General features: G+C 35.8%; 1 protein-coding gene across 1 annotated transcript; it reads right to left on the bottom strand.

Moving 5' to 3' along the window:
• On the bottom strand, window positions 25,747-51,463 carry LOC102183131 (oxidized low-density lipoprotein receptor 1-like). The gene is made up of 10 exons (XM_018049055.1): window positions 51,315-51,463; window positions 43,091-43,128; window positions 36,534-36,650; window positions 34,359-34,457; window positions 33,392-33,511; window positions 31,914-31,985; window positions 31,626-31,777; window positions 29,130-29,233; window positions 25,924-26,089; window positions 25,747-25,829 (listed from the first exon to the last, which is right to left on the bottom strand). Exons 1-9 carry the CDS (start codon window positions 51,461-51,463, stop codon window positions 25,960-25,962), a joined length of 981 nt encoding a protein of 326 aa, XP_017904544.1. The 3' UTR covers window positions 25,747-25,829; window positions 25,924-25,959.

Below are 55,607 nucleotides of genomic sequence, written 5' to 3'. Positions count from 1 at the left end.
GTCCATGGGGTCACAAACAGTCAGACATGACTGAGCAACTGAACTGAACTGAATTTTCAAACCAGGTGAATGAAAGGAAAACAAAACACAAGCCATATAAACGGCTAGTATTTGGCATTTTTATATTTTATTTTTTCTAAGAGCCATCAAACAGGTTCAAAAACAATAACTGATTATAATAGAAACTAGTAGCTGTGTTGTCTAGTCTCCTGTTTCTTGAATCTATTGGGATGTTCCCTTTTTATTCAGGCAACTTATTTTTAATAAAACTTGAAATTAGTTTTTTCTTCCATCTTTTTCATACTTTGACTGTTCTCCTTTCATAAATGTTTGTCTCTAATTTCTTAGAAAATGCTAATCTAAATTATTTTCATGTCATGCTTGAATTACTCCATTATTGTCATAATTTTTCTTTTCTTTTTAACTGCTTAGAAGGAATGTTCATGGGTAATGCTTTTGGTTGATATAGGAGCCCTCCCCTTCTGTTTCTTTTGTGTGTGTGTGTGGAAAGACATTTTGTTTCTTGGCAAATGCATCGTTCCTGAAAATCCAACCCTGTCATGAAAATGCAATGATTTCCCCAAAAGGGTAACAGAGGCGGGAAATCCCAACTTACTGGAAAGACAGTCTTAATTAGGAATAGATATATCTTTTTCTTTATAAGTGCTGAATTTACTGATAAGGATTTGAGTAAACTTGCAATAAAGGCAACTTTCTATATTATGGCCACTGAATCTGGATGTACAATAAATACTAATGTAAAATATATATGCTTGTAATTTCAAAAATGGTAATCATCTCCATCAGAGAAAGTGAGAAAGAAAAATTTCTAAAGAGATACAACTCCCTGGCTTTTCATTTATTTTCTTTCTACCTTTTAGACATACTTCACCCATTTCTCACACCTTCACCTCAATATAATTTAAATCCCTTTTTTCTCCTAATAAGAATCAAATCACAAACAATACTCACACACATAACACTTTGAGTATTTTCACATTCTCCAATATTATCTTTCTTCTTTTGACCAATATTAATTTTTCCTTAATAAAAAAATGACCATACTATAGATTTGTGGATGTCAGGAAAATAAACTCGTTAGCCCCAGTAATCAATATTAGAATTAGATTGAACAGAGAGAATACTCACCACTATTTTTAGAAGATAAAGTGGGAATAGCTGATATTTTTTGGTTTTGGTCTTCTCTGCTAGAAAATACTATGACAAAAATCATGATAGTAATTAGTTCTCTTTAGGATAAAATATGAAGACAATGTAAAAGTTCAGTCCTGATTTCAAATCATTGAAACATGTTGCTGATATACTGATTGTAATAACAACAGTATTTCTCAATTACTTACAGTTTGCAAGCAAGACACGCAGTGTTATCATCAGGAGCACACACAAGATCCCTAGACTCCAAGCTAACACTTGCCACTTTGTAGATCGGTGGTGTGACACTAAAGGAAAGAGAAACAATGACGAAGCTTCATCGTTTCCCAGAAAACACCAAATATAAAACTGAACACCAAAATGTTTCATTCTCAGAGGGAAACATTCATTTTTGTTCATCCTGAATAAAACCATTTTTTAGCCACATTTGTAACTCTAATTTTTCCGTACTCAAATTTCTTCCCTAATAGGTTCTTCTTGATCTCACTTCTTATCCTGCTTGAGGCTCCAGGTATGTCACGTGAACCACGTCCACCATCATCTTTGAGCCTCCTTTGCCTATGATTTTATAAATTAGTAACTCTGAGCACTCTGCAAATATACTTTCTTCTAGTAAACTCAGAAATGAAATACATCTAGATAGAGAAAATAATGTCCTGTGCTTAGTCGGTCAGTTGTGTCCAACTCTTTGGGAACCCATGGACTGTAGCCTGCCAGGCTCCTCTGTCCACAGGGATTCTCCAGGCAAGGATATTGGAGTGGGTTGCCATTTCCTTCTCCAAGGGGTCTTCTAATCCCAGGGATCAAACCCAGGTCTCCTGCATTGCAGGCAGATTCTTTACCATCTGAGCCACCAGGGAAGCCCAAGAATACTGAAGTGGGTAGACTATCCCTTCTCCAGGAGAACATCCCAAGCCAGAAATTGAACTGGGGTCTCCTGCATTGCAGGTGGATTCTTTACCAGCTGAGCTACCAAGGAGCATGAAGTGAAGTCGCTCAGTCGTGTCCGACTCTTTGTGACCCGGTGGACTGTAGCCTACCAGGCTCTTCTATCCATAGGATTCTCCAGGCAAGAATACTGGAGTGGGTTGCCATTTCCTTCTCCAGGAGATCTTCCTGATCCAGGGATCGAACCCAGGTCTCCCGCATTGGAGGCAGACGCTTTAACCTCTGCACCACCAGGGGAGCCACCAGGGAAGCCCCAACAGGGAGCATGCTGCTGCTAAGCCGCTTCAATCCTGTCTGACTCTGTGCGACCCCACAGACGGCAGCCCACCAGGCTCCCCCGTCCCAGGGATTGTCCAGGCAAGAGCACTGGAGTGGGTTGCCATTGCCTTCTCCAATGCATGAAAGTGAGAAGTGAAAGTGAAGTCGCTCAGTCGTGTCCAACTCTTTGCGACCCCATGGACTGCAGCCCACCAGGCTCTTCTACCCATGGGATTTTCCAGGCGAGAGCACTGGAGTGGGGTGCCATTGCCTTCTATAGTGTTAAGCAAATAAAAATATTAATTATAAATTCCATTGAACATTAACATTCTTTTATTAGCCAATCAATCATTCAGTATATCAGTCAAAGGGGAAGTAACAAAATACATTATCATCTTTTGTCAAGAAAGAAATAGCTGTCATAAATTTTATAAAGATATATGAGCATGTTCACCAAGTTTTGTCTTCCCTTGTGGCTCAGACAGTAAAGAATCCCCCTGCAATGTGATAGACCCTGGGTTAAATTCCCTGGTTGGGAAGGTCCCCTGGAGAAGGGCATGGCAACCCACTCCATGGCAATACTTGCTTGGAGAATCCCCGTGGACAGAGGAGCCTGGTGGGCTGCAGTCCATGGGCTTGCAAAAAGTCGGACACAACTGAGCGAATAGGCACACACCTTCAGCATAATGTTAGAAAATGTTTCTGTCAAAAAGTGGCGTTGTACTTAAAATTGGAGGAAAATAAAAATTTATTATTCCTTAAAGTAGGAGACGCATGGGGGATGGAGAGACGGTGTCTTCAACTTGGAGAGGCAATCTCAGTAAACACTTTTAAATGACAGGAAGCTTGGAACTGAAATACAATCTAGCGGAGCTCAGTAAAGGAGGGAATGGAGATGGAGAGATAGTCTGTAGGACTAGAGGACTATTTTTTTTTAAACTTTAAGAACAATAGAAAATTTTGTAGGAACTTTGTTTAAAAAGTCATGATTATTTTGCTTGAAATATAAGGAAAGGATTGAAAAATGGAAGATGTGAGACTTTTGAGAGTCTGTCTCAGTAATCTCCGTGAAAACATACGAATCTCAGTCCAAGAGAGAAGCAGGTCAGCTTGAACACACTACTTGAGTATGAGGAGTCAAACTTTACTTTCAGGTTTTGAGATTAAGCAATGAGGGAGCTAAATACTAAATCCAATCCTCTTAGTTTTGGTCAAATTCTGCCCCAAGTCCTCCAGATATTTTAAAAAAATAAAAATAAAAATAAACTAAGCCTCAGAGAAGCTCTATCCAAACACCAAGATATTTCTCTTATTTTACCAATATAGTTGAGGCTATGAATTTCTTTAATTTGCCCCCTCCTATATCTGTATGTACGTGTGTGTTTGTATATATTCATATATTCATACCCTGTTGTCATTGTCTTCTTTTTATTTCAGAAGATGAGCAATTTCCCTATGATACAAGTCAAAACCTTTTACAGATCCTATTTATTCCATGCCACCCAGTCTCCCTTAGAGCATTTATTATCTAAGAGAAAATTATCTTTTTGTGCCCTTTTCTTCATCATCTCTTTTTTATAAACTTTATCTGATTAGTCTATACATGGGCTCAAATCCCTCAAAATCTAATATTTTGAGATAAGGGATTCCTTGTCTTGGCTCAGGTCTTCCACTTTTCATTGTCATTTCTCTTATGTTGTTATTATCAGTGAAAATTATAAAAATGCTTTCCGGACTCTTTTTATTCCTATACTAAACTTCTTTCGATCCCTTAACTTTCAGTTGTAGCTTGTAAGCTTTTCTCCATAATCAAACAAAAACCCCAACTGCAAAATCCAAGGAAATAACTTTCCACTTACACTTTATTAGACATCGTTTAATTTCTCCTCTCTGGATACGCATTTCATATGTACCTTTCTTGAGTCTTCCTCTGCTTAATTCTTACATGTTGCCTTTTGCTATGGTAGACTTTTCATTCACATCGTCTCTATTTGCAGTCCTGTCTACTCACATAAGCCTTACCTGCCCATTTCCATCTTATTTCTAGAGATTCAATCTTTCAATTCCCATTGCATTATGTATGTTGTCCTCTGAATCGATTAAGAAATGATTCAAATGCCATACATGATCTGACTTTTACTGGATTAAATATTTTTCTTAATGGTGGTTAAGATGTTTAGCTACGCAGTCACTTAAGTTAGGAACTTTGCTATCTTATTCTACTAATTTCTCACCTTTACCTCCAATATCCAAATGATTGTAGAGTCTTAAAAAACTTTACCTCCAAAACATTCTTTTTCTTTCTGTAGTCTGTCTCTCTGCTAATAGACTCTTGTTAGTTTTTTGAATTTAAGTGATTATTGCTTCTTTACCTTTATAGGTACCATTTTGTCCAGAGGAGGCCCACAGTACAAATTCAAAAAATAATTGTGGAATGAGTCAGACTGAACTAAATTGAAGACTGGCATCAAGAATTATTTTTAAAATAATACACAAAAGAAGCAATAGAATTCATATAATAGTTCTTACAAGTAATGCAATTGTGTTGGAATTTGGATCAGTACAATTTTCGAAGAAATGAACGTAGTGAAGGACTATTTAAGAGACAAACAATTCCACAGTAATATCCTAAAATAATCAAGGACAGTCCTGAAGATAAATAAATAGTGTACTGCGGCAATTTAATAAAGATTTTGAGAGAAGTATTCTAAATGCAAGAACTGAGATCTAATGAATAACAAAATGTAATATTATACCTTTTCTTTCTTTCCTAAACCATTTTCTGGACTGAAAGAGAAAAAATCTGTGTGATTTCGGTTCCTTGTGTCTTGCTTGTTGTTCACTTGATATGACATTTCTCTCATTTGTTTTGGATCTTCTTTGCTTCTGTTGAGATCTGGGAAATTTCAGTTCTGTGTGGGTTACCTCTTGCTTGTTTACAATACCTTTGTTTTGCATATTCTTAAACATTTTTTTTTCTGAAAAGACTCGGATTGCTTTAGCTCAGTCTTGGTATCTTTCTCTTTGGTATCTATGCAATAGAAAAACGTGAGGAAAAGTGTTAAGTGGTCATTGCATCAGATCAAACAGTGAAAAATTATTTCATTCTGATGTATAAGCAAACATTTAGGTATAACATTAGAAGAGTAAAAAAGGGACCAAATGAGAGATTAAATCTCTCTCCCAACATTGCAATCCTTATTTAGAAGAATCATTTTCTTTTCCTTTAATATGATTATACATTTCATGTCCTCTTTTAATCATTTTTTGAAAGGAGTAGATAAAGTATATATAAATTTGCTTCTCAATAGTTTTTATGTAACGAATAATGTTAATCATGTGTAGACTATGATTAAGGACATTAACAAAGAACTTATTATTTAAATTTAATATTAAAGTTTTTTAATCTCAAGTCAAGTTGACATAAAGATTGTTGTATCACTGAAATAATCCATTATTCAGAAGATTCTTAATATAGGGAACACTCTTTCAGAAACTAGGTAAATCTTATAATTGTAAAATAATAATTTATCTCTCAATCTGCCTGCCTACCATCTTTTTCCTACTTAACCAAGTCATATTTACCTATCCATATACACAAACAAGCAGAAGCAAGCACATGGACCACCTAAATTAATGAGAGAATGCCAATGAACCACCAGAAATGAACAAAAGAAATAAGGTAAAATATAATTTTTTAAAAAAATTATTATCTTCAAATTCATTGATAAATAAAAAAGGCTAATTGAAAGAATAAAATAACTTTTACCTGTGAAAACATTAGATAACTTAACAGATATTTTTGTATTAGCAAATTATTGTGAGTACAAAATTATTTACCAGTATTTACAAAACATAAAGTATGCAAGCTTTGAAACAATTCTACTTTTAGCAATTTATCTTACAATTTTTTAAACATCCAGAGTTATACAGCACATTTTTTCCCTTATACTTTACTAAGAGTTAAGCTGGAAAAGAGAAAACAAAAAACAAAGTTATTAGCAGATGTGTTTGTAATAAAGTGAGTTGTGAGATGTTAATATTTCACATTGATATATTGATTCTCTAGTACACCTTTAACTATTTAACATAAAAAATATTGATACATGAAGCAAAGTAATAGATTTGCAGTGATTAGTGTTAGGTACAGTTTTGGCAGGTTTGCATTGCTTTCCATTTTACTGAAAATTAAAGAACGTGTGATAAAAGCAACTTAAAGATGAAATTTTGAGAATTTAAAAATGTTGAAAATCAAATAATTTTATGCATAGGGTATTTTCTACATTCATGGCTATTTTAAGAGTAAATTTCAGAAAAAAAATGGGATACAATTTTTTAATTAAAAAATTTTATACTTCCTTAAATTGTTTCCTGAAAGCTTTGCTCAATGATAGCAAAAATGATATTTAATTGAAGTATATATTGGTATTGTAAGAATGTAGCTGTTTAAATATTTGATGCAATTAAACTACATTTTTTGTACCAGAGGAGGAAGAAAAATGACTATTGTTAAGAAAAAGTAATTAAATAAGCATGGTCTAAGAAAAGTTTAAAAGTGATATAATCACTGGAAGATGGACTATTGGTTCACACTGAAGCATTACACAGACTTAGATCACTAATTTCACTACAATACTGAAACAGATTTCAGATAAGTCAAAATGTTAAATGTAAGACATTAGATGATAAAGCTAATAAAGGATTAAAAGAAACTATAAGTAAATAGTTACAACTTTCTAATCTCACACAGACTAGGAAAATAATTAAGTTGAATTATAGAAATATCACTTTTATTACTAAAATTTTTGTCACCAGTAATCACACTAAAAGATTTTTATTTCACCACTAACCAAAGAAATGTGAACATACTAATGATACACATTTTCACCAATAAAATCATTAAATTGAAGTCAAATGCAATCACATAGAGTTGTGACTGCAATGTGACTACAATGTGCAAGAAAACACATTTATTTACAGGGACTTCAGGTTAATCTAAATCTTTCCCTATGAAAATTAATTTGTTTTTATGTACCAAACCAAATAATGAAAACATCTACTGATCCAATAATTCACAATAATGAGAAAATTATAGCTTTTTAAATAAATTTACTGGAAAAAAGAGCCCAGGTAGTTGAGAAAATGAAAAAAAAAAAAAAAAAAAAAAAACAAGAAAATTTCAAGTCAAAGAAACAAAAAAGTAAATAAATAAAAGAGATAGCTGGATTCATACTCCATGCCATTGTTTATGAAATAAGCATGCAACATAATTTTACAAAAGCTAATTTTTTCCTAAACTATCATTTAACACATTCTGAGTTACTAGTTCAAATTAATGCTAATCATTACATACATTTTTTTAACTTCTTGAGAGAAGGAAATAAATGGAAGCAATCATACTCACTGACTTGAAGATAAATTTGTAGGAAAATCAGAGACTTAAAATAAGGTAAAATTGCTGTATGTTGGAATTAGTTATGTAGTAGATTATCTGGTATAAGAACCTCTAGAGAAGGCTCTAGGTTAAAAAGCACTCTAATACTGACATAAACTTTTGTTGTCCAAAACATATGTGAAAAACTCGCAGGAAGTTTTCACATAACTGCCAATTTGTAGTTTTTACTCTCCCGCAAAATAGTGACGAAGAAGTGAAAATGTTGCTTCAATACATCGTGGCTTTTGGTACTCTGAAAACTGTATCATAAATTACAGACTTTTTAGTTTAAAAGGTCTGCAAAAATATTACTTTAATGGCTGCTTAGTAAGAATATCCCTTTATCAAAGCTGAAGCTTAATCGAAAAGAAAAATGAGCTAAATTACATATTTTATTAGATGTTACATGGAACAAGAGTACCATGGGATATGTAGAAAAGTATGCAGATGTATCAGAATAGAAAGTATATTTTAGGCTTTACTGGCTAAATTACAATAGATAATTCTTAGCAACTATTTAGTGGTAGTTGCTATCACTACCCGGAACGAAGTTTACGCTGTGTTTATTATAACATGTAATATAGTGTAGTAGAGTTTGGCATGCTATAATTAATAACTATGTAATTTGAAAGACTTCCATAGTCACCAACTTGTGGGTTAAAAAGACAACATATTATGAAAATTTCCAAGTGTGTCTCTGTTGTTAGTTTGTACCAGATGACTGAGAATCACAGTACTGATACCGTCTTCCTTCAGTCACTCCCACTTACTTATGACTCTAACATTCCGTTTCCCTCCTCTCATCATGGTTTATGTGCTCCTAGGCATTCTCGATATCGATTCGTGATAATGGATCACAGTCTTCTGATTGATTCATCAGTGTCCATGTGAACCAGCCACTTACACCCTGGCCACTCAGTTTTTCTTTCTCCCCATCCTCAAGTGACCTCCCCACTCTGCCTCAGCCAGGCCCTCCCATGGGAACATCTCGGTCCTTGTCATACCTTTAAATGTTTCATATCAAAAAATGTCTTATTAAATCTTCTCACCCTCTACAAACACTCTTACCTTTCAAGATTCCTTATTCATCTTTCTCCAACATGAAAATGCTCTGATTTCATTGACATCTCTAGCCCTGTCTCCAACTTGATCTCATTCTACTCCATCAGTATATTTCTTTCTTCACCTTCTTTCAGGTCAACCTTGATTCTCTTCTGCCAATCACCAACTTTCTTGAACATATTTTGGTCCCACTGGTTCAATAAAACCATTGTCCTATGTTTGAGATAAATTATCTGTTTCTGTCTGTCAACACCTGAGAAGCCAAGTGCTTTTAGAAGAGGTAAGATTTACTACAATACAAATTCTTTGTCACCAGCACCAAATTTCTTTAATGTTGCTAGGCGTCCTATTGCTTTCTTCAGGTCATTATTCTTTCACATTCTCTGCAATTGATTTTATCACACATTCTCCATTCTTAACAAATCTCTCTTCCACACCCTCTCTTTGTTCTCAGAAGATGACCTATATCACAGAAAAAGAAAAACTAACAGATTGCCTCATCTTTCTCTCTGTACACACATGCATTTTATCTTCTCTCCTGTTCAACAGAGGTGTTTTTCTTCCTCTTCAACAAAGCCAATTTTAGCTATATTTGAGTCTATCCACTCCACCACCCAAGAATCACACACTATTTATCACTCCACTTTCTATTTGAATATTCAATATTTTCTTAATATTATCCTTCACATCAGTTTAAAATTACATGTAATTTTTAACATCATTAGACCTCAAGCTCAATAAAAATACCATTTTTGCTCCTTATCCCTCTTAGAAAAATTCTCTAAGTGCCATTGCATTTCATTACTATTTATTATATTTTATTCTCACTACTCAAGCCATTGCATTCTGACTCCTTACTAATGACTGCTTGGCATCAGCACACCTTTAGATCATAAGTGATCTCTGCTTCACTAAATGGATGCTTTATTTCTGTTTTAGTTGAACTTGCATAGAATTCAACACCTTCACCACTCCTTTCTTCTTAACCATTTCTTTTTTTAAATTTTTTAAAAATATAAATTTATTTATTTTAATTGGAGGTTAATTACTTTACAATATTGTATTGGTTTTGCCATACATCAACATGAATCCACCACAGGTATACACATGTTCCCCATCCTGAACCCCCTACCCTCCTCCCTCCCCGTACCATCCCTCAGGGTCATCTCAGTGCACCAGCCGCAAGCATCCAGTATCATGCATCGAACCTGGACTGGCGACCATTTCTTCTTTAGTTATATTCTCTTGGTCTCTTCATCCACCATCCTTGTCTCAATTACTATGTATCACTTGTTTACACATGTGCACATGCTGAGAAGATTTCTTCTTTAGGTTTCAGCTCACTTATTCCCTTGCCAGTTAGCGCCTCCACAAATGCCCCTAATATTAAACACTAGAACTCCACACCTTAAAAATGAAAACAAAGTAAACATATCATCATCACACAGATGTTCCTACATTAGTAAAGGTCACCATTTTTCAACTTGTTGAAAGAGTAAGGAATCTGGAGTCTCCCTACTTATTCTCTGTATATCTATGTCAGTTATAAGATTTGCCCTATTTTAAATAAGAAATTATTCTCAAATTGTCTGCCTCTGCTATGGCCTTGTCTTTGAAAGCTTCATACACTTCTATCTTTTTGCCCTTGTTACATCATTCCACTTTCATTAAATGAACCAGTTTTCCTAACATCACTGGGTCTTCACACATCCTAATATTCTTGCCTAAATCATTCTTTGTCCTTTTCTTTACCTAACTAACTGAAATAATTCAGATTGTAAAATATCTGTTTCAATCTATACTCCCTTGAAGCTCTTCAAGGAACTCTGACACTAGGTCAGTTACCTCTATAATATTTCTCATAGCTTGACAATTTACATTTTTGAGGCAATAATCAACACTGAAACTTATAATAATTTCTATAGTTATTTGACTGATACATATTTTCTCCAACAGTTCTAATTTCCACAGGGATATGTCCATTATTGTTTATCATTTTAAGCCTTGACATATAGTAGACACCCAGACATGTTACTTAAATGGGTGAATCAGAAAATAGATTATAGAATACTCAACAAATTGTGCTTCAACAACTAGTTATATTTTTGGTAAAACTAAACTTAGCTCCCTATATCAGGCAAATGAAGTGCTAAACGTAGGTAATATGTATAAGGGAACAAAGGGCTTCCCAGGTGGCACTAATGGTAAAGGACCTGCCAGTCAATGAAGGAGACCTAAGAGATGTGGGCTTGATCCCTGGGTCTGTAAAATCCCCTGGAGGAGGAAATAGCAACCCGCTCCAGTATTCTTGCCTAGAAAATCCCATGGACAGAAGAGCTTGGCAGCTACAGTCCGCAGGGTCTCAAAGAGTCAGACATGACTAAAGCAACTTAGCATGCACACACATAAGGGAATAAAACACATAAAATGTATTTTTAATCTTTGAGAAAGGTCAAGAAAAAATAAACTGAAGGCAAATTTTTTTTAGATAATGCATTTGTCCAGAAAAAAAGGAAAAACAAAATATTTTAAATATGTAACACTTTATTAAAATATGAAATATAACCTATATATATGACATTGTTATTGTTGTTGTGTTGCTGAGTCATGTCTGACTCTTTTTGCAACCTCATTGACTGTAGCTCACCAAGCTTCCCTATCCATAGGATTTTCAGGCAAGGATACTGCAGTGGGTTGCCATTTCCTCCCATAGGGTATCTTCCTAACCCAGTGATCAAGCCCATGTTTCCTGCATTCATTGCAGGCTAATTCTTTACCTCTCAGTCACCTGGGAAATCCATATTATATAACACATATAAATTTAAATATAACATGAGGTGAAGTCTGATAAAAATATAATCAGTTTCTTCATTAAATGGCTAATCAAAAGTTTCTCCCACCATAGACAATGCGAGTTCAGTTTTTAAACTATAAATTTCCAATTATACGGTGGAGGGTGGGGCTTCCCCAGTGAGGCAGTGGTAAAGAATCCCCTTGCCAATGCAAGAGATAAAGAGATCCCTGAGTCGGGAAGATCCCCTGGAGAAGGAAATGGCCACCAGCTCCAGTATTCTCGCCTGGAAAATTCCATGAACAGAGGAGCCTGGAGGGCTACAGTCCATGGAATGGCAAACAGTTGGACACAACTGAGCACACAAAACATATACTTGCTATTTTTTATTTCCAGTTTTCAGAAATAGAGCCCCAAATATATGAAATAGCAATCTAAAATGATGAGCCCTAGCCATGAGGAAAGAAAGCAAGAGCTTGGACTGGGGTGGAGTGAGGAGGGAGAAGGTGGGGTAAGGGGACAGGGGTGGAGGCAGCGGGAGGGGGAGACCATAGGAGCCCGAGCCTAAGGCTAGGAGCTTGATGGCACGTTTCCTCCTGTAGCAGAAGCTACACTTCCCTCTTCCGCTTTTCTTCCTCAGTGGATCAATGGGGGCTGAGTCAGGCAGAAGCCAGTGGCCAGAAATCTTAAGAAAAAACCCCAAATGGAAAGGCATCAGTAAAACTTAAATAAGAAGGGGAGTTCAGTCCGTGCAAATGGTTTAAGTAGATAATAAATATTGAAATTTAGTTTAGGTTCAGAAAGCAGAAGAGTTTGCAGACCTTTAAAAGCAAGTTTATTGAATGTCAAAAAAGATAATTTGTAGGACTTCACCTTCCACTTCTTCCCTGGTGGATCAGTCTGTAAAGAATCTGCCTGCAATGCAGGAGACCTAGGTTCGATCCCTGGGTTGGGAAGATCCCCTGGAGGAGGGCATGGCAACCCACTCTAGTATTCTTGCCTGGAGAATTCCATGGACAGAGGAGCCTGGTGGGCTACAGTTGATGGGATCGCAAAGAGTCAGAAATGACAGAGTGACTTTCACACACACACACACACACACACACACACACACACACACACACGCGCCTTCCACTGAAGGGGGTGCAGGTTTGATCCCTGGTCAGCGAGCTAAGATCCCACATACTTTGCTTTGCGGCCAAAAAAAATGAAAAATCATAAAACAGAAGTAATATTGTAACCAATTCAATAAAGACTTTTTTAAATTTTACTTTACAATACTGTATTGGTTTTGCCATACATCAACATGAATCCGCCATGGGGAAGACTTTTTAAAGGCCGCATCAAAACAAATCTAAGAAAAAAAAAAAAAAGAGAGACTTTAAGGATAGCACTAAATTGGAGAACAGAAGGCAGAGCATGGACCAGGTGCTGATTTAGATTCAATACAATCAGGTGATAACTTTTTAGGAGACTTTTCCAATAAATTTTTTCAATTTTTCTCTTCTCCATCCTTATATTTTTTTCCTACCTGAGATATTATTTCCTGGGTCTTCCCATCTCTTTTACTTCAGTTGTTGGATTAATGCCATAATTATAAATTCAATCATGCTGCTTTATAAATTATTCAATCAGTGAAGTGAATCCTTTTTGAAGCATGTGCATAAAATCAGATGGGTAATAAATCCTTGATCCTAAATTAGGACTTGAAAATTTGAAAAGGTGACTTTGTGATGTATACTTTGAATACATATCAGAAACCACCTTCATTTAAATTTCCATCCTATCCTAATTTGTCTGAGGTTCAATAGCAACATGTATCTCTCTTTTTATTTAAGTTCTGACAATGAATCTTTAATGGTGCCCATGGCTTGTGATACATATGGTACACATTTTACTTTAGGTATATTATGTATTGGTGCACATATTATAATTTATACCAAATTTTTCTTCCTGACTTACAGACAATCTATCCTGACATTTTCAGGCTGTTTTGTACAAGAAGTAAAAATACTCAAACTTACCTGAATGTATACTGTTTGTTGTTGTTCAGTCATTCAGTCGTGTCTGACTCTGCGACCCCATGGACTGCAGCACGCCAGGTTCCCTGTCCTTCACCATCTCCCAGAGCTTGCTCAAACTCATGTCCATTGAATTGGTGATGACATCCAACCTTCTCATCCTCTGTATATTCCTTGATACCCACTAATTTCATTCATCAAACTAATAATTATTGAGTGTATAATGTAACTAGGTCTCTGCTACACACTGAAGATGGACAGTCACTAAAACCAAGGTGTTTAGTCTATTTGAGAAAATTATAGAAATGATTGCAGGTAATTGCATAGGGTGCAGTGATACGAGTGTGCCGCTGGAAAAGAAAAACACAAAATCAAATCCTGGTACAGGTTGAAGTAGCATGGACAGGAAAAACAGATTTTTAGAAGTAGCAGTTGATTGGAGTCCTAAAGAGTTACTAAGAAGATAACAAAGTTATGGACAGAACAAGCAGTCCTTGTGGCAACAGAAAGCATTGCATTAGGAGGGCAGTGAGAGGAAATGAAACTGAAAAGGTGGCAGGAGTGAGGAAGAGTTTTGTGTTTCTGTAAGCAACCTTATTGTCGCTTCATAGACAATGGAAGCTTACTGGGTTATATAACAATACGAGATTGACTTATTTGCCTTTTAAATATATAACTGACAGCTGTGCAGAAATGGAATTGGCTTTTCAGTTCAGTTCAGTCTCTCAGTCGTGTCTGACTCTTTGCGATCCTATGAGCTGCAGCATATATGCCTGCCTGTCCAACACCAACCCCCAGAGCCTACCCAAACTCATGTCCGTTGAGTCGGTGATGCCATCCAACCACCTCATCCTCTGTCATCCCCTTCTTCTCTTGCCCTCAATCTTTCCCAGTATCAGGGTCTTTTCAAATGAGTCAGCTCTTCACATCAGGTGGCCAAAGTATTGGAGTTTCAGCTTCAACATCAGACCTTCCAATGAACACTCAGGACTGAAATCCCTTAGGATGGACTTGGGTATCCTTGCAGTCCAAGTGACTCACAAGAGTCTTTTTCAACACCACAGTTCAAAAGCATCAATGCTTCAGTGCTCAGCTTGTTTTATAGTCTAACTCTCACATCCACACATGACTACTAGAAAAACCATAGCCTTGATTAGATGGACCTTTGTTGGCAAACTAATATCTCTGCTTTTTAATATGCTGTCTAGGTTGGTCATAACTTTCCTTCCAAGGAGCAAGCATCTTTTAATTTCATGGCTGCAGTCATCATCTGCAGTGATTTTGGAGCCCAGAAAAATAAAGTCTGACACTGTTTCCACTGTTTCCCCATCTATTTCCCATGAAGTGATGGGACCAGATGCCATGATCTTCGTTTTCTGAATGTTGAGCTTTAAGCCAACTTTTTCACTCTCATCTTTCACTGTTATCAAGAGGCTCTTTAGTTCTTCATCACTTTCGACCATAAGGGTGGTGTCATCAGCATATCTGAGGTTATTGATATTTCTCCCAGGAATCTTGATTCCAGCTTGCGCTTCCTCCAGACCAGCATTTCTCATGATGTACTCTGCACATAAGTTAAATAAGCAGGGTGACAATATACAGCCTTGACATACTCCTTTTCCTATCTGGAATCAGTCTGTTGTTCCATGTCCAGTTCTAACTGTTGCTTCCTGACCTGCATACAGGTTTCTCAAGAGGCAGTCAGGTGGTCTGGTATGCCCATCTGTTTCAGAATTCTCCAGTTTATTGTGATCCACACAGTCAAAGTCTTTCATAGCCAATAAAGCAGAAATAGATGTTTTCTGGAACTCTCTTGCTTTTCGATGGTCCACCAGATGTTGGCAATTTGATCTCTGGTTCCTCTGACTTTTCTAAAACCAGCTTGAACATCTGGAAGTTCACGATTCACGTACTGCTGAAGCCTGACTTGGAGAATTTTGAGCATTACTTTACTAGCATGTGAGATGAGTGCAATTGTGTAGTAGTTTGAGCATTTTTTGGCATTTCCCTTCTTTGGGATTGGAATGAAAACTGACCTTTTCCAGTCCCATGGCTGCTGCTGAGTTTTCCAAATTTGCTGACATATTGAGTATAGCACTTTCACAGCATCTTTTCAGTTCCAAAGCTCTGCTTTTAAATATAAAAGACAAACCTCTATTTTTTCTTGTTACCCATGTCTGCCTCAGAACAGAAACTTAGGTTGTAATTTAGAATCATTGCTAAATACATCAGTATAAATTAAAGTGACTAAATAGATCAATGTTTACATTAATTTTCATATTCAAGTGGCCTTCTGCATCCATGAGTTCCATATCCATAAATTCAACCAACCACTGGTAGAAAGTATTGAAAAACAAAATTTCAGAAAGTTCCAAAAAGCAAACCTTGAATGTGCTGCACACAGGCAACAATTTACATAGTTTTTATATTGTATTTAAGCTATTTGTACAACACTTGCTTTGAATCAGGTATCATAAATAATCTAGAAGTGATTTAAAGTATGGAGGATGTACTGAGATTATATGCAAATTCTAAAGATTTTGATATCCATGGGGCATCCTGAAACCAATCTCCCAGGGATGCTGAGAGACAACTGTATACCCCCAACTTTAACCTTGCTTTAACCTTTCCTTGAGGGAAAATAGCGAAAAGAAAATTCCAACAAAAACTACATGCAATCTGAGTATTTAGATTAATATGCTATTTATAATATTTATTTATCAGTCCTGTAACAAAATGTATTTTAATAATGAATATTTTCTTTCAGTAAGAATAACTAAGTAATAAATTTCCCAGTAAAAAGACTGTCTTCAATTGAAATAACAATATAGCTATAATGAACATATTTCATTAATTAAATCTTCCACTTTACTCAGTTCTAACAGACTAATTCCAAGATATGCAAAAGTTTACTCTTTGTTTATGAGAGAAAGGACATTTTCCAATTTTATTCCAAACTTAAAATGGCATATTTCCATTCTTTTATATTTTGTACTGTATTATTTATTAAGCCTTTTAAAATTCTAAACTTTTCCCAAACTTTCTAATTTCACACACTCCCAAGACTGAAATGCCAAGCTCCGCAACCTTAGATGGGGGATTTTTCTGAAATTTAGCAGAATTTAAATATGTGTTTCTATAAACTTTGCCAGCCAGAATATTTAGGAATATAATCTTGTATTTCCTCTTTCTTTCTCAGTGAATCTGTAGTTGATTTTGTGCCTCAAAGACCTTCACTTACCTAACATTGCAGACATTTTTACAAATCTATTTTCTAAAAATAGGAATCAAAACAAAGAGTTTAACATTTAAAACAGAATTAAATACAAATATTCAAAATATTTGTAGAGTGAGTAGCTTTTTTTATATATGAATCTCCTATAAATCTAACCTTTGTATGTAAATTTCATGCTTGTAAAATATAATTCTTTGGTTCCATAATTGAAATGTTAATCAAGAAGACATATCGCTTTCATTTTTTATGTTTTTATTTTTTTGTTGGAGTATAATTGCTTTAGAATGTTGTATTAGTTTCTCTTATACAGTGAAGAGAATCAGCTATATGTATACATATATTCCCACCCTCTGGAGACTCCCTTACACCCAACTCCATTCCACCCCTTTAGTCATCACAGAGCACCAAGCTGAGCTACCTGTGCTATACAGCAACTTCCCACTAACTATTTTATACGTGGTAGTGTATATGTCAATGCTCTCAGTTTGACAAATTATTTTTAAAACACATCACTTTCAACCAGAAAAGAAATGGGGGGGTGAAATCTATTATGTGTTTACAAATAGACCTTATTATACACACATTATTTTGTGTTTATGTTCAGTTACTCAGCCCTATTTGACTCTTTGCAACCCCGTAGACCGCAGCACACCAGGGGGCTGTTCTTCCCTGTCCTTCACAATCTCCCAGTTTTGCTCAAACTCGTGTCCATTGAGTTGATGATGTCATCCAACCATTTCATCCTCTGTCACCCCCTTCACCTCCTGTTCTCAATCTTTCCCAGTATCAGGGTCTTTTCCAAAGAGATGGCTCTTCCCATTAGGAAGCCAAATTATTGGAACTGCAGCAATAGTACTTCCAATGACTATTCAGGGTTGACTTCTTTTAAGATTGACTGGTTTGATCTCCTTGAACTCCAAGGGACTCTCAATAGTCTTCTCCCACACCAGAGTTGGAAAGCACAAATTCTTCAGCACTCAGCCTTCTTTACGGTCCAGCTCTCACATCCATACATGACTACTGGAAAAACCATAACTTTGACTATAGGGACCTTTGTAGGCAAAGTGATGTCTCTGCTTTTTAATGTGCTGTCTAGGTTTGTCATAGCTTTTTACCAAGGAGCAACCATCTTTTAATTTCATGGCTGTAGTTACCATCTGCAGTGATTTTGGAACCCAAGAAAATAAACTCTTTCAGTGCTTCCATTGTTTCCCCATCTACTTGCTATGGAGTGATGGGACTGGAAGGCGTGATCTTCATTTTTTGAATGTTGAGTTTTAAACCAGCTTTTTCTCTCTCCTCTTTCACCTTCATCAGGAGGCTCTTTGGTTCCTTTTCACTCTTTGCATATTTGAGGTTATTTATATTTCTCCCAGCAATTTTGATTCCAACTTGAATTTCCTCCATTCTGGCATTTCGCATGATGTATTCTGCATATAAGTGAAATAAGTAGGGTGGCAACATACAGCCTTGACATACTTCTTTCCCAATTTGGAACCAATCCATTGTTCCATGTCCGGTTCTAACTGTTGCTTCTTCATCTGCATACAAGTTTTTCAGAAGACAGATAAGGTTGTCTGGTATTCCCATCGCTTTAAGAATTTTCCACAGTTTGTTGCAACCCACGCAGTCAAAGGCTTCAGCATAGTCAGTGAAGCAGAAATAGGTACATTTCTGGAATTCTCTTACTTTTTCTATGATTCAGCAGATGTTGGCAATTTGATGCCTGATTCCTCTGCCTTTTCTAAATCCAGCTTGTACATATGGAAATTCTTGGTTCACATATTGTTGAAGCTTAGCTTCAAGGATTTTGAGTATTACCTTGTCAGCATGTGCAATGAGTGAATGGTGGGGTAGTGTGAGCATTCTTTGACATCGCCCTTCTTTGGGATTGGAATGAAAACTGACCTTTTCCAGTCCTGTTGCCACTGTTGAGTTTTCCAAATTTGCCAGCATATTCAGCGCAGCATTGTCACAGCATCATCTTTTAGGATTTAAAATAGCTCAGCTAGAATTTGATCACCTCTACTAGCTGTTTAATTAAATAATTAAATGGCTTTAAAGAACCATTCCTGAGTGGATTAAGGTAATTAAAATTTTTTCAAGATTTGTAAAGTCCCTTTTAGTCATTAACTTGCAATAATAGATTCAAAATTCATATTTTTATTTCCATTTCATAACACCGTTTTATATTTGTATTACTGTGCTAGTAAATATAATCCATTAACTTGTGGGTATTAATATTACTTCTAATAAGATGTCTGAATTTTAATACAAACCATATCAACATGATCCCTGTGCTTTAAATTTGCCTTCACATGTGTATCAGTGGACAGGTTTGTTTGCTGCTCTGTATGAGAGCATAGCCTTCCTCTTTTCTAGCGTGTCTCTGAATATCTTGAGAGCAGTCTCACTTTCTCTGCTAGTGTCTTCTTCCACTTTATTCCCCTGAAAATGTCCTCATTTCGCCCACTTAATACTATTTCTGTAGTCAAGAAATGTTAATACGTTTGCAGGGAAAAGGTCATTGTTTCAGCCACATGGTTTCAGCATCTCCACTCTTGTTGTGGAGTCACCACAGGCTGAGTGTCATCTCCCCTGGAAGCCACAGTGTCCACCACAGCCTCAGCCGAGCTAGAGCTTCCTGCGCAGCTACAGGTGTGAGCAGAGTCACCTGCTGCACACTTCACCCACTCACACACAGTCATCTTTCTCTGTTCTGTTACCAGTTTTTATGTGCATTTAATTCTATTGGTCATATCTCACTTGTAAGTGTTTCCTGAGTGTAGGAGTTACACCACCTCTCATTTCAGTTCCTCATAGCACCTAAGTTCAGTTCAGTTCCACCATCTCATCCTCCATCGGCCCCTTCTCCTCTTATAATTTCATGACTGCAGTCACCATCTACAGTGATTTTGGCCAACTGATATGAGGAGCCGACTCATATGACACTGGGAAAGATTGAAAGCAAAAAGAGAAGGGGATGATAAAGGTCAATATGGTTAGATAGCATCACCAACTCAGTGGACATGAATCTTAGCAAACTCTGGGAGATAGTGGAGGGCAGAGGAGCCTGGTTTATCAGGTTGCAAAGAGTTGGACATGACTTAGCAACTGAACAACAACAAGTGTGAGAAACTTGAAATGTGACCCTTCCCTCATCTGTACTGTTGCCCTATGGATGCTTCTTGAATATTACCACTCAAAACTAATATGACTAAAATTACTAATTTCACTGTAGAAGATTTCTCCTCTGCAAATTAAAACAATATCAGATTAAAGTCATTTTCAGAGCATATACAGCTTGAAATCTTTCAAAACATTGTCACTACAACAGGATGATATAAATCTTACTTCTCTCACAAATTCTTTAAAATTACTTGCCATTCTTTCTTTAAAACAAATGCTGTTCAGCACTCAAACAAAATTTAAACTAATAAAATGAAGATAAGAACCATAATCTAGCTATTTATTCTGAATAAAAGTCAAGATAATAAAGATTCATCTTCTGAATTAGGATGTAAGAAAAATCTGTAGTGCAAAATTCTTAACTGTGTGGTTTGGTTTGTATCTTCTTAGAAATATAACAGCAGGTGCTTTATCTAAGATTTATTTTTCTGTAAATTGACTGTAAAAGTCCATTTAAAAATATTTATCTGTAGTCAATAAAAAAATCTTCTATCATGTTGTAGGGATAAGTAATCAAACTTCTCATTAGTCCTGTAGTATTCTGACGATACATTTATGGATACTATCGCCAACCTAAAAGAACACTAATTCCCACATGTACTGTCGAGAATATATAACAATTAAGAAAATAAATCTGGATAATCAATTTTTTTCTGTGAATGGATGACAAATTAACACTTCTGTGATTTTTAAAGTTATCAATCATCAGATCCCTCAAACTTAGGATTTATGTATAAAATGTTCCGTGTTCAGTGGGTACATCAATTCTTAGAAAAATTATTAAAAACAAAAGTCACCTGAGAATGGTCAAGTGTAAACTTCTTTAAAATATCTGATATTTATGTAAGCTAATATTATATAGTACTCATCCTCCTTTTCACTACTTTCTACTTTTTTCTTCAAATAAATATACTTATTGTTTGTTACAAGTAAAGAACACTCTGAACTTTATTGGTATACAGTACCCATTCTAGAAAATTAAGCAGCAGGCCCCAACCTTTTTTGCACCAGGGACGAATTTTGTGGAAGACAATTTTTCACTCTTTTTTCTTAAGTGTTGAGAAACAGAAAACTTGCTTTTAATATACAGATCACTGGACAGAAATGACCTGCTTGTGAATCTGATCCCAGTGAACATAACTCAATGATCCTTGTTCACAGCTTGACTTTATTGAAATGATGAAATCCTAGACTTCAAGATGAGCACATTTTTTAAAAATATGAATTTATTTATTTTAATTGGAGGCTAATTAAGGATGAGCAAATTTTGAATGTGGGAAAGTTGTGAGTTGTGTTCACATCTTTCCCACATTGTGTTTCCAAAGTTAGCCACAAAATATCTCTCCTTTTCTAATACAGTCTCTGCTATGTATCTATGCTTTACCTTCATCAAAGCATGTAGTTTATTTCCCTTCTGCTTGAACTGGTCTTGTGGCTTAAAACTTAAACTATTTAAATCTTGAGTTACCTACACCACAGAAAAATAAAGACATTTTTGTGACCATATTGATTTAGAAGTACACTGACTAAAAGGGATGTTGGGTAAGCAACAAATTAACCCTTCCTGGACAGAGAGGCCTGGTGTGCTGCAGTCCATGGGGTCGCAAAGAGTTGGACACAACTGAGTGACCAAACTGAACTGAACCTTATCTCAGTTGTAGGTTTATCGCAACTCTTCCTGTTCAATACTATTTTCTTTCTCTTCCGTTAAGAGCCCCTTTGACACAATAATCTCTGTCTCAGACACAATTTCCTTGGAAGCCTGACATAACATATTAATAAAATTGAGATTTGGGGGATTTATCGATATATTTTTCTAGATATAAAATCCACTAGGATTCCTCTCTTGATTTATTCTTAAATATGAGTGGCACCCCTTATGTGTACTTCCCAGAGAACTCGTTCTTATTCTAACACTGCTATTCTACTGCAAAACTGCAAAGGCCATATAGTCTTTAAAGTTCCTCACTATTTTTATTGAACACAGAATCATTATTCATGATTTTCTAAGGTTGCCAGCATAATGTCACCTGCCATTAATCAGTATACTATGCTTCTGCCAATGCTTCTTAGAGTAGGTCTATGAGAAGATATATGTAGCTACGTGTTTCAGGGCATGAGTTGTGGCATTAAGCTGTGTGCATTTGGGAGCTCAGCTCTGTGCTCTGTAGTGACCTAGAGAGGTGGGATTAGGGGCAAAGTGTGTCAGTTAATCACTCAGTCATGTCTGACTCTTTGAGACCCTGTGGACTGCAGTATGCCAGACCTCCCTGTCCATCACCAACTCCCAGAGCTTACTCAAACTCACGTCCATCGAGTCAGTGATGCCATCCAACCACCTCATTTTCTGCCGTCCCCTTCTCCTCCTGCCTTCAGTCTTTAATGTGTGTATATGTATACCTACAGCTGATTCACTTTCCTGTATAGCAGAAACACAACAGTGTAAAGCAGTTATACTCCAATAATAAAATTAAAAATAAATTAGAAAAAAACATATCTGCATTCAAATTCTAGGTCTGTTGCTAACTTGTTCTAAAACCTTGGAAAGTTAATCACTTCTCTTTTCTATAACATATTGCAATATACTTCATAGGGTTATCTTGAGAATAAAATTGACTAATGATGTAAATACTTAGCACTTGACACATAGTAAATTTTAAATATATGCTCAGTATTATTACTTTATCTTAAAATCTCTAGACTGTCAAAGAATATATTTAATTTGGGGTAACTTTTGTTTGTACAGGAAAAATTAGTGCATAATTATAGGAGCTTTCTTGCAACTATCAGCCAGCATGCACCTCTTCTCCTGAGAACATCCCACTCTCCAATACATAGACCAATGGCCAAGGTGATGTGTTTTGGGGGCTTAGCTTTTCCTTAATGTGCCATTATTTACTATTTTTTTCTACTGAAATTAAATGAGAAGAATCTCTCTCATAATACTCATAATAGAAGCTATAAAATAGAGGCCTGAGAATAGATATTGTCCATGTTTTCTATTAAATGGAAGAAATCTATATTCATGAAACATTTTTGTTTTTTTTTTAAAAAAAACCCACCCTGAGACAAGCGTAGAGAAGGAATGGATCACCCTGGTAGAGTTCAAGTTCCAGCTCCAGTTTCCCCTGCGGCTAAGCTACTCCATCTCCTTTCTTATGGTTTGTTTATTCAAACTTTCCTTCAATGATAGGGGCCAAGCAAGTATATTTCCAAAAGTTTTCCCTTTTTGCCCGCACGAGGTTAAATTCTGTTTCTGTCACTTGTAATTAATAAACTCTACCTGAAATATAACAAGTAAGAGGAAAGGAAGATAGTAAACAAAGAAAAGAGTGTAGGTAATTTAATGAAGAAATAAGGGGAGAGGAAGGAGTGCAATATACAGCCTTGATGTTCTCCTTTTCCTATTTGGAACCAGTCTGTTGTTCCATGTCCAGTTCTAACTGTTGCTTCCTGACCTGCATACAGATTTCTCAAGAGGCAGGTCAGGTGGTCTGGTATTCCCATCTCTTTCAGAATTTTCCACAGTTGATTGTGATCCACAGAGTCAAAGGCTTTGGCATAGTCCATTCTGAAGGAGATCAGCCCTGGGATTTCTTTGGAAGGAATGATGCTAAAGCTGAGGCTCCAGTACTTTGGCCACCTCGTGGGAAGAGTTGACTCATTGGAAAAGACTCTGATGCTGGTAGGAATTGGGGGCAGAAGGAGAAGGGGACGACAGAGGATGAGATGGCTGGATGGCATCACAGACTCGATGAACATGAGTCTGAGTGAACTCTGGAAGATGGTGATGGACAGGGAGGCCTGGCGTGCTGCAATTCATGGGGTCACAAAGAGTCAGACACGACTGAGAGACTGAAATGAACTGAACTGAACTGAACTGACTTGAAGGAGTGCAAGATAGAAAAAAGGGAGGTAGATTAAAAAAGGTTGAAAAGTTAATGTGATGTGTATGGAGAGCATGCATTCAACCTCCATAATTTCTACATTTGCCATTATTATTTATAATAAAAATACCTTTAAATCATACAATGTTTCACAGTTTATAAGAAACTTCAAATTTTCCTTCTCATCTGAAATAGTAGCTAACATCTACTGGACACATTCTTGTCTTTCTCCTAAACGCCTCAAACAGATGATCCTGCCTAATCCTCAAACAACTATGAGCTTCAGCTATTATCCCCATCTTGTAAATTAGGAAACTGAGACTCATAGAATAACTGGCAGAATCTTAGGTATACTGATAGTGCAGTAGAAGTATTTGAGTCCAGATGGCTCAGATGGTAAAGCGTCTGCCTGCAATGTGGGAGACCTGGGTTCGATCCCTGGATTGGGAAGAGCCCCTGGAGAAGGAAATGGCAACCCACTCCAGTACCCTTGCCTGGAAAATCCCATGGATGGAGGAGCTAGTAGGCTACAGTAAATGGGATCACAAAGAGTCAGACAAGACTGAGTGACTCCACTTTCTTTTCTGATCTATTATCTCTTACAGCAAAACCCTCTCTACCGTACCTGTGACAATAAATCATATGTTATCCTAAATGAAATGAATATTCCTTGATATAAACTTCAAGCTTCAACATTAGGAAGCAATTGAAAAACCCATAAAGAAGACTAAGTGCACAGGACCAGAGTAGTAAGAAGAAAACTAAGAAAGAACAAAAACTGTTAAAAGTAAAATAATATTGTATCTAAAGATCACAATACTGCTGCTGATGATAAAGTGTCAAGAAGAATGAAATAAGTACCCAGTAAAATTCTACTGATAGATCAGATAGCATGAAATAAAATATTTTATCTCACAAATAGCAATTTGAAATAAATTGAATTTATGAATTAAACTTACCGCCTAAAAGAGACACATAAAAAGATTCAAAGTGGGTGAATGAGTGAATAACAGATAATTAGTGTCAAACAAAAGCAGTACCAATAAAGAAGAGAAAAGAGAAGATGAATAATGACATTCTAAGATGATTGAGAAGTGAAAAAGGACATAATCAGTGTAGAAGTTTTGCTCAAGTGCAGTTACTGTGAAAAGAAACCTATAGAAGGAGTGATTAGAAGACATGAATATAAGAAACAGACGGAGATGAATGGGTATATTTATGGGTTGACAGTAATGCTCTTTAAGTGGAAGTGGTTGCATGTAGGCGATGGAGGAATTAATGGTGTAACAACTTGAAACTGTGGGGTTTAGGGGAGAACTGACCCCAGTTCTATTTAAAAATAGCCTTTGGCAGGAAGTTTAACTTTTCTAGTAAGATGAGAAGCAAGAAATTTAAGATGTTAAATGAAACTGATATATTGAAAATCTGCTAAGAAGCCTTTTGAGAGCAGTTTTGAGAAACAGATAACTTTAGCAATTAGTTTTAATTAATTTAAAATTTTTTCTGCCTTTTATTATTATTATTCATATTTCTTTGTATTTTTTACATTTTTGTATGCTATGTTGTAAACCGTTTATCACTTATATTCCCCACTATATTTGTTTTACAGGCTTATTTTCATAGGTCACAATTGAAAATAAATAAGTAGATTTTTAAATATATAAAGACTCTTAAAGACTAAGTATTTATGACAACTGTGTTTATTAAATTCATTTGTATAATTCTTAAAAAATCAAAAGGTTCTGAGTGTCTGTGCTTTCTGTGCCACTCTGATATTTTTGCTTTAACTCTAGACTCTGGATTCTTCTTTCATGAAGTCATTTATCAATTTCTGCCAAAAAAAAAAGAGTTATGAATAATGTAAAGTGACAGTAGAATAAAGACAGGCAGATTGTGAATATGGAATGTTACTGAGATGTGCAAACCTCTTCAGTTTTCTTTGAAGCTTCTTCTTCTGAGTTTTAAGCACAGACAGGCTTCTCACACAGGCACGAGGAAGACATGGTGCAGTTATCTATGCTGACAGTGTGCATGCCTGCATACACACATTTCCCCTGGAAATCCATACTTGGCTTTGGTAGACGCCACTCACTGTGTTCAGATAAAGTAACATTACTTTAGAACATGACATGTGAAATTTATTATACCTGGCACTGTAGGGAATTCAGGAGAGTAAAGGCACTCACTCTTCCTCTTTTCAAAGAACTCATACGTTGGTATATATACAAAGAGATAGGCATATGATAAGTAAGTTTCACAAAATGTGTTAATTATTGGTAAGTATTGGCTTCCCTGATAGCTCAGTTGGGAAAGAATCTGCTTGCAGTGCGGGAGACCCAGGTTCGATTCCTGGGCCTGGAAGATACCCTGAAGAAGGGAAAGGCTACCCACTCCAGTACTGTGGCCTGGAGAATTCCATGGACAGTCCATGGGGTCGCAAAGAGTCAGACAGGACTGAGCGACTTTCAGTTTTACATTATTGTCCAAAATGTTTGTTCATTTTTTTTCTGTAACAGTTTATGGAAAAATCCAAACAAACTTTTGGCCAACCCAATATTTTATATGTGCGAAAAGGTACACCTGTATAAAGAAGAAGAGACTGCTCCAGCTGGGAAAATTATGGCAATAACAGGGAAGACAGGACATATGATCTGGGATACAGAATTAAGTTTAAGTGCAGATCAGCACAACAACAATATTGTAAAGTAATTAGCCTCCAATTGAAATAATTAATTTTTTTAAAAAGCAGGTGCATGTACAGTTGCAGCTGGAATGGGAATTCTTTACTTGTAAATATGTTAGATATAAAAGCTAGCCAGAATTATTAACAAAATTTAGAATATATATATGTATATATATATATATGCGCTATGCATGCATGCAGTTAAGTCGTTTCTGTCTTGTCCAACTCTGTGCGACCCCATAGACAGCAGCCCACCAGGCTCCTCTGTCCCTGGGATTCTCCAGGCAAGAATACTGGAGTGGGTTGCCATTTCCTTCTCCAATGCATGCATGCATGCTAAGTCACTTCAGTTGTGTCTGACTCTGTGTGACCCCGTAGACGGCAGCCCACCAGGCTCCTCTGTCCACAGGATTCTCTAGGCAAGAATAATGGAGTGGGTTGCCATTTTCTTCTCATATATATATATATATGTATATATATATATATACACACACACATATATATGTATTTGTGTGTGAGAGAGAGCATGTGCATGTATGTGTGTACGGATCCTTGAACAACATGGATTTCAACTACTCAGTTCTACTATATGAAGATTTTTTTCAATAGTAAATACTATAGTATTACAGGGTCCATGGCTAGTTTAACATGTAGTTTTAAAGAACCAACTAAAACTTCTTAGCAGATTTTCTTCTACATGGAGGACTTGGTGCCCCTGACCCCCACCCATGCTCTACATTGTTCAAGGATCAACTGTATATGTATTATTCTGGGAAGTTGCCTCTGCTCTGATACATTCATCTCACTTCAATTTATAAAATCACCACTGGTAGAAATGCTAGTGGGCAAATGCTACCAAACATTCTGGTTGAATTTAATTCTTTACTAAAGATCTAGGTTATAAAGAATATTTTAGTTCAATGTCAATAAAATGGCTTTTCATCCACGCTAGAGCAAAACTGTTTGTTTAGTACTATCTGAAAAAAAAGGCAAAGCTTATTTACTGAATTGCTAAAGACATAATACAATTCTTTTAAAAATACCAAAGGAACTAGAAAGAAATTCTGAGCTATGTTTGGAAAATTAAATTGCCAAAATAGTTCATATGTTATTTCACTTATTAATTCACCATATCTATTGAATGTTCTATGTTCCAAACATTGTACAAGGTTTGAAGCAGAGTGAACCTTTCAACTCACAAAATTCCAATAATTAAAATGATCAACCATAAAAGTTAAAATAGACTAAAAATTTGATGCATTAGTACAGCAATTTCAGGAAAATATTCACATATGTTTACACAAAAAATATTCATAAAAACTGTGAAGTATTTAAGGGACATATATGATGACTAAAATTATTTAAATATTAAATTTTAGTATGTGATAAATGATATTAAAACAAGTGATAAAGGGGAGGGAGGAGGGGGGGGAGGGGGGCTCAGGATGGGGAACATGTGTATACCTGTGGTGGATTCATGTTGATGTATGGCAAAACCAATACAATATTGTAAAGTAATCAACCTCCAATTAAAATAAATAAATTTATATTAAAAAATGAATAATTTAAGCAGTACTCTGACAATTGATTGCCTAATTGAAATACACATAGAGAGACAGATATAATTACATCTACATTTGAACATACATGTACATGCCTCAGCTTTCTCCTTCACGCCTTTATGTGTTAAGATAAATTTCAAATGAATAAACAATCTCATTTTATTTAAATGTTAATCATCTGTTCATGTGATAAAAGCAAATAAACTTAAAGAACAAAATATTAAAGGAAAAAAGGAAAACTGTGCCTGCAAGAGAAGTTACAAACAATATACCAGAAATCTTAAAAGAAATGAAAAGATAAACAGGATGAAACTGTCAAAGGTATTGATATTATAAGTTAGAAGAAAAACAGCCTTACTAAACATCACAATAATATAACCTAATGGAACAAAGTAAAAATAATTGGCTATCAAGATTATCAATCTTATTCTTAGATTGGCACATGGTGATGAAAGAGCTTGAAATATTTTTTCCTAACATAGTTGTCTAAGGCAGTGTTTCTGAATAACAATTGAAAAATATGCCTTTAAAACCAAAAAATAGGCCCAAATCATTTGGATGAGAAATGACCAATCTATGCTTGTTCCCAATAAAAATACCAGAGAGGTACTCAGATTCATACTTTTGATATTCTTTCCTATAATTATATTTCTTATTTGAAATTATAATAATTCAGGTCATCTAATAATAAGGATATACTTACTATTAATTATAAAATATCTAAATGACAATGATTTACAAAATTGCTGACAATATAATATGAAATAACAAAAGCGAGAAGTAACGAGGACTAAATTTGGTCCCTACTAATCTTTATTTCCTCAAAACTCTTCAGGCCAGACATTGAAACAGGAGTAAGGCATTGGATTATGTAGCAGAAACTTACAGGCCAGAAGGACGAGAACCATCCTCCCACTTCCATTCATTGTCCTCTTCCTTATAAGACAGGCCAAGCCAAGTGTGGTTTACTGCAAGTAACTTCAGAATACACTGCATGGAAACAGAATGCACTATTAACGCTAAAAGTCCACTAGACATAAAAATACAAAACTTGTGTCTCAGTTCAGTTCAGTTCAGTCACTCAGTTGTGTCCAACTCTTTGTGACCCCATGGACTGCAGAATGCCAGGCTTCCCTGTCCTGTGTCTAAAAAGAATCTAAATACTTGTATCTAAAGAATCATTTTTAAAAATGCAGTATATATATGCCCACTCAAAGCATATTTGAGTTCTTCAGTGTCTGTGCATTTTCTCAAGCCAGGAATTAAACACACACACACACACACACACAAAAAAAAGAAAGTTAATCATTTTGTTTGTTTGTTTTTTAGCTTAGTCCCAGTAATGAAAAGGGTTTTTATTTCCTCAGTGTATTTTAGAAATATTAAAGTTGTAAAAAGAAAGGGCACAGTGTTAACTGTATTTTAATTCATCTACTTTTTTAAACTTACACAATTTTTTTTAAATTTATTGCACAAATACATGCACTTGGTTTTAGAAGTCAAGTGATGCGAAATATATATATATAATATATATGTATATGTGTATATATATATATATATATATTTAGCCATTCCTCTTTCACTAAATGCCTTTCTCCAGAGGCAATTTGTCCTATGACTTCCTATTTTATAAAGCCAGAATTTTTAGTCTCATGCTCTATTTTCTCACCTCCTGTCTCCTTTTGATATAGCTACTTCATAATTTTTGGCTTGTGTTTCAATACTTTTCAGTTCAGTTCAATTGCTCAGTCGTGTCCAACTCTTTGTGACCCCATGAATCGCAGCACTCCAGGCCTCCCTATCCATCACCAACTCCCGGAGTCCACCCAAACCCATGTCCATCGAGTCGGCGATGCTATCCGGCCATCTCATCCTCGGTCGTCCCCTTCTCCTCCCGCCCCCCAATCCCTCCCAGCATCAGGGTCTTTTCCAATGAGCCAACTCTTCGCATGATGTGGCCAAAGTATTGGAGTTTCAGCTTCAGCATCAGTCCTTCCAATGAACATCTAGGACTGATCTCCTTTAGGATGGACTGGTTGGATCTCCTTGCAGTCCAAGGGACTCTCAAGAGTCTTCTCCAACATCACAGTTCAAAAGCATCAGTTCTTCCGTGCTCAGCTTTCTTCACAGTCCAACTCTCACATCCATACATGACTACTGGAAAAGCCATAGCCTTGACTAGACGGACCTTTGTTGGCAAAGTAATATCTCTGCTTTTCAATATGCTATCTAGGTTTGTCATAACTTTCCTTCCAAGGAGTAAATGTCTTTTAATTTCATGGCTGTAATCACCATCTGCAGTGATTTTGGAGCCTGAAAAAATAAAGTCTGACACTGTTTCCACTGTTTCCCCATCTATTTCCCATGAAGTGATGGGACCAGATGCCATGATCTTCGTTTTCTGAATGTTACCCTTTAAGCCAACTTTTTCACTCTCCACCTTCACTTTCATCAAGAGGCTTTTTAGTTCCTCTTCACTTTCTGCCATGAGGGTGGTGTCATCTGCATATCTGAGGGTTAATACTAATTTTTTATCCAAATAGTAAGTGATGATCTAACAGAAAAATCTCTATTGAAGAAGACACCAAACCAATATATGAATCACTTTTTTTTTTTTTAACATTTATTCAACTCTGTGCCTGTTCTTAGAGCTTGAGATATATCATTGAACAAAAATGAGAAAAATCCCTGTTTTGGGGGGTTGTAGGCCAGATAGAAGTTAACAACATACATATAAATGATATGATATATAAGAAGGTGACAAGTGCTATAAAAATTAGAACAGGGTAAGAATGCCCACAAGCAAAGTGGAGTGGTCGAGGGGTGGGGTGGGCACTGATACACAGGTTGCAATTTTAAGTAGGGGTGTCAGGGCAGGTCTCATTAAGAAGGTGACAAGTGTATAAACAGTTGAAGGAAATGAAGTAGTTCACCATGGTTGTAGCAGAGAGAAGAATATTACATGCAGTGAAGTGAAAGTATTAGTTGCTCAGTCATGTCGGACTCTTTGCGACCTCAAGGACTATAACCTACCAGGTTCCTCTGTCCATGGAATTCTCCAGACGAGAATACTGGAGTGGGTTGCCATTCCCTTCTCTAGGGGATCTTCTCAACCCAGGGATAGAACCTAAGTCTCTTGCACTGCAGGCAGATTCTTTACCCTCTGAGACACCAGGGAAGAGGGAACAGAAAATGCCGTTTCCGCAATGAATGCATGTGTGTGTGTTAGGCAAGAAAGGTGGGGCACTCAGGGAAAGAAGAGTGGAAATGCAGCAGGAGAGCGCCCCTGACCCTGATTTCCGAGCTGCCGGTGAGCCCTTCCTTCCACTGGTGGTTACTACACATTTATATCCCAGAAGTAAAGAATGAAATGCAATCTCACCATCAATCTACTCCTTTCTGTCTTTAAAAATGTAGCATTCAAAGAGACACAAAGCTCTGAACACTCCGACCAAGAAACCGTTTGCACAGTCTGGTGGTAGCAGTGGTCTCTGTGGTGCACCCAGTGACTCAGAGGAGATCCACACCCATCTCCTAGGAAAGAAAATATAAATCAGAGCCCACAGACCCTCCCAAACAAGGCCTTATGTCTTCACACTCCCCTGCTTAAAAGAATGAGGTCATTATTAAAAATTATTGTCAACTCAGAATTGTCTCACTTCCAAATTACCTCCTTTTGCATTTAGTTCTTGTAGAGCCTCAGTCATATTCTCATTCTGGTTTTGGAGCTTCTCTAGGATTTCTGTATAAGACAAGACTTAACATTAGAGATGACCACACATTTCATCTGATTTTGTACTGTTTCAAGTCATAATAATAACAATGGTCCAGAGGCACAGTGTGCAAATAGTTTTAGTTCAGTTCCCTTCCCTACTTAATTAGCTTCATCTCTGCCTGAAGTAATTAGTGCTTAGAAACTAGCCTTTTAAAATGCACAATTTAGTGATTATAGTCAGCAGTACTGTATTATAAGCTCAAAATTGCTAAAGAAATAGATCTCAATTATTGTCAACACAAAAAATGAATTGACAACTTGTCTCATAATAAAGGCATAAGCTAATGCTATTATAGTAACCATATTGCGATATACAAATGTTTCAAAACCACATGTTGTACAGCCCAAATTACACAAAGTTTTGCCATACATCTTGTAAAGTAAAAAAATAAATAAATAAAATTTAAAAATAAATAAATAAATAAAATTAAAAGTATATTGATGAAAAATTTAAAAAAAGATTACACAAATTTATGCATTAATCACATTTCAATAAAAAAAGAAACCAGGCTTGTAGCATGATGCATACTAATGGACTCTAAGGTTGTTCATTTAATTATTCAATATAGGTTCAATATCTCAAAGGAAAAAACTAACATTTTAATGCAAGGCCTTTGTAAAATACTTATCTACACTATTTTTATATTAAAATTTAATTAGCATAAAAGGAGCCTTATGATAATTATTATAAACACCCCCTCCTTAGGAGGCATTTACAAACTATGAAAATACCATTGATTTCCAGATATTTGTATTCTTCCATTTTCATGCTCCCTGAACATTTTGCACATACCTCTACTGCACACTTTGAAACTTTTGTTTATGTTTGGTTTATATATTTTCTCTAAGCTTCCCAAGGGCAGGGTTCATATTGTATTTATCACTGATCACCAGCCAAGTGGCTGGCACCTGATGTGCATTGAATAAATGTGAATGCTTAACTGAGTAAACAAGTTAGTCAACTAATACAAGAGGATATATTTGGTAAATATGGGACTCCTGCAGTTTCAGAAAATCAATGAAGAATTTTTTAAAAAAAGCCATCAAAACCACCATGCTGCTGGATAAACTCCTTTTTTATTATATGAAGTGAAGCAGTGAAGTCGCTTAGTCATGTCCGACTTTTTGTGACCCTGTGTACTGTAGCCCACCAGGCTCCTCTGTCCAGGCAAGAATACTGGAGTGGGTTGTCATTTCCTTCTCCAAGGGATCTTCCCGACCCAGGGATCAAACCCAGGTCTCCCGCATTGCAGGCAGATGCTTTAACCTCTGAGACACCAGGGAAGCCCTTTTTATCCAATCATTTTACGGCTGCAACAAGAAAAACAAGTCTAGCATTGTGTAAAGATAATTTGTTCTAGTTCTAAAATTACCTTTATTTTGGTCAAGAACTTTTTGAACCTGAAGAAATGTTTCCTCTTTGTTTTCGAAAGACTCAATCCATTGGTTAAGGCTCTTCATCTTGCTCTCTGATTCCTGAACACTTTGAAAATCTAGAACAAGAATTCCAGATAAGTATAAAACACATGCTCAGTTATGAAAGGTACAGAGACTGTGAAGCTTATTTTTTATAATATTTCCTTAATAAAGTTCCCAACAAATGTTTTAACAACTATAATAAGATTTTTAACCAAATATGTTTTCATTTATCCACTGTTAGTTTTAAAGTCTACACCTAAATCTAGAATATCATCCTAATTTCTTGTAAGATTGAACATATGCTTATATTAACAGAACAATGCTTCAGCTGATTAAAACAGATGACAACTACAAAAGCCAAGTCTCAAATAAATCTTGTGGCATCATGACTTGATGTAATGTGTAGAATTTCACTTTCTAATCAAATCTTAAAATTCTGAACTTCAAACTAACGTTATCAATGTGAAAACACTATACTTAAATAGTTGTGAACAATTTTAATACTAATTAGAATATTCTGTTGATCTAATTTATGATGCTGGCTAAATGGGCAGTATGAAGAAATAGTAAAAGAAGTTACTTTTTTATTTTCAGAGTAAAGATGTTACACATTCACTCAGCTTGATATCTTAGTAGGTTGTAATCTTCAAAATAATACAGAATAAATCACTACTATTAATTTCTTCTGCAGTAATTTCAATAATATAATCTCCTTGGGAAAAAATGATTATTGAGAGCTCACAAGGTTAAATTCATTCATAAAATAAAAAGTGTAATATTTTTATATCATTTTTTTCCTGTTCTCCATTCAGTATGGCAATAAAACATTTACCAAAAACTATTATCTGGAAATGATTTAAAGAAACATGATAATCTGACAAACAGTCTATTATTTCTTTTTCTCCAATTAATTGGACTTACAGTGGTAACCAAAGAATCCACACAGCATCAAAAGCAGCAGGCTGAAGATTCCCAGGATCACAGGAATTATTCCATAGAGAGAGAAGGAAAAACGAGAAGCTAAGAAACAGAGTGAGTGAAAAATCAGAGATAAAGTAAGCTCCTGTTATTTGAAAGATTAATATCATTATTTTAATGTTATTGGTTAAGTGCTGTATATTTTATGAAAAATAATACCCAGTGTGTGAATTACTATAAGTATTAGGCTGAATAAGAGAGGAAAAAATATTTTAGAGGAATTACAGAAAATAATTAATGTAGCAGACCTGATTTCTATCCTGAAAGGCCCGCTTACAAGGTTGGCCATGGCTGGGATCTGGAAACCTAGATTTCAGTAGAGTTTCCACAACCACTAATTGTTAGGAATGGCTCACCTTGTCTTCTCTGTTTGTACAAACAATATAGCTTTGCTTCTCTTTGGGAAGTCTGGAATTTTGTTACATGCCAACCAGATGCTACCTATGGGATTAACCCCCTAATAAATACTCTGAACATTGATTCTCTAATGAGTTTCCCTGGTTGTCAACATTTGACACATTGTCATGATGTATTGCTGGGGGAATTCCTGTGACCTGTGTGACTCTACTGGGAGAGGAGTCTAGGAAGGTTGAGCCTGGTCACCCCCACACTTCGCTTCATGCACCTTTCCCTTTGCTGATTATGTTTGTTATCCTTCCATTGTCATAAATCTCAGCTACAAGTGCAACTCTATAGGGTCCTGTGAGTTCTCCTAGTGAATCATTAAACCTGAGCCTATCTTTGGGGACTTACAGTGCAGGTAAAAAATTTACATACAGGTATTATTAGAATTATCCTTAAATATTAGGTACAAACTTTCAATTCAGACTACATTACCCTCATTAATACAATCAGATAGAGAAATGCTTATCGATATTAAATCGGTGCTTTTATTAAGATAGAACTCTTTTTTTTTAAACTTGATGACCTGTAGCAGATTCCCTTGATGTGTGTATGCTAAGTCACTTCAGTCATGTCGGACTCTTTGCGACCCTATGGACTGTAGCCCATCAGGCTCCTCTGTCCATGAGATTCTCCAGGGAAGAATACTGGAGTGGGTTGTCATCCCTCCTCCAAGGAATCTTCCTGACCCAGGGTACCTGAATCTCTTACATCTCCTGCATTGGCAAGCAGGTTCTTTACCACTAGCACCACCTGGGAAGCCCCATTCATAAAGAATTACAGTGAATCTTAATGACTGTTTTAAAGGGACAATATTTGGTTTTAGATGAAACAATACCTATAATTTATTCAATTTCATAAAAGTATATGCTTCATCCCCACATTCTAGAAATTAAACTTTCAGAGATCATTGTTAATAGTCTTTTGTTGGTAAGTTTATTTCCCTCCAAAACAAATGTATAAACTCTAGTGTTAAAAAACGTATTTCTTTTTTTTTTTGTACTTCAAAAACAAAGAATTGTACTTTTGAAACAAAATGAAAAGCTCCCATAAAAAAAGAATAGTTATTTTTATAACTAATATCCAAATCATTTATTTAACTTTTTGTATAATATAACCTGGTGGTTATCAACCAGAGGAAAGTTTAACCCCCAGAGGACAATATTAAATATTTGGAGACATTCTTGATGTGATAATTGAGGGTCAGGCAGTACTGACATCTAGTGCATAGATGTCAAAAAGATGCTAAACATCCTACAATCACTAACCAATGCCCCATAACCAAGAGTCGTCTAGCCCAAAATGTCCTTAGAGCTGAGGTTGAGAAACTCTCCTCTATTAAATGATGTTGGTTAATTATGATCAAAAAGAGGCATCATGCAATAGGGTTTTATCTTTCTTTGTCTTTTTTACAAATTTTCTGAGTTTTAAACCTTGATCAAGTTCTCTGTTTCATGTAAGAAAACAATTCTAAATTTGAACCATGGCTTCTTCCGTCTTTAACTATGCTTCTTCATATATGAAAACTTCACAACTCTGTCAGAAAATACGCTTTTGTTTTACTCCTATATATGTTCTAAACATTCTCGTCTCCATATTTTTTCTAAATTTTAAAATTTCCAAATAGTAACAATTAGAGAAACATAAATGGGAAGGTGTACCTAAGGATAACAAAGAGAGGCCATAAATGAATGAACTCTGGTGTATCTACTTTACCATCCACATTGGTGTGCTCAGGAATTGGGCTCCATTCATCCTCAGGAGGAGGAGGAGGAAGGGCGAGAGATGGTTCCAAGTCCACAATAGGGATGGTCTCTGTCTGCTCTGTATTTTCTTTTAACACAGAAAATATATCATAACTTTACAACTTTGTAAAACAAATGAGATTAGAATTTGAGAACCATTACTATGTCCAAAGATCCCTAGAAATACAAACATTAGAGAAATAAAATCAAAGATACTCAAATCACATTTCCACGCAACAGCCCATCCAGCTTCCCAATACTTTTAGGAAAGTATTTAAGCTGGTTGATTACACTTTGGACCGAGTCAAGAAATAAGATAATTATTTTTAAAAATATGTTTAAAAGCACTCTTTCAGGTAATCTGGGAAATGTTACAAATATAATGCTTCTAGAATAATCACAACTAGCGTTCTATCAAATAAAAACAACCAAAATTGTATTTTCATTAAAATGGCATAGGTCATTTAGATTTAAAAAGAAAAAATACCTGGAGGTTGTTCACAGTCTGAAGCATCTGACATTCTAGAGCCTTTTGGATTATTTCTTTATCCCAAGTGTGAAGAAGAGCTTACAAAGATGTTGGCAGGTGAATGAAGAGTTATCTCTTCCACTTTCTTCCTAGAGTTGATGAGAAGACCACACATAGCCTCAGGTGGGGCAGCTACTTACATTTCATACAACTGTATGAAACTAACTAAATTTGGCAAAAAAAAAAACAAACCCACAGAGGAAATGTGAATCTATAACTGGATATTTTCTAATAGGTATACGGAAATAAAGTCACCCCTACTTAACTAAACTGTATACAACAAGCCTTTAAGTATCATCTGGTTTACTTAGCTAATAGTCCATCACTCCAGAAATTAATTAGGAAAAGCCACTATCATAAATAATAAAACTGAGTATTCTAGAGTGAAATGTTTCATGAAACTTGAGTATGAAGTAAAGGAAGATACAAATATAAAGAAACTAATTAGAAAAAGGAATAACACTGGAAATGACATCTGTTCATCAAAGGTAAATTTAAATGACTGCCTACATAGAATGGCACTTGAAGATGGAAATCACAAAACAAAATCTGTATATCCAAATAGTGACAGATTGGCTTAAAGTTTTTTGATAGTACCCCCACCACCCAACTTTGTTTCAAAGGGAAAGCAATTTCTATTCATATAAATATGGTTGGGTTAGCCACTGAAATAAACCTTTTACTCTTCACTGCTCAACTGAAAAAAACATTCAGTATTTTCAATGGGAATAAATAGATACTGTACACAAACAAAAATAGACATAAGATTTTTCTCATTGGGTTTATAACCTCATAGAAACTATGTTCAAGTCTGGTTGAAACCACACACGATACCTCAGATACAGGCAGTGGTCATAAGTTTCCCATCCTCCTATATCCAGTTCAGATCAAATGGTTTTACAAGTAATCCTAAAATAGATCACATTTTATCTTTTAATATATGAAACTCAAGATTGGTTGACTAAAAAGATTATTATAACCTTACTTTTCAAAGATCTCAGTAAAACCAGGGATGGAGAAAGCAGAGACTTCATAAAAAATGTTCTACATTGACTTTCTGCCTATATTGTAATTCAATTTTATTTTGTTTACTTTCTAACTCTATATTTAAAAATCTGATTGTGTTGCTTTGGGTCAGGATTCAGGTAAGTCAGAAAAAAGCAAAAGTATTCATCGTTAATGTGTGAATATCACTTATAAGCCAATATGATAATATTATATGGGCACACACAGTATCCTATTCTTGGGTAGTTCTATTATATTAGCATGAAATAAATTTTACTGTACTATAGCCCTGTGATATGATTAACCACCTCTCCACTTGGGTGGTTATATATCCAGGTGTTTCAAAAAGAGAACACTTTAAAGAATAGTTAGAAGGAAGGTTCTAATATGTTTTGTTATGTTTAGGAGCAAAAACCAAGTAGCAAAGTAGTGGGCATTTATAATAGCATATAAAAAAGGGAAAAAGGAAGGAAAATGAGGGGAACAACATAAAAAGAAGAATAAAAAACAAGAAGAAACAATATATGTAAATATGTTTAATTCATGTGAATATAGAAAATTATTGACACTGGTGATCACAGGCAAATGGACTGTGAATAAGAGAAAAAGAGAGCCCATATTTATTTATTAGGCCTCATATTATATTGCATATTTATCATATTTTAAAAGAAATTCTAATAGATATAAGGAAATAAAAGCAAAGAGTGATTTGGCATTAAAAATTTCATGCTGTGAACAAATTTTCTTAAAGAGCACTCATGACACTATTATATTTGAGAACCAGAAATATTAAAAAATATATGTCCATAAACTAGGGATTGGTTAATTCCTTATTAATATAATGAAATACTATACATCCAATATAATCACCTTATTGAAATCTTTATTACACAGGCATATGGTAATAAAGGAAAATTTACTGAATTAAAAAGACTATATCTAACTAAAAATGTTTCTGCAAATCAGGGCAAATGAAAATACCAACAAAATGAAAGGAAAACCTCGAATAGTAGAAAACACTTGCAAACCATATATCTGATAAAAGTTAATATCCAAAATAGATTTCCCAGGTGACACAGTGATAAAAATCTGCCTGCTGATGCAGGAGACACACGACACTTTGGTTTGATCCTTGGGTCAGGAAGAATCCCCTGGATTAGGAAATGGCAACCCACTCCAGTATTCCTGCTTGGAAAATCTCATGGACAGAGAAACCTGGTGGGCTACAGTCCGTGGAGTCACAGAGTCAGATACAACTGAGTGACTGAACAATCACATACACAACACCCAAAATACATCAGGGACTCATACAACTCAATGCAAAAAGAAAATCTGATTTTTTTAAATGGTCTGAAAAACTGAACAGACATTTTTCCAAAGACACGCAGATGACCAACATGGAAAGGTACTCAGCATCACTAATAATCAGGGAAATTTAAATCAAAACCACAATGAGATAATATCTCACCACTGTTGGAATGGCTAACATTGAAAAGAAAAGAGAAAAGAGGTATTAGTGAGGAAACGAGAAAACGAAAACCCTTTGCACTATTGGTGGGAATAAAAATGGATGTGGCACTATAGAAAACAGTATGGAGATTTCTCAAAATATCAAAAATAGAACTGCCATATGATCCAGAAATTCTACTTCTGGATATATAACCAAAGGAAATGAAGATAGGAATATGAACAGATATCTTTACTATTATGTTCATTGTAGCATTGTTTATTAACATTAATGGCCAAGATATGGAAAACAGTACAAGTGATATATATTATATATATGTAATGAAATATTGTATAACAAATATTTATAACTGTATAAGATCCCTTGGAGAAGAGATAGGCTACACACTTCAGTAATCTTCAGCTTCCCTGGTGGCTCAGATGGTAAAGAATCTGCAGGTGAAATTGAACTGAGGGCTAATTCCTAAAGAGAAAAGTTGCTTTCAAGAAAAAAAGGCACATGGGAAAGAAGAAAAAGCAAAGTCATATATTTCACATTATTAAAAGTACTTTACATACTGATTGCAGCCAAAGGACAGTTGTTCTTTAGGTTTAATTTAATGCCATTATTAAGAAAAAATGAGGTATAATTTTCTAGTTAGTCCAGGAAATAACCTAGAAAACAGTGAAATTCTCCTATATACACACATAGTGTTTTGTCTCAAAGGCATCAATATATGAGGATAGTTTATCTGAAGTCATGAAAAGGATTACCAAGAAATATCTATCAGAGTAATGGTACTTTTCCTCCTGAATATACAGAGCAATGGAGAAGGGAATGGCAACCTATTCCAATAATCTTGCCTGGAGAATCCCAAGGACAGAGGGGCCTAGTGGACTACAGTCGAAGGGGTCACAAGAGTCGGACGCGACTGAGTGACTAACACACACACACACATACAGTACAATTTTTTATTTTTTAATTTTTTGTTGCTACTATTATTCTAACTTTTTAAAGAAATTGCTGAGGAAGTTTTAGAGTTTATTTGAAAACTGTACCACACAATCCTACAATTTTCACCACTTTGCAAAAAAAACAATGGGGAGATAACTTCAAAATTGCTCTCTTAGATATTCATATAGTTAAGATGGTTATCTATTAACACCCTCTGATGATCAACCAGTGTGTCTTAGATTGTCACCTACCACTTGATTGTACCATGAAAAATGGATTCTGCTCTATAAACTAATCAATTGTCATGCAAATATTGGCAGGGGCCCATAAGATCAATGGAGAAGGCAATGGCACCGCACTCTAGCACTCTTGCCTGGAAAATCCCATGGACGGAGGAGCCTGGTGGGCTGCTGTCCATGGGGTCGCGAAGAGTCGGACACGACTGAGCGACTTCACTTTCACTTTTCACTTTCATGCATTGGAGAAGGAAATGGCACCCCACTCCAGTGTTCTTGCCTGGAGAATCCCAGAGATGGGGGAGCCTGGCAGGCTGCCATCTATGGGGTCGCACAGAGTCGGACACGACTGAAGCGATGCAGCAGCAGCAGCAGCATAAGATAAAAAACAAAAATGGGTCAGATTATAGGTCAATTAATAAAAAACATACCCTTGGAGAAGGAAAGCAAAATTTCATAGTGGTGGTTAAGGAGCAAAAAAGATATCACAATTTCCAGACTCTCAACCCTGCTGATAAGAAGATAATTTCACTGCAATTGAATGGTTACAGGAGCCCATGCACAGCAGGGCAATTTTCAAAGTGGGAAAGTAGAGATTGAAAAGCATGATTCAGGTATAGACGACCTTATTTGCAAAGCAAAAGTAGAGAGACAGATGTAGAGATTAAATGTATAATTATCAAGGAGGGAAGGGGAGTGGGAGGAATTGGGAGATTGGGATTTACATATTTAAACTATTGATACTATGTATAAAATAGATAACAAATGAGAATCAACTGTATAGCACAGAGAACTCTACTCAGTGTTCTGTGCTGACCTGAATGGGAAAGAAATCCAAACAAGAGGGATTTATGTACAAATTCAGAAAACTAAGATCATGGCATCTGGTCCCATCACTTCATGGGAAATAGATGGGGAAACAGTGGAAACAGTGTCAGACTTTATTTTGGGGGGGCTCCAAAATCACTGCAGATGGTGGTTGCAGCCGTGAAATTAAAAGACGCTTACTCCTTGGAAGGAAAGTTATGACCAACCTAGATAGCATATTGAAAAGCAGAGACATTACTTTGCCAACAAAGGTCTGTCTAGTCAAGGCTATGGTTTTTCCAGTAGTCATGTATGGATATGAGAGTTGGACTGTGAAGAAAGCTGAGCACCGAAGAATTTATGCTTTTGAACTGTGGTGCTGGAGAAGACTCTTGAGAGTCCCTTGGACTGCAAGGAGATCCAACCAGTCCATCCTAAAGGAGCTCCGTCCTGGGTTTTCATCAGAAGGACTGATGCTGTAGCTGAAACTCCAGTACTTTGGCCACCTCATGCGAACAGTTGGCTCATTGGAAAAGACCCTGATGCTGGGAGGGGTTGGGGGCAGGAGGAGAAGGGGACGACAGAGGATGAGATGGCTAGATGGCATCACCAACTCGATAGACATAAGTTTGAGTGAACTCCGGGAGATGGTGATGGACAGGGAGGCCTGGCATGCTGTGATTCATGGGGTCGCAAAGAGCCAGACACGACTGAACGACTGAACTGAACTGAACTGAACTGAAAAGCAAGTTACCGATCAAGCAGAAAAGGAAGGTTAGACTAAATATTGTGCCACTAGATTAGAGTCAGAAACATCTGTTTGAACTCATGTTTCACCCAGTGTATATACAGATGAAGAAATATACAAACAAATACATGTATGTGTGTATACGTGGGTTAATACAATGCCTAGCTCCTTCCACTTGAAAAGTTAGAAGCTGTGAAACCCCGAAAGCAGCAAACATACCCAGTACCCAGATCTTGGTTTTTAAATGTTATTCATCAGTAAAAGGAAATAGAGCTCTTTGGAGAAATGACTGATTCTAAAGTTGGCACAGAGAAAATATATAAGCTGAGAGTGTCTTACTATGACAGAAAGAAAGTGCTCAAAAATAAAAAGATTAGGGTAGGTCAAAGGCACAGAGGAGCTACCTAAAAGATCTCCCAATAGGCAAAAGTGGAACAATTTATGCAACAACAGTAATAAAGTAGTATTGCATTATAAACCCAAGAATAAAATTAATATCAGTGAGCCCATGCTATTAAAAATAAGTGATTGAATAATTAAATGGGAGAGAAAAGACAAATCTTTACAGAAAAATTTCAGACATTCTTCTGCCCAGGAGGTGAAGTTTAACTCTGACTGAGGGTAGACTGGCTTTGGTGACTTGCTTACTTCCATAGAACAGAGCTTGGAAAGAAGAAAATGATAACTCCACGGTGGGAAAACCTGACAAACACAAATTAACCAAGGGATAAGGTTAAGATCACCATTGATACCTTGTGGATAAATGTATCCCTGATAAGACCTCATGGTTAGGTTAGTTCACCTTCGTGGTAGTTTTTCTGAAAATCCCACCTCTCCAGTCTAAACAAGAGAAAAACATCAGAAGAACAAACTTAAGGGGCATTTGACATGAAACCTGGCCACAAGAAAAGACTGGAAGTGTTACAAAACAAAGAAAACATTATGACTGAATGTTGTGTTGTATCCTAAATTTAAATAACGCCATTTGCAGCATCATGGTGCTATTGTTCTATCAGTCAGTCCTGTCTGACTCCTTACGACCTCATGGACTGTAGCACCTCGGGCCTTCTTGCCCTGCAGCAACATGGATGAACTTAAAGATCAGTCGTTATACTGAGTAAAGTAAGTCAGAAAGAGAAGGAGAAATATCATATGACACTCCTTGTATGCTGAAGCTAAAAAGAAATGATACCAATGAACTTATTTACAAAGCAGAAACAGATTTTCAGACTTAGAGAACTATGTTTTCAGGAGAGGAAGGAAGGATGTGGGGAAAGGATAGCTAGGGAGTTTCAGATGGACATGTACACACTGCTCTATTTAAAGTGGATAACTAACAAGGTCCTACCATGTAGCACAGGGAACTAATGTGGCAGGCTGGATGGGAGAGGAGTTTGGGGGAGAATGGATACATGTATGTTTATGGCTGAGTCCCTGTGCCATCACCTGAAACTATCACAATACTGTTAGCTTACTCCAATACAGAATAAAATTTTTTGAGAAAAATGAAAAAGCAAAAATAAAGAATTTGAAAAGCACATTAATGGAAGAAGTGATGAAATCCAAAAAAATGTATCTCTTTTGCTAATATTTAAAATTTTTAGCTTTTTAATTTATTTACTTATTTTTTTATTGAACGATAATTACTTTACAGAATTTTGTTGTTTTCTGTCAAACCTCAATATGAATCAGCCATAGGTTGGTTGAACCCTCCTCCCATCTCCCTGAAGAATTATTTATAGGGCAGCAATGGAGAAATAGGGCTTCCCTGATGGCTTAGAGGGCAAAGCATCTGCTTGCAATGCAGGAGACCTGGGTTCGATCCCTGGGTCAGGAAGATCCCCTGGAGAAGGAAATGGCAACCCACTCCAGTACTCTTGCCTGGAAAATTCCATGGAAGGAGCACCCTGGTGGGCTACAGTCCATGGGATCACAAAGAGTCAGACACGACTGAGTGATGACACACAATGGAGAAATAGACACAGAGAATAGACTTATGGACATGGGGAGAGGAGAGGAGAGGGTGAGATGTATGGAAAGAGTAACATGGAAACTTACATTACCATATGTAAAATAGATAGCCAATGGGAATTTGCTGTATGGCTCAGGAAACTCAAACAGGGGCTCTGACTAATATTTAAATATTTTTGAGCAATTATTGTCTTGTTAAAATTTTGCTTGAACTCTGCTTACATGGTAAAAATACTTCTGAATACTAATAATTGTGACCTGTTAGCTCATATTATTAAAATACCAAGATGGAAAGCAAAATAAACTTCCAATGTGCTTTGTGTATAAAGTCAGAAAATACATATCAATTTTTAATTTTATAATAGGAGAAATATAGCATACATAATATTTTGAAAAATGTGATATCACCAAGATTATTTTTTAAGAAGTATACCTTGCAGATGGCAAATACTAGGTTTCCAATGCTAACATTTTTTTAACATCATCCTCTTTTCCGTATTTTGAAATTTCGAGTTCTTTGAGTTTGTTTCTTTTGGGGCTAACTAAAGGCTGAGGCTTATATGAAATAACAGACTATTCAATGTGCATCAGTTGTGGATGTGTTTGTGTTTATCTACATGAGTATGTCCTTGAAATTAAGACAAAAGAAAAGCCAACAAAAAGTTAACAATAACTGTTAGGTTGTATTATCACCTCATAAAAAAAACTTGATATTTATTTTTCATAAATTTCAAATTTTTTAGGATTAAATGAAGTAATATCCAGCAATCCCACTGCTGGGCATACACACCGAGGAAACCAGAATTGAAAGAGACACGTGTACCCCAGTGTTCATGGCTGCACTGTTTATAATAGCCAGGACATGGAAACAACCTAGATGTCCATCAGCAGATGAATGGATAAGAAAGCTGTGGTACATATACACAATGGAGTATTACTCAGCCATTAAAAAGAATACATTTGAATCAGTTCTAATGAGGTGGATGAAACTGGAGCTTATTATACAGAGTGAAGTAAGCCAGAAAGAAAAACACCAATATAGTATATTAACACATATACATGGAATTTAGAAAGATGGTAATGATAACCCTGTATGCGAGACAGCAAAAGAGACATAGATGTTTAGAATGTACTTTTGGACTCTGTGGGAGAGGGAGAGGGTGGGATGATTTGGGAGAATGGCATTGAAACATGTGTACTATCATGTAAGAAACGAATCGCCAGTCTATGTTCGATACAGGATACAGGATGCTTGGGGCTGGTGCATAGCGATGATCCAGAGAGATGATATGAGGTGGGAGGTGGGAGGGGAGGTTCATGATTGGGAACTCATATACACCCGTGGCTGATTCATGTCAATGTATGGCAAAACCAATACAGTATTGTAAAGTAAAATAAAGTAAAAAGAAAAATTTAAAAATAAATAAATAAATAAATAAATAAATAAAGGTAATATCTGCAAAGTGTTTAGCACAGTGCTGTAAAATATTCAGTAACCTAGGTAAATTAATTTTTAAATTTGGAGAAACCAATTTATAAGGTGAAGCATAATCATAGTGAAGATTAAGAGAACTATGTTAAATATGGAAGATTAAAGAATTAGTGCCATTTAGAAATAATGGGCACATTATATCGTGCAGAAAGAAATTTCTGTAGAGAGGTACAATATTATAAAGAAAAATGATCAAGAAGTGGGTGAGAGAATTGATTTTTTTATTAAGTGGAGAAACTAGTGATCAGGAAGAAGTGGAAATATTCAGTGGACTTGAAAATGTGAGAAGCTAAGGCCTAAGCAAATGTTTTCAGGTTCTAATATTACAATTACATGGTGTTGAGTGCTGAGCTTACCAGATGGTTGTTTTAGACGAAGTCTATTGCAGTTAAGTAGGAAATGGCAACCCACTCCAATATTGTTGCCTGGGAAATCCCATGGACAGAGGAGCCTGGCAAGCTACAGTTCATTGGGTTGCAAAGAGTCAGACAGGATGGAGCAACTAACACACACACACAGACCAGCTGAAGAGAGCAAGACAAAAATAAGAAGGGACTATTACAAAGCCCAAAAGAACATATAATCAGAACATAAGTAGCATTCATCTTTTACAGCCTACATACTTTTTTATCACACTCATTCTGTTTCAAAATTTGGTAACAAATTATTTTTATTTCAAAATAGGTTTTCCTTTTGTCATCATTTCTCCAGACTAGAACTTAATGGAACATCTTACAAATGCATCACTCCAAAATGCTTTTTTTAATATGACTGAAATCCACAATTGAAATGCATTTCCTATTGTGCTTTTTATTATTATTGAATGGTGACAACAGATAAAATTGTCTTTTTCTACTGAGTTAAAACCCATGTACTTAAACTGCATTACCATCGTTATTCATTACACTATTGGAACTGCTACTTTAGACTACTAGGAGGGTGTGTGTGTGTGTGTGCATGTGTGTGTGTGCTCAATTACATCCAACTCTTTGTAACTCCATAGACTGTAGCCTGCCAGGCTCCTCTGTCCATGGAATTTTCCAGGCAAGAATACTGGAGTGGTTGCCATTTCCTTCTCCCGGGGATCCTCCTGATCAAACCTATATCTCTTGTGTCTCCTGCATTCCCAAGTGGATTCTTTACCACTAACAGGGTAAGGTTTTTCAGATGGTAAAGAATCTGCCTGCAATGCAGGAGACTAGTGTTTGATCTCCAGGTTGGAAAGATCTCCTGGAGATCTTTATCTTTAAAGATCTGTACTCTTTATTATTAGAGTACAGACTGAAGGGGAATGAAATAAAAAACCTCAAAACCTGAAGCTTATATGTAGAGTGTATATTTAGAGATTATAGAGTATACTTGTATTGGAATGAACTGAAAAGTAGACTGCAAAAAATTCATGTGCTGGAAAAAATGTTTCAAAATATAAAGCAATTGAATTTAGGTATATTTTAAGAGAACCAGGGGTTGACTGGCTCTCCAGCTAATAAATCTTAACATCTTCAAATGTATTATTCAAAATCCCCTTCAGAATAATGTGAAGAAAGATGGACTATTAGGATTCATATATTTTCACTAGTGTAGTTTAGAAGATAAATTTAAATATATCATTATGTACAGTTGCTATTTAAAGCCCAAACTAGTGTCTGAAGCCCAACTAGTGTTTGATATAGGGATTATATTTAGAATCCTAGCATTTGGTGGTGGTCATAGTGGTGTTAATGACCACCCCACCCCGCTTTTTTTTTTTTTAAACATGCAGTGTTTGGATTCTGTGCAAAGTGAGTATGGCCCTTTAAATTATTTTTCTCAGTCATCTGCCCTGTTAAAATACGACCTTTCTCTGTTGAAAAAAAAAGCAAATGGTAAAGCCTGAAGTTCAAATACGAGCTGCTTTCTTACATAGTCACAAGGAGCTGGCAAATTCTGAAGCTCCTTTGGAGCAAGAACCAGTCATATTTAGATCCCAGGAAGAACCATCTTTTTTTTTTTTTAACCTTTTTGTTTTGTATTGGAGTACAGCTGATTGGACCTAGAAACTGATATTGAGTGAAGTAAGTCAGACAGAAGAGCCATCCTGAGTCCAGCCCACACATCTGTGCCGTTCGCCCACTGGGGTTTACCTTTTCTCTTTGGACCAGACTTCAGCAGAAATCGCCGAACTAACACAGGTATCACCAACTATACCTATAGCTGTTGCTCTCAGCGTATATCATTTTAACCAATGCCACTTGATTGCATATATGGAGCACAAAGAATAGAAACTTTAAAAAGTAATTCAGTAAATTTAATCTTGTAGGAAAAAGAGCTAAATCGTTCAGATTTTAAAATTACTTTACAAGGTAAATTACCTTATATTTTTTCATGGTTTACCATTGAATACAACCATAGTGTTGTTAGCCAATATTTCAATATATCTCTTGGATTAACTGAGTGGATAAACCAAATGATCACATCAATGAAGGCAAGATATGAGTAATAAAATAGTTATTTAATCAGTGATTAATTGTTCTTGTCTGTATAACACTGTGTATCTCTATTTCACACCTACATCCAGAATTTTCTTATATATGTGATGTAGCTTCCATATTCTTCATATATTCCAAGTCTGGTAAAGAATTTTTAAAAGCATTATAAATCTATTTCTGTACAATTGTGTTGTCTTATGAGAAGTTATCTTTAGGAAAGTTTAAATGCCATAAGTGAATATTATGAACACAGAGGCCTATATATTTTAATCATATTATAAAAGATAACAATGGAGAGCAATTCTCTGAGGAAATGAAAATATATAAAAAGTATTTTGTTTGATGACACGCTGGCAAACTAGTGAACATAAGAATTTTTAATTTTTTTGTTATCAGAATTCTATTATATAGAATATTTTTGTTATTATCAAAATTATATTTAAACTATTTGAAGTAAATTAAATTTTCAAAAAATTGCAAATAGCAATATCAATTTAATATAAATATATTAATATAAATATTTATATATATGTTAATTTATTTCAAGGAAAATAAACATATGGTTGCTTTTAACCTATATGTTCAAATATTATGGACATAATGCCACATACCCTACAAGATTACTTGATTACAAATAAACCAATTCGAATCACATTTTTAGGGCTTTCATTTTTAACGACTTGTTGGAAGAGGTTCTTTCAAAGATAATGGGAAGTAAACTATCTTTAATCATGAAAAAGAAATGAAGATAAAAAGATAGAAAAATATCAGGAGAACTGAGGAAAGAGAAATTTTAGAATATATTATGTAACACTATGTTTACAATACAAAATGACTCATAAAATTTATATTGGCATTTTTCTGGATAGAGAGAGTTTTTAAGTGTAATATGAATATTTCAAATGTCATAGCACCGTTACCCTTTTAAAGTTGAAGTATATACCACATTTAGAGAACTCCAGGTAATAGGTGAAATGAAATCTAAAGAGATGTTAATGGATAATTTTAAGAATGGGAAAGAAAATAATCTGAGACAAAAATCTTTCTTAAAAGAAAATTGCAAAAGTAAAGTCATGCAGCAGTAATTAAATGGCATGAAATAGTGATATCAGCAATACACAAAGAACCCAGAAAGATAGAACCTGAAAACTTGGTTTAAACAAAAACCTGTAGATTTATATGTCTTAGAATTGTTATTAAAATTTTTTAGAGATGAGTGGAAAACATGCAACGTATGCAACGGTGAAGCACGTTCCTTCCAAAAAGCCAAAGCGCAAAGAAAGTGAGTGTATTTTGCTCCCAACCCCTACTGAATTATGTTATTATTCTTTCCTTTGGTAAATAATTTTTATAAGTAATTTCATTTTAATTTAGCATATGACACATTATGTGTAACTCGTTCTCAAGATTTTGTCATTTAAAAAATCTACCTAGTGGACTTTACATAGTAGGAAGAAAAAAATTACATAAATCTCCTTTATTGGGGAAAAAAAAAAACTTTGTCAACTCTATTCAAACATATTTATAACCTACATGCTTTATGAGAAATAATGTGACTATTAAAAGATTTCTCTTTTAATCTCCAGAGACAAAAGAGCAGCTAATTTACACAGAAGTGAAAACAGTCACTTCACAGTCCAACCAGACAAAGATAACAAGAACTGAATCACCTGAAGAAAAAGGTAAAGTTTATGTAGAGGACTAGCTTGTTGTTGTTTAGTCACTAAGTCATGTAAGACTCTTTTGCGACCCCATGGACTGTAGCCCACCAAGTTCCTCTGTCCATTGATTTCCCAGGCAAGAGTACTGGAGTGAGCTGCCGTTTCCTTCTTCAGGAGATCTTCCCAAACCAGGAATCAAACCTGCATCTCCTGCTTGGCAGGTGGATTCTTTACCACTGACCCACCAGGGAAGCCAGACCTAGCTTACATCTTCGCCAATTGCTCAGTTTACCATGGTACCAAATTACTAAGCCTGCCCAGTTTCATGGGGTTGTTTAAACTATATCCAATAACCTAAACAAAAAAAGTAGTATTGAAAATGAAATGCCCATATTTAGTATATTGCAGATAATTATTGTGGTTTGCATGCTATATACATAAATCTGTAACTGAGCAATCAAGTGGGAGCATTCATTCTTTTCAATTTGTTTGGAAACAATTGTGACTTTCCTGATGTCATTATCCACTTGTTCTATGAAATTTCAAGAAACAACGAGTGATTAATATTATTTGATACATGTTTGGAGTTATAATTTCTTTTACTGCTGAAACTATAGCAAAGTTCCAATAAGAAAATGATGGGTATTTATATATATATATACTTTGTATGCATGGAAGCACACAATATTTATAAAATTATAAATATACTCTGATCATGGGTCAATCAAATTGACTTATACAGATATGTTTCAGAAGTATGTTTGCATTCCAAAAACCAAATACCTATATTTGATATTTACTTTGTATTTATAAATCATAGAGATGAATCAGAGGTTTATTTTGATAAAGTTAGAATAAGTGACGAAGTGTCGGACACGACTGAGTGACTTCACTTTCACTTTTCACTTTCATGCACTGGAGAAGGAAATGGCAACCCACTCCAGTGTTCTTGCCTGGAGAATCCCAGGGACGGGGGAGCCTGGTGGGCTGCCGTCTGTGGGGTCGCACAGAGTCGGACTGGACTGAAGTGGCTTAGCAGCAGCAGCAGAATAAGTGACTTTCCTAAGAGATACATATTAACAGAACAGAATAACTCTCAGTTCACTGATGTTTCAAATTGTTCATTATCCATTTCAGTTTATAATTTCAAGTTTGAAGACATTCAAGAGTTAGGGTTTTGAATTTATGGAACATCTCCCTCTAAACCCTGCTCCGTAACTTAATCTTTACTCTGCTGATCTTCTCAGCCTCTTTTTTTTCCCCTCCTCCGGACAGGGTCTTCAGTTCCATTTCCTTGGTTTTTCACAGTAGTGATTCTCGGAATCTTCTGTTTCCTTCTCCTTTTAACCACAGGAATCTTAGGATTTATGGGTAAGTTAACAAGACATGTGCCCTAAACCAAATGTCACCTTCCTTGGGAATTATTATTTTTACCGGTCTTCCTTTCCTAATAGTTCCAAAGCTATGATCTCCAGTGCTACCCAAGAAATCTTTCCACCATCACCACTAATGTAATCACTTGGGCAATTACCAAGTTCCTCAAAAGTTTCAAATGTCTTCTTTACTGACACAGCCTGGGTCATATTCAGGATACTTCCAGGAAAGACTATATTTCAGACTTTGTTGATGACTGATCATACTTTGTGCACATTAATTTCTCTGTACTCTCTGACGCCTTTTCGTAAATGGTCCAGTCCTCCTGCAATCTCCTTTCTGCAGTCCAAACTTACTTTTTAAAATTGTTTATTCTCACAAACACCTAATACAACCCAACAATGCTTTTGCTCCTATACTATTACAGTCACCTCCTAAAGTCAAGAGACTTTCAAAATCCTATTGCTCTTGCCAGATAAACTTCTCCGAGTATATCTATGATCATGTCATCAAAATGCCAAGAAACTGTCTCATCCTGTATTAAACTATGTTAAAATTCCCCTACTTATATTTGCTTTTGTGAATCACAGTTTTATTTCAACCAAATGATTTTGAGCTTTCTTCCCTATGTCCAAATTGGCTTCAGATAACTAGATAGTTTGCTGGTCTTCAAGGTTCTCTAAGTCTCTCTGCCACAGTACGTTTCTTTATGCTATCCTCTTCATCTAGACAGGCTTCCTCATGTAGCCTCCCTCTGCCTATGGACTTTTTAGACATCCCTCAAGGCCCATTTCATAGGACATGGATGACATTTCTAAATCATCCATGACACATTTTCTAACTCCCTAACTTGATGTCAGTTCTCTCTGTCTAAAACCTATTTTGTGACTTTTTATTATTATTTTCTATTGGAGTATAATTGCCTTACAATGTTGCTTTAGGTTCTGCTGTACAGTGAAGTGAATTAGCTATATGTATAAATATATTCCCTCCCTCTTGGACCTCCATCCCACCCATCTAGGTCATCACAGAGCACTAGGCTAAGCCTGCTGTGCTCTACATCATGTTCTCACTGGCTATTTTATACATGGTAGTGTATGTTTGTCAGTCCTAAGCTCCCAATTCATCCCACTCTCCCCTTCCCCTCCATGTCCCCATGTCCGTTCTCTCCCTCTGCATCTCTATTCCTGCAAATAGGTTCATCAGGACCATTTTTTTAGATTCCATATATATGCATTAATATGCAATACTTGCTTTTCTCTTTCTGACTTACTCCACTCTGTATAACAGGCTCTATGTCTGTCCACCTCAGTTTAATTGACTCAAATTCATTTTTATGACTAAGTAACGCTCTATGTTTATATGTACCACAACTTCTTTATCCACTCATCTGTCAGTGGACATCTACATTGCTTCCATGTCCTGAATATTGCAAATAGTGCTGCAGTGAACATGGAGGTACATGTGTCTTTTTGAATTATGGTTTTCTCAGGGTATATGCCCAGTAGTGGGATTGCTGTTTCATATGATAGTTTTATTCCTAGTTTTTTTTTAAGGACTCTCCATACTGTTCTCCATAGAGACTGTATCAATCTACATTCCCACCAATAGTACAAGAGGGTTCCCTTTTCTCCACATCCTCTGCAGCATTTATTGATAAACCAAACTCTTTGAATTGTATGCCTGTGTGTATACATATAATCATGTATATAACAGATATATATCACTTTTATTAACACACAATTCTCCAACCATATATTCCCAGTTTACTGAGTAAAATTCAGTGACTTCAAGTATATTCAGAGGTGCACAACCATGAAACAGACTGTACATCATTCAGTTGTGTCCAGTGCTTTGTGACCCCATGAGCTGTGGGCAACCAGGCTCTTCTGTCCATGGGATTCCCCAGACAAGAATACTGGAGAGGGTTGCCATTTCCTTCTCCAGAAGATATTCCAGACCCAGGGATCAAACCTGGGTCTCCTGCATTGCAGGCAAATTCTTTACCATCTGAGCCACCAGGGAAGCCTAACTTTTATCAATATTAGAGCATTTTCCTTACTCCAAAACAAAATCTCACACTTGTTACCTGTTGCTCCCCATTTCTCTCAAAAGCAACCAATAATCTATTTTATGTCCTTCTAGATTTTCCTGTTCTGGACATTTCTTAAATGTGGAATCATATAATACGTGGTCTTTTGTGACTGGCTTCTTTCACTTAATATGATGCTTCCAAGGGTCATTCATGATAGGGTATATCAACATGGCATTCCCTCTAATTGCCAAAAAATATTCCACTGTATGGATATAATTAATCTATATATTAATCTTTTATCAGATGCATAATTTATAAATATTTTCCCATTATTTGTATTACTTTTCACTCTCTTGTAGTAACTTTTCATGTGTAAAAGCTTTTAATTTTGATGAAGCTCAGTATACTCTTACTTTGATCACTTGTGTTTTTGGTATGATATCTAAGAAACCATTGCCTAATCCAGGATCACAACTTTCACTTATGTTATCTAATGTCATAATTTTAACTTCTTCATGTGTATGTTTGATCCATTTTGAGTTATTTTCATATGTGATGTAAAGTGAATATGAGGTATCTTTCCATTTATTTGTCTTTAATTTTTAATGATTTTCTTTTGAAAGTCATTGTTTTTACACATCTTTGTTAAATGTATTCCTGAATATTTTATTATTTTTGATGCTATCATAAATGGAACATTTTTCTTAATGTTATTTTCAGATTAGCCATTGCTAGTCCATGGGGTCGCTAAGAGTCAGGCACGACTGAGCGACTTCACTTTCACTTTTCACTTTCATGCATTGGAGAAGGAAATGGCAACCCACTCCAGTGTTCTTACCTGGAGAATCCCAGGGACAGCAGAGCCTGGTGGGCTGCCGTCTATGGGGTCGCACAGAGACGGACACGACTGACGCAACTTAGTAGCAGCAGCAGCAGCATTCCCAAAGGCTTTTTTATGAAGTAATTTTTTGTCTTCCTATATAATCTTATCTCTCTAAAAAGCACAGAAATTAAACTCCTGAACATTAACTGACATATCAAAATTTAAGTTATGCCTATTAGTCTGCCCCATGTTATGCCTTCCTAGAGCTAATGATGTACAGTAAAGTTTTCCAGGGTCGATTACTAGAGCCTCCGCTGGACAATGGAACACAAGAAAATTCCACATCTAAAAACATGACTCTCAAAGAGAAACCACTTAACACAGGTATGTAGACATAAAGACTGAGACCGACATGTTTCTTCTCTGTCTTTCTCAATCACTTGATAACCTACTCAAATCGGATTTTATTTTAGAATCAGCCAATTGTGGAGTCCAACTTTCATTTCATTTCATTGGGGAAAAATTACAAAAAAAACCTCAGTCTTTCCCAGTGGTTAGATTCTTCTGTATACATTATATATTCTTTTAAATCACTGTTTCACAAAATAATACTTTTTCTACCAAAAAGTTCTAACTCTCCTAGCGCATTCTTTAATCATTATCATATGCTCTCTCTTGGATATGTAGATCAGGTACTAGGTTTATGTACCTGATATACATAAACAGGTACAATGTATCAATGCTAAGTTAAGATCAGCTCTGTACCCATAGATTTTACTTAGTCTAGAGAATTCTTCCCTTGTGGCTGCAATGCGGGAGACCTGGGTTCAATCCCTGGGTTGAGGAGATCCCCTGGAGAAGGAAAGGCTACCCATTCCAGTATTCTGTCCGGGAGAATTCCATGGACTGTTTAGTTCACAGGGTCGCAAAGAGTCAGACACGAGTGAGCGACTTTCACTTTCTTTCAGAGAATGCAAAAAAGTTGTTTTCCCCTGTGAACTCCTATCTGTAGAGATTGTGAGAAAAAACATCAATTTTCTAAGATATATTTCCTAGAGAATTTTAATAGTATTATGAATAGATTCGGAGAGATGCAAGTCATCTCCCCAAGGCCAGGAACTTAGAAATGAAGTCCATCCAGCTCATGAAATCAATGGTTTTACAAGGACTAGAAAGGATTCCTCAGTAGCTAAGTTACAGAGCCTTCCTTTCAAAATACACACTGAATGGTCTCCTGGGAATATCTTTTGTTTTTAAGGAAAGGAATGTAAAAGTAAATGGTCGTGTTGCGGGCAGAAATGTTACTATTTTTCGGATGAATTGACTAACTTTGAAGAAAGTAAAAAAATCTGCAAGGAAATGAACTCCATGCTTCTTAAGATAAAAGATCACGAAGAACTGGTGACGTATTTCTGCGTTCCATCTCACCCTGTATTCATCTTATTCCCCTGGCCATCTGGCCATTAGTTGTTGCCTAAATCTTTTTTTTTTTTTT

Source organism: Capra hircus, chromosome 5 (assembly GCF_001704415.2).
Source record: "Capra hircus breed San Clemente chromosome 5, ASM170441v1, whole genome shotgun sequence".
Classification (NCBI taxonomy): domain Eukaryota; kingdom Metazoa; phylum Chordata; class Mammalia; order Artiodactyla; family Bovidae; genus Capra; species Capra hircus.
This window is presented reverse-complemented; position numbering and strand designations above follow the sequence as displayed.

Excerpts from the sequence above, each read along its gene's own strand:
- LOC102183131 (XM_018049055.1), bottom strand. The coding sequence starts at position 51,463 with ATGACCCAGGCTGTGTCAGTAAAGAAGACATTTGAAACTTTTGAGGAA. Across the intron at positions 33,512-34,358 it reads TGGATTCTTTGGTTACCACT|ATTTTCAAAGTGTTCAGGAA; the intron begins GTAAGTCCAATT and ends TTCTTGTTCTAG. Across the intron at positions 31,986-33,391 it reads AGTTCTTGACCAAAATAAAG|AAATCCTAGAGAAGCTCCAA; the intron begins GTAATTTTAGAA and ends TGTCTTATACAG.